Source organism: Sander lucioperca, chromosome 6 (genome assembly GCF_008315115.2).
Source record: "Sander lucioperca isolate FBNREF2018 chromosome 6, SLUC_FBN_1.2, whole genome shotgun sequence".
Classification (NCBI taxonomy): domain Eukaryota; kingdom Metazoa; phylum Chordata; class Actinopteri; order Perciformes; family Percidae; genus Sander; species Sander lucioperca.
In genome coordinates, this window is record NC_050178.1 from 34,844,527 (window position 1) to 34,914,938 (window position 70,412).

General features: G+C 40.4%; 6 protein-coding genes across 7 annotated transcripts; 2 read left to right on the forward strand and 4 right to left on the reverse strand.

Moving 5' to 3' along the window:
* Positions 1-1,152: 1,152 nt before the first annotated feature.
* LOC116034204 (rac GTPase-activating protein 1-like) lies at positions 1,153-10,631 on the reverse strand. Of its 2 annotated transcripts, none has more exons than XM_036002444.1 (18): positions 10,456-10,631; positions 9,891-9,990; positions 9,249-9,451; positions 8,811-8,965; positions 8,355-8,424; positions 8,164-8,217; positions 7,893-7,970; positions 7,531-7,645; positions 6,652-6,800; positions 6,368-6,532; positions 6,188-6,283; positions 5,811-6,009; positions 5,510-5,615; positions 5,137-5,269; positions 4,850-4,958; positions 4,607-4,715; positions 2,612-2,747; positions 1,153-2,569 (listed from the first exon to the last, which is right to left on the reverse strand). In XM_036002444.1, the coding sequence occupies exons 2-17, from the start codon at positions 9,973-9,975 to the stop codon at positions 2,672-2,674; spliced, it is 1,902 nt and encodes a 633-aa protein (XP_035858337.1). In that variant the 5' UTR covers positions 9,976-9,990; positions 10,456-10,631; the 3' UTR covers positions 1,153-2,569; positions 2,612-2,671. The 2 variants fall into 2 exon arrangements, with proteins under 2 accessions (XP_035858337.1, XP_031132621.2); XM_031276761.2 differs by having other exon boundaries at positions 9,891-9,993.
* A 1,111-nt stretch (positions 10,632-11,742) lies between these two features.
* Positions 11,743-19,498, reverse strand: LOC116034214 (major intrinsically disordered Notch2-binding receptor 1-like). The gene is made up of 4 exons (XM_031276777.2): positions 19,115-19,498; positions 15,920-17,927; positions 14,661-14,879; positions 11,743-14,471 (listed from the first exon to the last, which is right to left on the reverse strand). Exons 2-4 carry the CDS (start codon positions 17,915-17,917, stop codon positions 14,277-14,279), a joined length of 2,412 nt encoding a protein of 803 aa, XP_031132637.1. The 5' UTR covers positions 17,918-17,927; positions 19,115-19,498; the 3' UTR covers positions 11,743-14,276.
* Positions 19,499-20,004: 506 nt separating this feature from the next.
* On the reverse strand, positions 20,005-29,115 carry LOC116034227 (ellis-van Creveld syndrome protein). Its single transcript, XM_031276797.2, has 20 exons — positions 28,559-29,115; positions 28,326-28,427; positions 28,004-28,090; positions 26,624-26,847; positions 26,414-26,498; positions 26,194-26,292; positions 25,944-26,072; positions 25,644-25,805; positions 25,312-25,528; positions 23,775-23,923; positions 23,570-23,668; positions 23,265-23,477; positions 22,958-23,067; positions 22,582-22,783; positions 22,216-22,440; positions 21,971-22,106; positions 21,528-21,630; positions 21,304-21,430; positions 20,594-20,690; positions 20,005-20,505 (listed from the first exon to the last, which is right to left on the reverse strand). Exons 1-20 carry the CDS (start codon positions 28,736-28,738, stop codon positions 20,357-20,359), a joined length of 2,895 nt encoding a protein of 964 aa, XP_031132657.1. The 5' UTR covers positions 28,739-29,115; the 3' UTR covers positions 20,005-20,356.
* Positions 29,116-29,356: 241 nt separating this feature from the next.
* On the forward strand, positions 29,357-44,275 carry LOC116034222 (limbin). The gene is made up of 24 exons (XM_031276790.2): positions 29,357-29,893; positions 30,248-30,323; positions 30,549-30,730; positions 31,998-32,054; positions 32,199-32,385; positions 32,528-32,628; positions 32,779-32,844; positions 32,983-33,117; positions 33,472-33,611; positions 34,131-34,455; positions 34,569-34,808; positions 35,088-35,263; positions 35,691-35,850; positions 35,983-36,159; positions 37,030-37,340; positions 37,813-37,987; positions 38,881-39,012; positions 39,531-39,758; positions 39,922-40,154; positions 40,599-40,686; positions 40,853-41,028; positions 42,836-42,937; positions 43,161-43,687; positions 44,067-44,275. The coding sequence occupies exons 1-23, from the start codon at positions 29,654-29,656 to the stop codon at positions 43,585-43,587; spliced, it is 4,134 nt and encodes a 1,377-aa protein (XP_031132650.2). The 5' UTR covers positions 29,357-29,653; the 3' UTR covers positions 43,588-43,687; positions 44,067-44,275.
* Positions 44,276-44,631: 356 nt separating this feature from the next.
* On the forward strand, positions 44,632-46,824 carry LOC116034234 (cytokine-like protein 1). Its single transcript, XM_031276811.2, has 4 exons — positions 44,632-45,006; positions 45,113-45,157; positions 45,675-45,821; positions 45,925-46,824. Exons 1-4 carry the CDS (start codon positions 44,860-44,862, stop codon positions 46,024-46,026), a joined length of 441 nt encoding a protein of 146 aa, XP_031132671.1. The 5' UTR covers positions 44,632-44,859; the 3' UTR covers positions 46,027-46,824.
* A 7,752-nt stretch (positions 46,825-54,576) lies between these two features.
* On the reverse strand, positions 54,577-56,657 carry msx1a (muscle segment homeobox 1a). Its single transcript, XM_031276821.2, has 2 exons — positions 56,097-56,657; positions 54,577-55,900 (listed from the first exon to the last, which is right to left on the reverse strand). The coding sequence occupies exons 1-2, from the start codon at positions 56,527-56,529 to the stop codon at positions 55,485-55,487; spliced, it is 849 nt and encodes a 282-aa protein (XP_031132681.1). The 5' UTR covers positions 56,530-56,657; the 3' UTR covers positions 54,577-55,484.
* Positions 56,658-70,412: the final 13,755 nt, after the last annotated feature.

The window sequence follows — 70,412 nt, forward strand, 5'->3', positions numbered from 1 at the left end:
AACCTTATGAATTGAATAATGTATTGATTGTATTTGGCTTCCAGAGATAGTAATTGTTTTGTTGGTTCCTTTTGGCATCACTGCCTGGAGGTCACTCTAGAAATAGAGGAATTAAATAGTGCTGTTGTTGTGTGTTTACCAGCTTATATTGTAATTTATTTAAGAGCTCTTAATTGGACTAGTTACTCATTTGGTCCTCGTTAGTCCCACAGCAGAGTGGAGCTCTATCACTGCACACTGGGGCATGCTGGAATATGGAGCTACAGAGACTCACTGTACACAGCCAGCTGTTTGATGTCTGCAACCGCCAAGCGCATGCTGCACCGTACAGCATAAATAAACACACAATCCCCCGATGAGAGGACACATCGACACACAGGAGACCTTATTTCAGGCTAATGAACTATTAATGTTGATTTGAAATTCAAACATTTTCTGAGGGCATTCTCTGCAGTCATGCATGGCTCTTGGTGTGTGTGTGTGTGTGTGTGATAAAGAAAGGCTAGAAGAGAGAACAAACTCATTTGGATGAACTCTGCCCAGCATATTTTCATTCCTCTCCCAAACAGCTGGGCTCAGATCTCAAAGGGCCTCGTGTTGTTGAAGCTCTGTATTGAATGAGGCCACACAAAATGTATGTCAATGAGTTCAGCCTGGTTTAGCACTCTCCACAGTAACTGTTAATGGAATAACTATAAGATGTATAAATGATCCCTGCTTTAATTCATAATAATGTTGGACCTCATCGCCTGCCCACTCAGCCCAACAGATTATGGAAATAGCTGTAATGACTATTGGAACAATGAACCAAATCACATTATCATTCAGCGCCACATCGGCTTTGCTCTTTCACTGTAGATCTTCAATAACAATGGCCAACATTCAATTTCCACCAGGAAAATGAAGATCAAATGTAAACATTAAGGTTTTAGGCTGCGTGAATTAGGCCTTAATAACATACTCTGTTAATAGGGTTAACACTAAACCACATCCAGGTTTAAGAGTAGGGGTTTTTTTTAGGTTGAATTGCTGGTAACACAATCCACACATCCTACATGTATGCCTCCTATGCTCTAGGGCCTCATTTCAGCAGGGTTCCTCACCCCACATGTCCAGCTCATGCATGAACAACACCCACCAGGACAAAAGAACCAGTCTTTTGAGGTTTTATTTTAAACTCAATGGACTTCTGTGTAATCCTTTTTGAGCTAAGACAAAGAAATTCAGTTTTACATTCAGTCCACACAATCTTTGGTGAAAGTAACATCAGTTAGACAATATTTCATTAGAGAAATAGAAACATATAATGGAATACATGTAGAAGAATGTATAAAACATAATGTAGTATTACTGGAGTCTTACAACCTCAAAACAATGCGCATTTCTTAATTGGCAGGCAAAACATGGTTCTAATGACTAATCAGTTTTTTGTCAACAAACATTTCTCTTCAATAATTAATACTTAGTAAATAATGTCATCATCACTCTAAAATCTGGAGCTTCTAAATGGTGACAGTGAGAACAGCAGTGAGGAAATTTCCTCAGAGGAAGCGTTCCTTCTTGTGCATTACTGGTGATGTAACTGTACAAGAAAGCCACTGTTAATACGAATATTTAAAATAGTGAGTGTGCATGCAAATCGATATTCATTCATAACTTAAATTAGCTCCAGGTTTTATTTTGTGATGACCACACAGATGCGAGCCTCAGATGTCTGTCTTGTGAGAGAACATATTGACTTAAGTGTCCTTGGTCACAGGAATAACAGTTTTCCCAATGATCTGTTAATTGTTTTCAGTGTCAGTATCACTGACTGGTTGTGCGCACAATATACAGTAGACCCTCTTCATTGGCGAAGGCTTGCATATCAAAAGTGGTGCAACAGCAGCCTCTAGTGGCGTGTATTCCCAGGTAGAATACACATTTACTCAGATTGTTACATAGTGCAATATGCAACATTATTCCCATTCAGTATCAGTGTTTAAATTGCAGTATTGTTAAGGTATATAAATTGTCATAATTGGTATACATCATAGCACACAATCAACATAAATATAAAACAAAATGTTAAATCATGAAAACAAAAACAATGTCTTCAGGACAATGACAAGGCAACCAATGCCAAAAGACAAAGAGACACTGGCCAATAATACAATGTATTCCTTCTTTGTCCAATGCAGCTGTATATTTCACGTGTGCTTGAACACCTCCGTCGCTGTGGTTACAACCACAGGTTCAAATATGGACCTACACCAGTGAATGCATAGATTTTTAACATCAAACCAACGTGTTTAACACAAATCAGAAGATAATGATCCTTGAATTGGTATAGAATGGTTTCTGGTCAAAGCCTTCAAACCTCTTACAATCACATAGATGGCACCACAGTTTTGGTCAATAATAAATCATTAGTAATCAAAGATATAAAAACAAACTGAAACAGTCATGCAGGAATCTTTTCAAAGGAAAACTCTTGTAAGAAAGTCTTGTATAAAATACTTGAATAAAAAAAAACTCAGTGATAAAACATGTTAAAATTGCACAGTAGTTTTCCCACATGATTATGTGAATGAAAATATATATATATATATATATATATATATATATATATATATATATTCAGTTATTATGGTTAGTACAATACGGCTATTTTTTTATTTCTCCTTTGCCATTACTTCAGCTGTGGAGAGGCGAAGAAGGTGCCCTGGCGGTTAGAGGCAGCTGATGCTTTGCTTTTGCTCCCAAATCTAAGGAGATAAAAACAAGAATCCAATCTTAATACGTGGACAACTAAGTTAGCTTCATTTGATTAATCATTTGACATGACCTTGGATTTTTTTTGTATGTTTTTTTATTAAATGTATCTGGATCTGCTGTTTGAGACACAATGCCTTACACTCAAATCTGCAAATGTTCAAACTTTATCAAAACTGGATCTTGACTGATATCGGGCTGACATCATGGAAATGATGTTGGAGACTTCACAGATGACGAGTCTGATGACTTTAGATTAAATGAGGCTTTATTCAATATTGAACAAGTTTCTCTCCGAGAGAGGGAGATAACCATGTGTACACACTCGTAAGAGCCTGTACCCATAGTGTCTCTACGAACGTCAAAACTCCTCCTTTCATACATTCCAGTCTATCTATTTCTGTGAGACAGTGTTTTACCTCCAAACTAATCCTTATATGGAAGATACTTCTAATAAATTCACACATTCCAGGCTCCAATTTCCTGTGTGTTAAGGTTGTCCTGAAAATAACCCTTCATACAAGACCTTATATAAGATATGAAATACGTTTGAAACATGTATGCTGAAATATCCAACCTATCATTGACCAATAGGCCTACTTTTTAGGGTTTACCTGCTCTTTCACTAAGGGCCTATGGAGGGTTAGGGTTAACCCTAAAGGAGCAGATACAGTACATGCCTGCATTACACTGGCCTGCTAAACATTTACTAGTAACATTTTTCCCGCCGGTGAAATATTGTTAATTTCAGTCTCTTTCTTTTAAAGGAAAAGACCTAAATGGTCACTGTTTTTATAATAACATAAAAATGTAATTATTTTATGTTTTTTATAAATCGGACCGTTACATCATACAATATATAACTCAAGCCTTTGAGTTAACGGCACACACACACACACACACACACACACGTTTTGTTTTGTTTACTTATTATGCCTGATTAGACCTCTTCTCAGGACATTTTGACTTGTCATAGTAAAAAGCACAGGTATTACTGATAACATTAACGATGGATCTGTTCAATTCAAGTATCCCGGGAGGTCATGACAGTGAGCCATAGAATAAACAATACCAGGACCCTGGGGCGCCTGGTTAGCTCACCTGGTAGAGCAGGCGCCCATATATAGAGGTTTACTCCTCGACGTAGCAGCCGCGGGTTCGACTCCGGTCTGCGGCCCTTTGCTGCATGTCATTCCCCCTCTTTCTCCCCTTTCATGTCTAAGCTGTCCTATACAAATAAAGGCCTGAAATGCCGAAAAATATCCTTTAAAAAAAAAAAAATACCAGGACCCTGAAACTAAAGTCACAACTAGTTGTATTATTTAGACCTGTGGTTTATCTACAAAATGTCCTTTGGGGAAAAAAAGGTCTATTTTGAATAAAATTACCATTATTATGCTATTCCAATTATCATTTTAAATGCACAATGGAATGAAATTAGTTTCAAAAGCCCCTTTAGAAATGAAAAACTGTAAATGACCAGTCGGAGAGAGGGGAGGATTTTTAAACAGATAATATAGTAATTAAGTTTTCTTTCCCTTTCAGCAGCAATGTGCAGGGGCTCACAAGTTAACAAGTTGCATATGAGCGCTGATCATAGTGTTTACTGTCCACACAGCAGACAGTTATCCAAGGTAACTTTATCAAAGGTTAACAAACTAATTCCCAACTGGCTTTTACTGGGGAAAAAGACAGCTACGTAGATGATCATTAACAAGATCATTTGTTATGGCCAGCTGTAACTTGGATTAGGGTTTAGTGACGTTTTATGAATGTTGCCCTGCTTTTTTCTTTTACTCTGGTTTGTTTTAACAGACTGTGAGAGTGTGTGAGAGAGTTTGAGTGAGCTTACATGGTGGTGCTGGAGAGGGTCTGCCTCATGCGCTGGGACAGCGAGCTGGAGGAGGGTGTTTTGGCCATCATCTGGTGCTCTGGAGTGGTCAGTGGTCCCAATATGCTCACTACAATTAATTAAAGATCAACACATCCTCAGTTTTACACAACTGATTGTGTTATGTGTGAACCAAAGATGCAGAGAATAAATGCTTAAAAAAAAAAATGGAGGAATCTTGTTATTCCCCTTTTGGTGATTTACCCTGGTGGTCTGGAGTATCAGTGTGGCGAGCATTGTCCATGCCTGTATTATCTGGATAAGCAAACTGGTCCCAGTACTTTCCCGGAATGCTGAGCAAGCGCTCTACAACCTAGAAAGACATCAATTAAATCCAGTATTTGTAGTCAAAACCACACAGAAACACTGATCTTGAAGTAAACAAAAGCACATACACCCATATACCTCAACTATGTGCTACTTTATAAACACTGGGCTAGGGCACTGAATGTATAGTCAGAGCAGTTATTCTTTATTCTCATTCACGTTACCCTTGGTTGCCTGTTAGTGTCATGCAGGATGGTCATAGGGTCTGGGTCGGGAACAGCATGACCCACAAGAGTAGGGCCAAACACTCTGGCCAGGTTGTTTACATCCATCTTGGTATCCACACACTCAGAGACCCTGGGAAAAGAAAGGGGTAGAAAATGTCAGTCTTAACTAAAATGAAAGTTGATCTGTACTGCAGAGATGTATGAGGTTACAACATGCTTGCTCACTCATTTGGACAAAAGTCCTTCTGGGACACAACTAGTTGCTTACACCACTCTGTCTAATGGGTGGAAGGTAATGGGAGCAGATGGGAGGATGAAAAGGATAAAACAAAAAGGCTTCTTAGCACTGCTGAAATGTAATGAAAATTACTTCTGTAGATGGATCATCAGGCAGGCCAGAGTGTCTCGGTTTGGTTGAGGCAGCTCGCTGATGGTCTGATACAGCATGGCGAGACTGTTGCCGTCATCCTGGATTTCTACAAAAACATTAACACCAGTCTTCTCACATTCGTGTACATGCATGTTACCCGTTTCCCATGGAGCTTCTTGATTCACTCAATTAAAAATCACTGTTCTTCAAATAATAATGTTACGTAAACATTCAGACAGATAGAGACCACTGCGGTTACAGCAAACTTCTGTAAGTGATTCTACAAGCCTCGGAAACTCACCAGCTGCTTCTATGAAGGCTTTGTTGAGGTGGAAGGTGAGCAGTGGCTCTGGCAGGTTTCTGAGGAAGTCTTTGAGGACACCTGTAATGACGTTAATGTCGTCCACTTTGTTAAGTGGAGGCAGAGTCTTTCCTCTAATCAGCTTCTCCTTCAGCTCTTTCACCATGCGCTCTTGGCCAGAGACTCTGTACAGGCCAACCTGGGCCAAGGAAAACATAAAAGAAAGCAGCTCTCAGTGTCTGGCTGCCTGTGATACCGTACTACTGAATGAGATAGCCAATTAGAGAGAAATTATCTATTGTAATCGCTCAAGAGAAAAAGATCAGAGCATAATGAGGGTGACAAGTTAACAAGGACTTTAATAAAGTCTGTCTCACCTCATGCAGGCCTCTTTGTTCAATCTCCCTAATGCAGTAGATAACCAAAGCTGGGATCTTTGGGGAGGTGACTGGAGCAAAGTCAGCCAGGGTGATCTGCATACAAAACACACACAATTAATCTAAATATGAAAGTAATAGAAAATAATGAAAAATGGTGGAAACATGCTATTCATGTACCTCTGTGTTCTTGATGGGAGTGCCAACAGCTGTGGGATTACAGGGCAGGGGACAGCAGTCACGACACTCTGGGTGGGTCACAATCTTACAATCCTGGCAGCGGAGGTACATCTTGCCAAACTTTGTTCTTCTTCCACATGGTACGCAAAACTCAGACTTGATCACCTTAGTGATAGAGGGACCACAGTGCCCAAGGTAAGTAGATACTTCAAGTAGTTGAACCTAAACAAGGTGAACCAGCTTGTAATGTTGATGCAGACAGAACAAAAAGTATACGGTCTTACTGTTTTGGGGACAAACTGATGCTTCTTTTCTCCTCTATTAGTTCTGGGGGTCCGGAGCTGGGCAGGGAAATTGGAGACGGGTGTGCTGGGAGTCTCACTGGCAGTCTCGGATTGGTCAGTAGTGGTTGTATCACCCCATGCTGGAGCAACTGTAGGCACAATCACATGTTGGTAAAAATCTCCAAACCAATGAAGTGAAATTAAAAAAATTCATTAAAAAGGTGCTCTAAGTGATGTGACGCGTTTTTTAGGCTACAACAGTTTTTGTCACATACAGCAAACATCTCCTCACTATCCGCGAGCTGCCTGTCCCCTGAACACACTGTAAAAAAAAAACGCAGTCTCTGTAGACAGCCCAGGCTCCACAAACGCCAACAAAAACAAACTGCGCCAACCTGCACCACGAAACATAACAAACAGTGTTCCAGCCAATAACTGACAAGAAGGAGCTGGTTGAGCCATCACTGCAGCAGCATTAGCCAGTAGACTACTTCCACAATGCACGTTCATGACTCAACCAACTCCTCCTTGTCGGTTATTGGCTGGAACACTGTTTGTTATGGTTCGTGGTGCAGGTTGGCGCAGTTTGTTTTTGTCGCGCGAATCAGCCGGCTACGTTGTCATGAGTGGATCTGCAGAGCGAGTGAAGTCTCTCCTCGTCTGCAACGAGTGGATCTACAGAACTTCCTACTACGTTAGTGGTTAGAGACAATGGGCTAGGACAGAGTTTCCTTGGCAATTTAGCAATACTGACTCAAGTGACTCGCACAACCCAGATCAGTTTAGTGAGTGACTCAGAATAACCCGAATCCTTAAAAGGAATTGAGTTTGCCAGGCCTAGTAAAGAGGAACCATACAGAAAATCTACAGAATTCTCACCGCTCTTTCTGCTGCGTGTCCAGTAAGGCACAGTTTCAATGGTGGAGACAGCCTCGACAGCACCACCATTCACCGGCATAGTGATGGTGGTTTTGGCCACTATAGACTCATTTATCTGAATCATATTTAAAAAAAAAAACAACAAAAAAAACCCATTGTAAATACATTTAAGGCTCTGTCCAACCAAACTGAATGACATTTGAGTGACAATTATTGATTGACAATATTGAGGTTTACTTTCTCTTGATAGCCATTTTATTTGTCTGCTAATTTCATAAAGAGACATAATCACACCAAGCTGTGTTAGGGTTATACACAAATGTTAGTGGTGCATTCAGCTGCAGAGGTCAGCACTGCATTACCCTATCTGATGCGCGCCCAGTGGAGCGTGGTTTCTTCATTGCCTGTGGAGGAACCTCAGGGAGTTTTCTGGAAGAGCGCTATGGATTAAAATGTACAGGAACTTAAAAAAATGGATTGGCTGCTGAAAACTGTACACCAATTAGCAAGCCAAAGTCGTGCTGATATATAGAAACACATGAATCAAAAAAAAAAATGTTTTATCAAGATTACTTCATCAATAATGCATGCAAGGAGGCATCTATTCCAAATGTGAGTAAAGACATGACTCACTCGTTTCTGGCGTTTCCGCAGTCTTACAGTCTTCATCACAGAGGAATCCCAGTCCTACAGGAAAAGGAGAGAGATAGAGCATAACACTTAATAAACTAAACTTAATAAACACGGTTGTCCCACAATCTGATCATCAAACCAGCAGTTCTCCTAAAATATACAGAAAAATATAAGAAAATGGGTCAATATACCAGAGAGTCGTCCGTTTGGTCATAGCTGATGTCTGACAGCATAGAAGCTGATTCATCAATGGTGGTTAACCTGTAAAATAGATTAAAGTCAGCATATAATCCTACTGTCTTAAGTACTTCCTGTGCCCAAGGCTAGTTGAAAATGACAATATTCTGGTGAATCATACCAGCTTTAATATAGGAACTCATATTTTACATATGTTATTCTATTCCCACAATGTACAGTATCGTATGTATGCTGCAACTCTATACAGTTTATACCAGACAGTGTAGTCACTAACTACATAAAGTGCAGTGATAAAGTAACCTTAATATAAGTGAAAGCTCAAGAAAGGACCAGGCACTGTGGTAAGATAAACAACTAAAGTCCTTGTTGTCTTATCAGTACTGTCTTGTAAAAAAAAAAAAAAAAAAAAAGGAGTTAATGGTGCACTTCTAGCCGTTTCAGAATCTGACCTTCGACTGGAGTCGAGGTTGCTCTTAGCAGCCTGTGCTGCCTGTGAGTGGGCATTGAGGAAGGCCAGGGCGGAGCGCTGCTCCTCACTCAGGTGGACACTGTTACCATTGTTCTCGGATATCAGCAACTCCCGTATCAGCTGTAGCTGACGTTCCTGTTATGCCCAAAAAAAAAACAGCAGGTTGACAGGGACAGGTCAATATATAAAAAACACTGACAAATGCAGAAAAATGTATTATTATTATTATAATAATGAACAATCACCAGATAGAAAATCTATTCACATACAGTGACATACACAGGAAGCTTTACCAAGTGCAGTGACCAATAGCATTATTTGAAGATGAACATCTAGATTTTTCATTTTTTCTAATTTCCTATTTATCCCATCAGCAACCACGCACATATACAAGACTTGTAAGTAGTGTTGCACCAACCAGCTTCTCATAGACAGCCTCAGCCTTCTGCCTTCGGCGGATCTCCACATCCACCTGGTTGCGGGCATGCTTCAGTTTGACCTCCAGGGCTCCCCTTTCAGTCTCTGCTTTAGCCAGCACCTCTTTACAGGAAACCAGCTCCTCACCTGCCCGCAGCCACTTCTTACGGCACTCCTCAAAGTTCACTGCCATCTGGAGGAACTCTGAATAAAACAACAGAACAGGAGATTGTTGCATTGCTGCTGTGCACAATATACTATTCTTCTGTGGTGGCTTTGTGTATTAGGCCTCCAAAATTCCATTGGTTTGCAGTGGCTTATTGCCCTTGCTGAATTACCTCAAGATAGAGGACAAAAAGACTGAGTGCTCTGCTGTAAAGTGAACAAACGAGTAATAGTGCTTTCCTGTTAGTTCAAATTGAAATGAATTGCATCATCTGGACTATTTTTATGTATACCCCAATAGCTGTTTCCACCCTCATTTGTGTCATGGGCTGCACCATCAGTTTTCACAGCATGTCTGCAGTCCGGGCCCTGTCAGCCTTTTCTAGCTAAAGCAAAGGCTCATTACTGCTTCTGCATTCATCGTATGTTGCTTCTAAAGAGGTGGCAAATACTAAGACAAAGTGTGGAAATAACTTACGTGGTTCAATACCCTCATTCAGACCGTCCACCTGGGCTCTCAGATTCTGGAACTGGTTGTACAGGTTCACAACAGACGACTCCATCGTGTCTTACTGCAGCTACTTTCAGTAGGTAGAAATGGGTGGGTAGGATAATGGTTAATGCTAGTATGTTTACATCGTTATATTTTGTTGACGTTTCACTCTGTTAACATTGAATTAGCCCGTCTAACGCTACATTTAACGTCAGTGTTACGATAACATCAAACATGTGAAATGTAACGTTAACAAATATCGTTAACGTTGCATACGTTAGCTACAACATTAACGTTAGAGCTAAAGAAAAACAACGTCACTCATTATGTCAGCTAACGTTACTTATGTTCAAGCGTTCGCCATGACTTTATCTCCCCACTGTATTTAAAACAACTCTCAAGCTTCTCAGATAAATTAATGTTGCGCCATGTTTAACGTTACTGCACTGTGCTAACGTTAACGTTAGCTACATAACATTAGCACGTTTGTGTTGACTTAACGCTAGCTAACTATCGTTACGTTGGTCAAAAGAAAGAACAAAACACTTACATGTGCAATAGTTTTCCTGTAATAGTAGGGCTGACATGTAATGTAACAAGTTCCGATGTTAAAAGCAGATGTTAGATGGTTTATTCCCCCACCAGCAACAGCAGAGCCACACCTGTTTGATAAAGTTTGCACATTCTTCTTCAAAGTTCAAAATCAGCGCCGGTTTTCTTCCTCGTTGGCGGATTTGGCGGAGGTCGGAGCGCTCTATCGCCCCCACACACCCAGAGTTGTAAATGCAGGGTGGCGATTAGTGCCATTTGAGGAGGACATGGTGGACATACAAAAAAACAAGATATTGCCTTATAATGACCCAGTATGGTTCTTTATCTACTAGAAAGACAACCACTGGCTCAAAATCTGTGTCAAATTGGGCTGGGCCCGTAGTTTTTGAAAGGAGATCTGTGCTTGAAATAACTTTCTTTCATATATCTGATCTAACTCATTAACTGTAACCAATAACCCCATAAGTAAATAAAAAGGGTAGTTTTGACTGAGGTGAGTCAAGTCCAGTATCTGTGCCTCCTGCTCTCCTTACTGTGCATCAGAGGATCAAATTCAGTATGGTGAAATTTAGTGTAAAATCATAAAATCCTACATTGTGTCCTGTTGCTATGGGCCTGGCACATGGGATGCACACAACGGCATCATTAATCAGCCACGGATGTCATATATGGGGGCAGCAGCAGCTCTACTGTGCAACATGTAATGAGGGTAACATGCATGCACACACAGACAGACAGACAGACAGACAGACAAAATCAATTGCAAACAGTTTACATTTTTTAACAACTCAACAATAGACTATAACACATTTGTTTGTGTGTGTGTTTTCTATTGTTGAGTTGTTAAAAAATGTCTGTGTTATGAACACATACATGTAAACTGTTTGCAATTGATTTAGTGTGTGTGTGTGTGTGAGTGTTCTGAATACTGCAGGTCCATTAGAGGTGATTTGAGATAATAGGATCTGTCAGTCAATTTGCGCTCTCTGTCTTAGTCAATTATTTATCTCTATACGTACATTTCCTCCAGTCACAGATAATTTAACTGCCAAAATTCTCTTGCTACATCAATCACTGCCTGCCCTTTCTTAAACTGAGTCGACTAGTATTGCTCTCTGCATTAATCTGTAATCTGGCATCAACCAAGTGCTTCACCAAGAGGAAAAAAAGGGAAATAATTAATTTTGCAAAACAGACCATTGTTTCATTCACCATAATGATTTTATAACACAGTGCAAATATATTATTTGTCAGATGAGACAATATATTGTAAAAGGCACGTTACCACATTGCCGAGTTTATTCAGACAGGCAATATTTTACAAGCAGTTTTTAAGACAGAGTGTTTACCTGAATAATGAGTTCACAGATTTTTAGTTGTCTGTCTAAAATGTGCATGGATAATGCAACAACAAGGTCTACATTTCCTACAGTAAATGCATCTCAGAAGTGAAAACAGTATCAGGAGGCTCTAATGCACCAAAGTTTCAGAGGAAGCACCACAGATTGTGCTGACTGGTTAGGCCTCCTCAGTGGCACCATTGGAAGGGTAATGGATCCACAAACTGCCTCATGGGGAACACTTGGCAGATAAACATCTACTTAGGAGGATGCATTGAAGCAGAACACACCCGCTATACATCCTGTTCATATTTGTGCACACTATCCAGACCCTTAAACTTCACTTGCTTTCAGATAAAGGAAACAAGCCTTTTAATACGTAATATATATAATAGTTTCTGTCCACTTTGTGTAAAAATTGAGAAAAGTGCTTAGCTATTGTTGAACAGAAACAAAATCATCCATATAAATGTAGAGGGAGTGGACAGAAAAACATGAACACCTAGAAAATGTTATGCAATCCAATACATTAGCCCAGCAATAAATACAAGTATTGAGAAAGTTTCGGTTTTTGAACATCTCTATTTGGTTACTGATTGGGTTGTATTGTAAAGTATGCCTCTTATTTTGACCACACTATCAGGCATATTGTACATTGCATTACAGCCTCACCTTAGAGTCCTATTAACACCAATGTCAACATAAAGTGAACACTACAAGCTTCACCAAGGTACTTTTAATTGTGGACATATCAATGAATGTCATTATATTTTAAAAGTGTGCATGTTTTTGTGTCAACCCCCTTCGATTTTACAGTCTGGCACGAAAAGTTGATTGAAATGTAATGTCTCCTGAGTTAACAGGATGTTTTTACAAACTGGAATGTCACACCACTGGCAAAACTACTTTCATTGTCTGTAAAAGCAGGCCAGATGAATCTGTTGGTGAGTGAGTCTGCAGGTGTGTGGAAATGCTCTAGCCAAGTGAGTAGAGAAATAAGATAATGTGCATAGGTGCACTCCAAACATCCCATCAATTAAATTACAAGTGGAATCTTCCACTCAGAGCGGGTTTACTGGAAAAGGTTCCCTCTTTCCTTCACTGCTTCAACAACAAATCTTCCAGGTTTTGAAACCTGACACTTGGTAAACATCCAACCCAAACACATTCACAAGTGAATTAAACAACTTATTTTTTTAGTTTGAAAAATGGGAGGGAACTCTTTAAAAAATATTATTATTTTTTTTATTATTTTTAAGCTTGTTTGAGCAGTAGCCTACATCTTGTTGCTTAAAGAAAGGACAAGAACATTCAAACTAAAAGAAAGTAAAAATGCTCCTGTCAATAGTATATGTTACAATGTATGAACTGTATATGTAAAACTCTTAAAACTATTATTATTATATTACATAAAAGTGAAATAAGCCCTGTGATGTTCTCAGGAAAACAGCAAGATAGAGTCAAGCGTGATTTATGGTCCTGCGGAGGCTCCACGCAGAGCTTTCGCCGTAGCCTACGTAAGTGGCCTGAAGTTTATACCTGTGCGTTGGTGTGTGCGTCGATCTCTTTAAGAAAATAGCAGGGCCTGCATGTGTGTGTGTGGGTAGTGTGTGGTAGAGCGAGTGAGAGAGTGACGCCGATTAGCTTCAGAGAGAGTACAGACTCTAGAGTTATAGTGAGAGAAACAAAGTGTCTCCTCTGTGCTTTCTAACCACGGTGGTAAATCTGTAGCAGGAAAAGTTAACTCTCTGCTTGATTTCATGTTGTTTATGGAGAAGGAGAACCAGGAAATGAGTAGGGGGAAATGTAACGCTACAAAGACCACGGCTGAGGGACGTGCGTCGCTACGACGTGTAGTTAACATTTTTCAAGAGGTGCACGTCAGGCTACAGCGTAGGGTCCGGCGTAGTGTCCGTGTCTCCACGTACCTACGTACGTAGCCATGGCGTAGATTTAACGCAGAAGCATAATTCATGCTTTAGGCAGTGCTCAAGGCTGAAGCTGTTTCACAATGCATTTGTAATAGTGTTGTTTCTCAGAAAAGAGCAGGCAAAATGAGAAAAAACACTTTTGCATTGGCTCAGTATTACTAGTTTCAACATATCCTCTCAAATATATTTTAAAATTATTTAAAACATTCATCCTTAGATACTTCCTTTCGCAGCCACATAAATGACGTTAAATGGAAGAGAAAACATGGCATGGGAGATTACTTACAATTTGTTGTAACTGCATGAGGGAGTGACTCGGTGTGATTAGTAAGCTACAGTTTGAATCCTCCTGTGTTATAATGTTGCTGCATGCAGAGAAGTGTAAGGAGTTACTGAATGTTTACTGATCACCAATCCAGTGTCACATGTCTCGTATCTACTTATCTCCATGTGAATGGCGTGCATTCTCCTGTGTACAGCACATAGCTGCTGAAAATAAATAATTACAATTAAAACAGGCAACAATGTGGACTCTTTTGTAAGATTCTTCATGACCCTATGGTGCAAATAGGAATAACGATGATAAGAATGATAGTTACTGCCGTGGCAATGAGTGCAAGCAGCTTGCAGACCTTGGCCCTGCGGAGATCAGCCTCTTTACGCCTTAGTAGAGCGTCATAGCCTGGAGTGTAGATGTCATCCATCCAGAACTCCATGTTGTTGGGGTTCAGAGACTCCTGGGTCTGAGGAACACAACGTCTTTTAAAGATTTGTCTGAGCAGATATAAACTGGTATAGATTAAATACAAATCCTAATGTAATCTGAGATGTTAAAGGAATTCGAACATTGTATACTCTTTCCTACTATGCTTGATTCATTTGTGATGATTTTATGACACTAACGTAGCCCTTTCAAAGTCAACAAATCTTACCTGTAAGTCCAAAGGGGAAATACGTGCCTCTCTGTCATCTACGGTCCATATGGGCCTTCCTCTCCCCTCAGACAATCTGGGGTCCAGGATATTCCCAGAAGTTAGTCCACATGTCAGATTGCTGTCTTTGTGACGGAACAGGGACGAGTTAAACACTTGTTCCACCAGGTTGGAGGACTTTTTGGAGATTAGGTTAGTGGTGCTGCCTGATTGATCTGCCTAGAAGGAAAATGGGCCAAACACAGATTTTATATAGACTGTATATACAACACCTATTTTAAACCTTCAAACATTTGTGAAATGTTTCTTTGCAGCACTTACCAAACAGTGCTATATATATATAATTGTATGTTATATTTTATCCCTATATCTTAACTTCTGCATTATTTCATGTTTAAGATTCTCACTTTTTACAGGCGTGATTTCTTTTTATACATATTTAATAAGCATTGTTAGAAGGAGCCTAAGATCTGAGATATTAATTGCCAACGACTGCTTCTCAATAATTGTTGTGCATATGAATTAGACTGGGTAAACCCAGCCCGATCTGCCGGCGATTTGATTTTGCCCTGCAGCTCAGGCTGGAAACCTGTATGTTTATCTATCCTGCTTCTGTTACAATTTTGCAGGGACCAATCACAAACTGGCTTATCCACCTGGCGCGCTATTGGCGGATTTAACACAATGACGATAGACGATAGAGAAGCGACCAAGCAGCTTCTTGTTTACATTCGGCCACCGAAGCGCAGCAACCCGTTGATGACGCTGTCGCTGCTACGTCACCCGGATCGTTGTTCTGATTGGTTGAAGGACTATCCAATTGCGTACAGAGTCATTTGAACTATGCCCGTTGATCACGCCTCTTGTGCAGTAGAAAATACAGAGCAGACTCCCCAGACTAATATTCAGTCTTAAAAGATTGAGCTTGGTCTGGTGATAGCCAGACTACATTTGAATAAATTCAACTGTTCACTGTAAAGGTTTAAACCAACACCCCACAAAGTGGCCTGATTAGCATGTCAACCAACCACACAATCACATGTGTCTACCCAGCATACAACAGGGCCAGCTACTCAGGCCTAACACATTTTGTGGTCGCACAGCATGGATGTACAGTACAGATGGTGTGAGTATTGTACTACCTTTTGAATCTCTTAAAAAACTGCTGCACATATGCTGACTAATCTCTCTTCTAACAGTTATTACTTCATGTATCATGGAAAATATAGAATAAAATGTACACAGTAAAATGACTCTACCTTTCCATGTGAAGCTTTGCCCTCCTTACTTTTCGAGAATGACACTGTCCAGTCTCTTGCCGAGTTAGAGACATTCAGCTGTTTGGAATCAGAGACACTTTTTTCTTCAGGCTGGGTTTTGGAGGCACGACGAGATGATGCATCCTTCTTCCCTTCTTTCCTCCCCTTTGAATCAGCCTGACTCTTGCTGCTTTCTGCTTGCTCCCTGGGAGTGTTCCACCGGTTCCAGTCCAGACTAGTAGTGCTGATCCCTGGAAACAGATGCTCAGACACAGACAGAGGCTGAGGCTCAGATGACTCAGAAGGAGTTATTGGGTGGCTCATAAAGGAGGACACACCACTGAGAGGCTCGAGCCATCGCCCACCGGTGCCTTGTCCATCACCACCGATAGGTTGCTGGATCTTTTCATCCAGCCGCTGCAGTGCAGACAGTACCTGGGAAATCTCAGCCTTTACATCATTCAGTGACTCCAGTTGTCTTTCTATCTGGCTCATACGGAGCAGCAGTTTACAGACACCGGCCTTGAGCCCATCATCGCTACTTTCCAGAGAGTGGAATAGCCTTTGGAGTTGACCTAGGCGGCCACGTCTGGCCTCGGGGGTGTCCTGGTTAATGGCCCCTGATCCATCGGTAGGGTGCAAGACTCCCGTGGAACCGCACATGCTTATGTCATCTAAGAAACGAAAGATGGCACTGATGTCATCCTCACCAAACTCAGGGTCGTCTAATGAGGTCATAAAGGAGAGGCGATCAGCGTGGACCAGGCTACGGAGGCGCCGGGTGTCCGGTTGGTCTGTCTGGGTTCCTTGAGCCTTGACCCCATCACCTCCACTTGGCAATCCACTATTCCCACTCTCAGCTCCTGAGGACCCCCCCAAATTGCTGATTGCAGGGGTTGATCGTCTTGGAAGTTGCCCCCCTTGTGATCCCATCCCCATTCCAATGCTGCCCAGACCTATCCGGTCCTCTAGACTGTGACTCTTGTTGCTCCAGATGGGCCTCTGGGGCCTGGGAGGTTGAAGGTGTTGGGGGGACCACTCTGGCATTGACTGGGGTCCAAAGTAAGTTGAGTCCTGTAGGTCATCAAGGATCTCGTGTTTAGCCTGCAGCTCTGGCGATTGGTTGACTGTTGCTGGTGATGAGTAAGGATTTGGGATTGTTTCAAAGCTGTGATTGTCGAAGCCTTTCTTCCCCTGTTTGGGACTGGGAGACTCACTGTTAACAGTCACCTGGGGTATTAGAGGTGGCTGGTTATGGAAGTCCTTCCTAAATATGTTTCTCTTCTGGTTGACAGACGATTCCTGTTCATCTTCAAACACCTCCATCGGCACAGAATCTCCACTAGACTCACTGTCTGTCTCCAAAGGCAGGTAGATATTCTGCATTTCCTCGTTGGGGATTTGACCACTGGGGTACAATAGTGTGGTGTGAGGCAAGTCGAAAGACACAGCCCTCGTCCTGATTGGAGGAGAGGACACAAGTGAGATGGGATCCGGGGGAAGACTTGCTCGCTTGCGGGCAGAGTAATTAGATCTTGGAAGCAGCAAGTGCTGATCGATAGGCCTGCCACCGGAGTCAGAGTGGGCACGTGCTCTTTCTCGACCAGAAATGTTCAGCTGGTGTATTCCAGGCAGACTGGGGCCTGGGGACTGGTCGACGGGGAGGACCATCTGGGCTCTCATTGGATGGCTGCCATCAGGAGCCCCAGCCGTCATCTGAATGAGATTGAAGATAGTTACAATGTCAGCAGCGACACCTATGGGTGATAGCCCCTGGCCTCTGGTGGAAACCCGGTCTCTGAAGAGAGTAGCTGGGAAACAGGGGTCATGGCTGGCAGCAGCAAACAGCAAACTCCTGAGCTCGATGAGGTGCTCCAGGTCAAAGCGGGTGCTGACCATGCGACAAAGATCCTGGAAGGTCAGCCATTGGCGCATATTGGCCAGTTCCTCCAGGATCTCCAGAAGGACCCCAGGGTATTCCTGCTGCAGGTTAGCCATGGCTGCTCACCTGAGAGGGAAAACCAGACAGTTACCAAGGCAAAGCAAGTTTATTTGTATAGCACCTTTCAAACCAAGGTAATTCAAAGTGATTTACATAACACATTAAAAAGCTATTAAGGCAATATAAAAAGACACAAACATTATTGCAGGTGGAATTAAGTCTCATATCCAATCTGTTAAATGCATGGTAATCTTTTTTTTTTTTTAAAGATTATTTTTTGGGCTTTTCCGCCTTAAATTTTTGACAGGACAGCTAGGTGAGAAAGGGGAGAGAGAGGGTGGAAGACATGCAGGAAATCCAGGAACCCTGTGCGCCTGCTCTACCCACTGACCCAACCCAGCCACAAGTGCATGGTAATCTTAAACACCATCTCTCTTTCTTTAATGCAAAAAAAAATGTTTATTCAACATTTAATGAACGTATATTAATAATAACAATATGATGTAGGCTATGTTGTATAGTAATGTATATTACATGTTTATATGAACAATAAAGCAATAGCAACATATTATGATGTATTACTATATAAAATGCTATTTGTTTATTATCTAAATATTACTATAGAATGTTACATGTTAATAATAGCAATAAAACGATGGTAGTAATAACAGCGGACGTTTTGTATTAAAATGAATTGGGAAGCAGTTCCACTTTTAAATTACTTAAAGTACAAGTTTCACTTAGTTAAAATATTAAGTGTTTCAGATCTGATACTGTATCATAGGCAGCATATAATCATATAAATTGTCGAAAATATGACAATCAAAGTAGATTTTTTTTTTCAGCTCGAATGGAAAAAAAAGCCCTTTAGAAAGCGACCTTAATTTTGGGCCCTAAAATAACCGATCATCTGACCTGGTGACGCCGTCACACTGCGCACATCTTTTTCACTGGACATTTTTAATCTTCTCATTTCTAATATCAGCCTCTGGGCATAGTCGCCACTTTACTGAACAAATGCAGGATGTGTCGATGAATATACTAACATGCATTCAGTAACTTAATTCCCGCCCGGGCACCTTTGAAAACCATCTGAAGATGCAGAAAGGGCAGGACAATCTTTACCGCGAGTCCCCGTTTGTGTTTCAGCTGGGACAATACCAATATCATGTCAGTGTTGTAAATGCTATTTGGGTTATCAGCGCCTTTGGTGTAGCTTAAGCGGAGGTGAGCGTAGGAGTATTTCCACTTACCTGAATCTACTGAAAGAGAATTACAGTCACGTCTGCGTCCATAAAAAATGACAAATAAAATCCAATTTTACGCCATTAGCGAGGCCGTATTCCATATAGATTCTGCGCGGCTCATACTGTCACACTCCTTTCATGGGCTTCTCTGTTTGTAACAGAGACTAGCCCACAGCTCAGGCAGGAGAGGAGAAAATTAGAAATCAGGTCATCTTCCCACAAGTCCTTGCAGTCCCCTAAGGGACCTCAAAATACATCCAAACGGTTTACCCTCACCAAAGATCAGCGATGACACAAGTGTTGAAGTCAACAACACACCCACATTTCTGATAAATGCATTTGGAGGAGAAACACCCTGTTGACAGGAGACTCCAGTGTGTATGAGTGGGTCAGGTCCAGGAGCATATTTTCTTAGAGTGCCATAGCAATGACTGGTTTATGTGTGCAAATTGAGCATAGGAATTAAGGACAGATTAAAAATGTTTGCTAATTGACACTCCACACTGATAGTAAAGCCATAATGTATATTGCCTGCTAGATTGCTGCCTACACACAGAACTGTCTGCCAGACTTCAGCCCTCACAGACTTTTCACCATTACTCTGCATTATCATCCACAAATGGTTGTACTTAAAACTCCATTAGAGCAAGAGAAGAGCAAGGCTTTCATCGGCGAGTAGTAGCACTCCGCTACAATCACAATGGACATCTCTAATTCATCTGAAAACTCACAGAGGAGCACATCCATCATCCCATCCCATCATGTACTTAAGAATCACTGGAAATCAATGCGGTGAGTGAGCCGTGGTATGTGTAGGTATAGGATGATAATATATAACTGTCAGGCCTGTAGCATGGTACTTCTGTATACCAGGTGAAAAAAGTACAAAAGTTGAATAATGCATTCAAAAGATAATCTGCTTTGTTATTTTATTGTATTTTTGATGGTACATGGAATTTACAAAAATACCGACTAATTGAGAAAAATACATTATTTTTGTCATCATTGCAACATTTCAGTAACCTAATTCAAGCACACTTTTTAAATTAGACTGGACAGTCCACTTATACATAAATTAGGACAGATCCCTCTGGCTTAATGCAAACAAAGCTGAGGTACCTTCCTAACAACAAAATTGATACCAGCACACCAGTAGTGGCATTACTTCCTGATGCACCAACTATAATAAGAGTAAACTTTTTACAGGATATGACTGCATGAATATGTGAACAGTACTGTGTTAAGATTTCAGCTGAGATGAGATTCTCGTTCTCTTTTCTTCTTTGGTTTTGATTTCACCACTGGAGTTACAATCGTTGGGGTCAGTGAAGGATTCAAGGCTGGATCTAATGCTGGGTTCAGGGACAACAGGTCCAATATAGTAGCACTCTCATTACCTGTTAAAAATATGAAACCATGAAGGACAGAGACAGAGGAGTGGCAAATACATATATTTCCTATCTGAGCTAAAAAAAAGGTGCTTACCAGTGTTGTCCTCCTCACCGCTGGGTTCTGGGTCTGGACTGTGGAGAGAGACCCGGGCCAAGGCTGCCAGCTCAGTTATGAAGCTTTCTTCTGCCTCCTAATGGACACAAAAAAACATTGCTTACAGAAAATTAATGCAAAAGTGCTCATATTATGCTCATTTTCAGGTTCATAATTGTATTCAGAGGTTATATCAGAATAGGTTTACATGGTTTAATTTTCAGAAAACACCATATTTTTGTTGTACTGCACATTGCTGCAGCTCCTCTTTTCACCCTGTGTGTTCAGCTCTCTGTTTTAGCTACAGAGTGAGGCATCTCACTTCTGTTCCATCTTTGTTGGGAGTCGCACATGCGCAGTAGCTAGGTAAGGACAACTAGCCAATCAGAAGCAGAGTATGAGGGCGTGCCACGCTAGCAGCTAGGCGAGCATTATAACGTGTTATAAAGTGACGCACGTTCGTCACAGAAGTAAAGGTTGGACTACAATAGAGCTGTTTGGAGCAGTTTGTGAACAGTGTTTTCTCTGGAAGATGGTAAGTGCTTTTGGGGTGGACTTTTTTCACTTTGTAAACCTATAATGTGCACAAAAAAGATATATAACACAATAAAGTAAAGGGAAAAAGCCAAAAAGCATAATATGAGCACTTTAAATCAAGTTATATACCTTTAGTCAGACAAGGAAGTACAGAAGACGTGAAACATACTAACCAGCAGCTGTGCTTTGATCCGTTCCATGTTCTGATCCTGGGCTATTTTCTTCCGCCTCAGTTCCTCATATATCGTTTCCTGGTCCAGATCACACTGCTCCAACACTCTCCTTTTGTGGAGTTCAACCCTGACACACAAGAAAACATTATTACATTATTACATGTATTTAAGACTGACCAAAGTGTGTAATGCCGAAGGGATATTGTGGTGCACGGTTGTTGTACCTCTGTTGAAACTCAGCAGAGTTGGGTTTTTTGCCCCAGTTCACCAGCTCCCTCAGCAAGGATCTGTTCAGCTCACTGCTCCTCTCATGTTTCTCATTCACCTCTGAAGGAACAGTATTAAATACATTTCATTAAATAAAAGAAATGTAATAAAATACATTAACACAGTAGATTTTGCACCTTGTTTTTTCTACTTAAAACGGTATCTACTATTGTCTACTTTAGATAAGATAACAAGGTAGGGTATAACAAGTCTAACACAATCCTGGTAACCATTGTACTATTGTAAATGTTTTCCCTATGACCTAATGAAATACTGTAAATGTAGCATCTATTACATACATTTGGTCTAGATAAGGAGTAAGGGCGCAGCCGTTTCAGCATCTAAATCAGAGTTTATACAGATGTGGACATGTGCATGTGTGTTGTGATTGTCATCTCACCGTGGTTTATGTTTGACTGATCCTGCTGTAATTTCTTGATGATGTCCTGTAGGTGGGAATAGTAGCTTTGGACCAGTGCAGCGAGAGAATCTTTGGTCACATACACACTCTCCGAGGCAGCCTCTGTCAGGTGGTGCTAAATGAGATATATATATATATTTTTTTTTTACTATAATGTGCTTAGCAAACATACCTAAAGCAACATGCCAAAGAAAGTTGATTCTAATTCATAACCCAAACCCTACCTTCAAGCCATCGTCCTGTTTGGGAGAGGTCTGTGGTTCAGTGGGTGGGGTCTCCATCATCTGTTGGATGGCGTGGCTGAGGGCGTTGCCTAACACCAGCTGTGCATGGCTCTGAAGAAGCTCCGTCCCTGTTTCCAGTTCAGACAGAAACTCCTGCTGGAAGCTGTGGCCCACCAGCTGACTCTCTGGACCCAGATGCCTCTCTGCTAGGCTGGCACTGCTATTCTGTGATTGATATGGGACAACAATCTGCTGTGAACTTGAGCTATTACGTTAGATAACTGAATAGGAGCAGACATAATGTATTTTGCGGTTTTTGAGGTGCTTCAAAGAATGTATTAATACAAAAGAATACATTTATCCCACCTTGAGAGCTGAATTGACACAGGACTGGCTTTTACTGGGATCTTCCATTAGCACAGCCCTGAAATCAGTCTGAGAGAGTGCTTTCAGCTTGGACAGCCTCATTTCCTTCAGCATGTGCAAACAGAAGTGCCTGACCACAAAGTACCTCTGCACCGCCACCAACAGGTGCTCATGTTTCTTTTCTATCAACCTCCCCACGTTGCTGAGAAGAAGATCATATTGCATTATTTCCACGTAACTCGTAAACATCTATTTTGATACTGTGGAGGCCATAAGTGGATAGAAGAAAGCTGTGTTAGTGCAGATTTCATTTTTGTTTACATCAGGTAATCTTTCACGGCGTGAATAGTTTTTGACAGAGGTCTTCCATTCGTACCTGTTGAGTGTGTAGCTCTGTCTGGCCAACATGGCTCGGAGGATTGTCATCTGTTGTTCGCTCAGATGTTTGAGACAGGCCTGCACCAGAGCCATCTCCTCACTCCACAGCTACAGAAGAAGAGGCTCAGTTAGAAACAATGGAAAGCCTTTAGTATAATTAAACTCTTGGAAAGATTTCATGTCCTTAGATTTAAGAGACAGAGACAGTTTAAAAATTGAATGTGAAACACTCGTTGATGAAAGAATCAAAGTGCCAAGTGCTGATGGAGAGGCTGTATGCATCTGATCCACCAGATGATGTCTACCTGTCCATCTTTATCCAGCTGAGCCCTCATGTCCTCCAGTTGCACCTTGGTAGTGCACTCTGCCTGCTGCAGCTGTGCAACCAGCTCCTGCTCCAGATCCAACCATAGATTCTCGCAGCGCTCAGCAGAGACCTTTGACTGGGCAGGGACAGCGGTGAGGAAAATGTCCTTGGCTAGCTCTCCAAGCCTCTTTGACCACGAGGCACGGAGTTTCTGATGATACAATAACGTACATAAGAATAATGGAAAAATACACTCGCACAAGTATGCACAAAAATACAAAAGAAGTATTTGATTTATTTTACCTTCCAATGGTCACAGAGGGCTTCAGCCACCCTGTTGTCCTGCTGCTGCTCCGAGTCAGAAATCTGTTGCCTGTGTTTCATCAGCAGCTCCTGGTACACCTGCAGGACAGGTTACAGCTCGGCATTTAGATACCAGTGGACTATTTATTATACAAGAGTAATCCCAGATCTACATATTGAGGTAAGGGAAGCAACATGTTTTTACCTTTGTGAGCTGCTGTAGGTCACCGTGAGGCTGTCTCAGTTCCAGGGTGCAGCTCTTCTCCTTGGTCTGGCTCCTCAAAAGCTTCTTCTTCTTGGACTCCATTCTGCTGCACTTGTCATTCACCAGCTCCTTCGTCTTCCTTGTACACTCTGCAACACGATCAATCAACTTTGGGATGAGCTGGACTAGTTGAGCATTTTCACAATAACTGCAGTTTGTAAAGCCAGCTGGATGACTATGGTATAAATGTTCATTAATATGAATTGTTCTTGTAATAAATTAGTATGTGAGTGACAATATACTCAGAATTAACTAAACACCAACTCTTTGAAGAATAAATTGTATATACTGTTGCATTAATCTGTGATTTTAATGCATTTCATGAGCTTTTTTGTGATAGACTTTTTGATGTACCTGCCTCTAGATCTACATCAGTCTGTAACTTCCTACATGCTACACGGTGTAAATCAGCAACCCTCAGTAAGCAGCCTTATGTACAGTCAAACGTGTTGCTCCGACGGGAATTCATGATGAATTCAGGTGCCCCTCAATAAACTTATGGTGCATTCAATTGCACCTCGTAAACTCTGAGAAACTTAAACTGTTGTTGTAACCTAGCCTTGTGCCATTTAGTGGCTCTTGTCGTGGCACTGCAGAAGAAGAAAAAATTTGAATCGAAAATGGAATCGAATCGTGGATTTGGATAATTGTGACACCCCTAATGATATAGATTTTCTTTTTGATTAGTAGATTAAATTGTCACCGGGATGCAGAGCTAGAGTTCAGTAGGGTGACAGCCGCAGGAAAGAAGCTTCCTCTGAACCTGCTGGTACGGGTGCGGAGAGACCTGAGACGCCTCCCGGAGGGGAGTGGGGTGAACAGTTTGTGGTTGGGGTGAGAGAGTGTCTTTGATGATGCTGCGCACCTTACGCAAGCATCGCTTGTCCTGGATTGTCTTTATTTGTACTTGGAGAGGCAAGCTGCCCATAAGAGTAATCTATTGTAAAATAAGCCCAGAAGATAAAGAAAAGTAAAAAGCCCAGAAGATAAAGGACCTTGCCTAACTAATGTTGACATTAACACTGATAGCATATTTTTTCATTACACAACAGATCAACAGCAACAATCTTTGTCAAGTGTTATGCTAAACGTTTTTACATGAGAGTCTGGGGTGCAGTAAGAGTGCAAAATATATTTTGTGCTGTCCTAAAAGAACCTGACCTTATTTGAGGAGCTAAAGAGGATTCCTAGAAAATGGTCTATTTTGAAAGAGTACGTCATTTAAATGTGAAAAGTAGGCTATAAATTGTCCACTGCCACCTGCCACCTGCCACCAGAAACTAGTGCAGTATGTGAGAAAATTACACACATGCTACACTCATTTATTTTATTTTTTACTTTTGCAATTACCTTGCTTTACCCACAAAATGCTTACTATTAAATGCCGTTTGTTTATCGTCTTTTGACCTGATAGTACACTGACAGCAGTGAATTTCCTTAGATGAAATGGAAATAATTTTCCTTTCACGTGTCTTACCCTCAGTGCACTGTTGAAGGCCTTCGGACAGAGTTGCCTGGACCTCTGAAAGTATCTTTTCCATGTGGCTAAAGGTCAAGATGTCATCGCTCGTCAGCTGCTCCAGTGTTGTTGCTATCAAGCCCTGCCTCAGAGACACTTCCAGCCTTAGCAAGGCCGGTTGGGATTGAAGAAGCCCCGTCAGCTCCTCCCACCACAACAACTTTTGCTGGATCCTCTAACAAGATGTGGAAAATACATTTTCCTTTGGCATTTTCAGTTCCTCACACAATGACGCAAGGGATGAGAAGCAAAAGGAATGGTCTGCAAACCAATAACTAGCATTGCTTTACCTTAAGATCAGCTTCTTGTGTGTTCATCAGATGGTTCTCTACTAACAGAAGAGTCTGGATGAGAGAGAGAATAACATCCTGGGCTTCATCTGGAGAGAAAATGCTGGGCTTCTTCAGCAGATGCTGGCACAAGTCCTCCACCTGTTTGCTGAAACGTCTGGACTGTGAAGAGACATGGACATTAGTTTTCCCTTCAGAACTGTCAGAGTAAATAAAGGTGGTCTAATAGACTTAGTATATTATTAGTATTAGTGTAATTTTTAAATAATTTGCTCTATGAGGTTTTCTTTTTGCTTTTACCACTTGAAGGCCATATTCCAGAAAATCTTTTTGGGCTCTCTCTATTTCTTCCAGAGTACAGGGAGCATTATCATTTTTCTCGCTGGCAGTGTGGCTTGTTGGCAACTGTTTCTTCAGCTCATTCAGTTCCTGAAATGACGGATGACAACATATACTTTTCTATGTCAGTGTTTCTATGCACAGTCAATAAAGAACTGAAAAAATTATGCATTATGTATGTATGTGTAATAGACATCTGATCTGGATTTACCTTTTCTTGCATTTGAAGAATATTTTTGGAGAAGTCAGCAGCATTTTTGTCTTTTGGAAAATGACAGCTGAATATTATTTTCACCATTTGAAGAAACATCTATAGCAGGATAAAAGTAATAAAAAAAGAAGAATACAACAGTTTTGGTTTGCACTTTAAGAAATATACTTGATAACTATTTCATAACTGTATTAATTAAAGAAAAATGACAAAAACTCACCAGACATTTTTCGTCCTGAAGCTGGGAGCAATGTTGTTGTATATCCTGCAGGGCCAAACAGTAAAGGCTGATCCTGCCCCCAAAACTGCAGAGATAACAAGAGCATCAACACATCCAGCAAACTCAGGTTGGTGCATACTTGCTTTAAGGTTAAGGTGCATGGTTATGGTTATGTAATTTAGAGATTACTGTTAGATTAATGGCTCCTACTCTGGTTGTGTCAGTGAGAGAGGGTAGTGAGAGACCCTGGTGAAGCTCTGGTTCTGCAGGCTCTTGGGGACCACCGAGGAGGAGATAAACTGACTGCTGTCGTCGTTGTCCTGCTCTTGGCTCAGAGACTCTCCGTCCATGGATGAGGATGACTCATCGTTAGGCATTGCTGGCAACTTGGAGTGCTCATGCAGTGATGGATTGGACGCTCCGTCTGCTAAAGGCTGACAGATTCAACGAAAGGTTGCAGGTAAGTGAAGTATAATCATAAACCAACTGACTGAAACATACTACGTATATTTCAACAATTGATTAGGGGTGTGCAAAAAAAAATTGATTCACATTCGTATCGTGATTCAAGCTCTACCGAATCAAAATCGATTCATAGAATTCCAAAAATTGATTCATATTTTTTTATTTATTTTTTCGTTTTGTAATTGTATACTATTGTCCTGAAATGAGTTTAGCTCGCCATTCCCATAGATGGCGCTGCGTCGAATTCACACTGATGCCTGGGCACTTGTTATAATCAAAAGAAGAACGAGTGCAGCAGAAGTAGTTTAGTCTGCGCAAACAATGGCAAACCTCACAGAAAGAATTATCAACCTGCTCCATCCTCATTGAAGGCGAGAGTTTGGGCACATTCCGGCTTTTATAACCTCGAGGGGAAGACGGACCTTGATATTTTGGAAACACCACAAACTTGTGAACTCACATGGTACGCCATCACCCAGAGATTAACATTAAAGATGTGGACGAACAACAACCTAAAGTACCTAACATGCCAGTCAACCAACGCACTCTCTTTCAATGCTCTAAACTCCCACCGAACTCTGAACGAAAAGCTCTTTTTATTTAACGGTTTTATTTTATACTTGAATTAAATGTATTTGAAAGCTGGCCAAAGCTTGGTACTTTGCAGTTTTTAGTTGCAAAAGTTGTTATTTTTGTATGAAGACATATAAAGTAATATCAAACTACATTTAATTTGTTGTGTTTCTTTTCTTTTAAATTGTATGTCTACTGCAATCACATGGGAAAAGTAACCACATTTACATACTGTGTTTTTTTAATCGAGAATCGTTATTGAATCGAATCTTGAGCCTTAAAATCGATATCGAATCGTGACATTTTCTGAATTGTGCACCCCTATTACTATTAAACTTTTTTTTCGTTGATGTAATACTGTTTAGTCTAAAGTCAAAATACAAATTATACAATTGTTTGTGCTTAAAAACCAAACAAAAATACCTTATAAAATCAGTTGCCAAGTATATAAGCCTTCATATTAGTTGTTTGGTAAGGAGTCTATTACCTTGTGTACCTGGCAGAAGGTGTATGTTATAATAATGATATGCTGTATATTTATGATAGACTTACTCTGTATTTTTGGTTGATGGGATAAACCACCTTTGCTCTGGATGCAAATGCAGCCACATCACTGTTCATGGGTGGCTGCTTCTTCTCCTGGACAATGAGTAAACAGACTTAAACTGTTAGTGGGAAGTTAATTAGTAAACAAAAAATGGGTAACCCTGACTGAAGCATGAATGGCATCCTGTGCCATACAATACATGTTTGAAAGTCATTTCCAGATAGTTTACATCAATTTACCAGTATATATGTAATGTAACTATTTCATCCACCTGTGTAAAGTTACAATAAGTCTCAGACTTGTCTTAGATGTTTAAGAGAATAATACTTTGTCATTTGTGGTGCCACTTATTGGAGCCTCCTTTCTGCCGTTACTGACACGGTCACTTTGGTTGTTGTCAGGTTCAAGCAGCCGCCTTGCATTGTAACCCTAATGGGACGATACACGAGAATATGTTAACGTTACATCCAATGATTGAATATAATGTATCGATGATGTGGTTAAGAAAGAGACTCAGTGGATAGGAGAAACAGAGGTTGCATGTTATTTGCTTAACTTACTTGTCTCGTCAACAGCAACGGCTTCAGACAGAAGACGTACAAAAGAGCAACAGCTAATATTCCCGAAAGCCCTCCACACACTGTAGCCACTGTTAACAGTCCTGTGTAGATGTGCAGCGACTCGGAGAAACTGACCAACACATCAGTGCGACATCCCGCTAACAGGCACTGCTCTGTCATTTTTCATGTAAGTAATGACAACTAACGTTATGAATGTTAGCATTTTGTCGACAACATCTTACGTTAGCTAACGTTAACAACTTATCTCGAGGAAAGTAACGTTAGCTTACTGTTTACGATTTAATTTCTTTCTCGCATACATAACACGGACTGTAAAAAAGAATTGCATATGATTTTCAACGTGTTTACGCTCTAAAAGGTTTTACATTTTGAAACATAAGCAACCTACAACTTGCAACGACTTCTTCCAGCAAAACTTTTTTCCCCCAAAACATGTATTGGTGCTCGGAGCCAATGGGTGTACGGAGATTTAAGATGAGAAGCGAGCTGCGTCAAGACAGGAGTGCTCAGGAGAGCTAGCTAGATTTTGACATTTTCCTTCAATATTAAAGCACAAAAAAGATTCCTGGTAGAAAATTTAAAAAAAACTGCCCCCACCATAATATTATTGACGCAAATGCAGGTGGATTATATGAATAAACATGATCTTTTTTGTGGTATCTTGGCATATTTTTTTATATGTTTTAAGGTATCCACAGTTCCAATCATCCCACTGGCTCATCTATGCTGTTTTATTTTGAAAGTCGGGACCGGAAACACATTATGTACTTTGTTGTTACCGCTTCTTTGAGGAGTTGCCCGTTCTTCCCAAGTTTGGAAATTATTTTGTTGTGCAGCAACGAACGGCGTTTATGGACTGTGTTCGTGTTAACTCTTTGAAATGGCATCCATAGTTTCTCCTGAAACATTTGCATACAAGTAAGATATTCATGTTGGCCAGAAACTCTATTACAAGTAGCTAATGCTTGTCAAGAAAAAGCGGTGGAAATGTTTTCATCGCGGATTTTAACAATGGCAATATCCAGCCAGTTAGCTAGCGGCTCTCCTTGGTGAGAGTGGCACACAAACTTACGAATGCTTCAGGTAAATCTTACCGCGAAGAGGGTCACGATATGGTCATTAATCTGGAATATCCAAGTGTCGTGTTTGTGTCTACCTCCTTCATACTCCCATTGGTGTCACGTTGTAACCCGGCGTGAGACTCGGCGTTTATTGGAGTACAGTGCTGCACATCAGTCTTGTTATAACGGGACAGCTCAGGATGCATCATGCTACACAACACTACAACCACCTCCTTTCTCGGAGAAACAGGAGGTGAGTGGCCTATCTTTTTTTTCTCCAGCCAATTTCTAGTTTGATGATGTTGCCTCTCAGTCACCACATGTTCTTACAGCTACACATCGCATCAAACGTATCCTGAAAATTACATATTGTATTACATACATAAAATTACATACATATTATTGTATCCCTGAGCCTTATTTAGCAACCAAATTCACTGGTATTTCCAGGTCATATGCAATCAGGTCAGATACTGTTTTGGCTTTGAGAGTTACCCTTGTTTATGCATGTCTGTAGGCTGCCTTTGGTTAAAGCTATTTAAGATTAGTTAATAAACACGTAACATATTAAATGAGCAAAACTGAATGCCTCTTTTTCCGTTGCCAGAGCCTCTCCAGTATCCATGTGATGCAACATGACACTGGTGGGAAATCAGCAGAGCAGACATTGCTTAGGATGGATGGTTTCTTCTTTTTTTTTTATTCTATACATCAACAATACAGTAATAATACAATTCCATAATAGTTATATGTTGCAAATATATGATATGCATATTATTATACAAAAAAATGTAGTTCACCATTAAATAGAAAACCTTAGTATGAATGCATATATGGAGTATATATATTTATTGTCAATTTTAGCCTTTGTAACTGGCTGTTCAAACACCCTATATGTAACCTGACAGGTACAATGGAAATCAATGGACGCATGGTGTTGTTTGCAGAGGCCCCCCTTTCTTCTTCAGCTCCTGCTGGTCCCTGGGGACACTCTTTTTATACGCCACTTACCTACATGTCAAACATCTTGCACCTCCGGAACCGCAGAAGCACACTCACCAGATACAACCCGGGCCTCGCTATACCTCAGGTGTGTTTTTAAGAGATGTTTTGGTCGCTTCAGTTGTTGTACACAGTGACTTTTCATGGAGTATGTACATGTTGCATGCAATGCACCTTTTCATCTGCGTGGTAATTCATGAGATTGTTTATTTTTTAGTTTATTGTCCAAACTTTCATGTGTTGGTACTTTTGCCCTGAACATATCAGTTGTCAATCAGCCATTTCTTTCCACTGTTGCAACATCTTTTTGATTATTTTTTTTCTATGGTTTTCTATACCTCTATAGTATAGATTATTCTCAGGTATTCCTGTTGGGTACTGGCTGTCCAAGAATTTATGGATTACCAAATACATACAGTGGCTTGCATAAGTTTACACACGCATGCTAAAGTTGACTAAAAAGAGGAACAAAAAAACATTTTGGAAATTGATCTTAATGCCTTAATTGAAAAAATTAGGAAGAATCCATCCTTTAAGGACACCAGTTTTCTTTGTGAATGAATAATGTATCGTTAATAAATAAATGTTCTTCCTTAAAATACAGGGGGCATAAGTATACACACCCCTATGTTAAATTCCCATAGAGACAGGCAGATTTTTATTTTTAAAGGCCAGTTATTTCATGGATCCAGGATACTATTCATCCTGATAAAGTTCCCTTGGCCTTTGGAATTAAAATAGCCCCACATCATCACATACCCTTCACCATACCTAGAGATTGGCATGGGGTACTTTCCATAAGATCATCTCTCAATGCAAATCAAACCAGCTATTAGGCTAACTGAAATAAAACCATGCCAATCTCTAGGTATGGTGAAGGGTATGTGATGATGTGGGGCTACTTTAATTCCAAAGGCCAAGGGAACTTTATCAGGATGCGTAGTATCCTGGATCCATGAAATAACTGGCCTTTAAAAATAAAAATCTGCCTGCCTCTATGGGAATTTAACATAGGGGTGTACTTACTTATGCCCCCTGTATTTTAAGGAAGAACATTTATTTATTTATGATACATTATTCATTCACAAAGAAAATTGGTGTCCTTAAAGGTTGGATTATTCCTCATTTTGTTAATTAAGACATTAAGATCAATTTCCAAAAGATGATTTTTTTTTTTTATTCCTCTTTTTAGTTAACTTTAGCATGGGTTCATAAACTTATGCAAGCCACTGTACATATTACACCCCATTCCCATACTTATTACTTGATATGATTCAAAAAAGAAGAAGATGATTAAAAGAAGAATTATCATGTTGGAAGAAACTAATTATACAGTGTATTGAATGCTTCTGCAGGTTCAGAGTGCGGCACCTCCATCTGCATTTGGGGTCACATTTTGCAAGTGTGCACAGGTACATCAACACAATCGTTTTAAAAACCGCCCATATTATCTATGTGCATTTCATTTTCATTTTGGACCAATTTTAAACTGCAAACGCACATGTTGAAGACCATCAAGTGATATATACTCTTCCTGCTGCTCGTGTGGCCCCCAGGTGAAGCTGGACACTGACCCTCCTCAGCTGACTTTCTTCCTGCGGATTCACAACAAGGGCCCAGTGGGTGGCACCAACCTTTCTCAGGTGGCTATCCGGGACTCCATCTCTGGAATAGTACCCCTAAAATCTGAAGGCAGGGTTGTGGAAAGAGGCTACCAGACATTTGCCATTGATTCACTGTCTGGTATGTCTGGGAGTTGATTTTTTTTCTTTTTAAAGACGATTCTACCAAACATGTCTGGTTTGAACTTTAAAATGTCAAATATTTAAATTTTCTGCACACTGCTTTCACAATAAATAACATTCTATTGATTTTATTTCTTTAGCTGGATCCCAAGTTGTTGTCAACTATACCGCTCACATAAAGAGTCATAAGAGTGAGGTCCTGGACCTTCCGGCTTTTCTTACCTTCTCTAACGCCTCACAGGTATTTTTTTTTTTCTGCTGCCCTATTTCTGGTCTTTTAAACTTGAAAAGCAATCCCTAAAATGTTATTCATTTCACATCTCAGTATTTGCAGTACTATAAGAACATTTCTCTCTTCTTACCCTAGAGTATTGTTTTCTTGACTCCACAGAATGATGTCAGTATGTTTGGTCCATTGACAGCTAATCTAACCTTGACGGTGAATTCCACCGACAGGGTAAGTTGTAGACAGATACTTAACTGGAAACACTCCTGCAGCTTCAAGCATTGCATGCTTTGTTCTTGTATGGTTTTCAAATTAGCGTTTACAAAATTGATTTGATGAGAAGTCTGACGTTTCTGCGCCCCATTTTAGATCTATCCTAACCATGGGGTCCATTTTGCTGGATTTGTCGCTGGGTTCTTTGTCACATTGGTGCTGCTGTCACTGGGGTTTCTGGCCATGAACCTGATAGGTCTCCGAACCAGGCTGAACCTTCTTCAGCAAAGGGTATCACAAATTCCAATGTGTTTTGTTCTAGTTAAAACCTAATGTGTTAATTACAGACGGTATTTATTTGTTAATGTTTGTTTGTTAATTCTGTAAAAATGTTATTGATACTTGTACTTCTGTTAAAAGAAAATTTGGTATTTGCGTCCAACCAAACTGTGTATGGTATTTGACAGTTTTGTTGACCAACCGTGTTTCAACACTATTTTTCTTTTCTGTTAACTCATTTTGTAATTTTAAAGAACTGCTTTCTCAAATTAATGTCAGTATATTTTGCTCATTGTTTTAGGTTTTATGATTTACTTCAGGTATATATGTTAATACACCGTGCGTGCATATATCTTCTTGCTTCAGAGAAACAGAAGGGATTCGGACCCAGAGTATGCAGACTGCAACATGTGTGAGACCGTAAAAGATGAGGCTGCATTTGAAGACAAGATGGTGGACACCATGGTGTTGGAGGAGCCCCAGAATATGTACCAGGCTTTGGAGAAGTGAGTAGACAAGTCAAGATGGAATTAAATACCTCTCGATAATGTATAGAGATATCCTTTAATGACACAAAAGTTATCAAAATGACAAGTGGAAGAAATTGGCAATGAAGACACTCAGTGCTTGTGGAAAAAAAGTTTTAATATACAGTATATAAATGTAATGTGTTAAACTGAAGTTGGGAGTTTTCCCCTTTAATTCAGTATAGTCCATTTATTTTGAGTTATATGAAGAACTTAATATTAATGCACTTGGCTTCAACTATCAATCAATGCTTTTTGTTCACTGCTGGTGCATTATGTTGCTTACACTGTTTTACCCAAATCCTTAATCATTATAACATCTAATTCCATCACAGAATATGGTGTGTTCTAATTCAACATTTTTATTGTCTCACATTATTATCAAATCCACCAGGGGACAATGACAGTTATTGGCTTTTATTCTATTTATAAAGCATCTCATTAAAAACCCTCAATGTACAGGTTTACCCTGCTTACTCTGCATTTTATCCCTGCAAGCCTTGAAATGTCCACACTGCTGCATGCCACCAATAACCTGGAGGCCACCCGAATTCAGATCTACAAGGATGTGATGTCCTCTCTGCTGGGCGGCCTGCTTGCCCGGGGCCAGTGCAGCGCCCAGGCCCAGCAGAGACTCCTCAGTGTGCTCCACGGACAGATGCTGGGCATGGAGGGTCGGCTGAAGGAGGAGCGAGGGGCCCGCATGGCTGCTCTGGCTGGCCAGTGTAACATGGAGACTCGGGAAGAAATGGAAGCGGAGCACCGCAGAGAAGCTGCTGAGAAGGCCCAGGCCGAGCTGCTGTGTCAACATGCAGACCAACAGGTCCTCAAAAGTCCTTTGTTTAATTTGCTAGGGAAGTAGCGTTCCGAGAGAGAGTTTATTGCTTTCATGACACACCATCCCTACTGTAAAACCTCATTTTGTAATGTTACTAGGAGCTCCTCCACTGCAGCGTCCTCCTGGAGAAGCTGCACAAGCTGAGTCAGAATCAGCTCCAGCGCATTCTGTTGGTCCGACATGAAGAAGCCTCAGGGAAGGTCCAGAGGCAGATCATCGAGTGGCGCCGGGTGGAGTTACACAAGATTTTCTCTGAAGAACTGGAGGAGGCCACCAGGATGGGCGAGTTGGAGAAGAGTACAGCCAAGAGTCTTCAGCACGATTACTTTGCCTGTCAAGTGAGCAACAATAATTTACTTTCGAAGTTGTGACACATCAGAATTGACCATTTAAATGACATAATTATGAATGTATAATTTGAGCTTCAGACATTTTTTAGCATTTAGACAATTTTGCCTACAACCATGGCTTACAAAGCATGGCCAACAGCATTTGTCATTTATGCATTTGCTTTATTCTTTTCTTCTTCTTCTCAGCTAACTGTATTTGCGGTAATCAGTACATGAAGCAAACATTTAAAATACATCTTGAGACCTTTCCTTCTCTTTTCTGTCCAGGATCAGCTAGAGGAGGTGCTGGATGTCGTCCTTGCCAACCAGCGCTATGTGCTCGCTGAACGCCACGCACAGAGGAAGTTCTTGGTGCACAGCCTTCACAGCCTCAACAGCCTGATTTCAGACAGCTTCTCCAGCACCTCCGGCAATCTGGACAGCTGGTTCACTCACATCAGGAGGTTGGAGCCTGTTGTAATGACCAGTGATAGCGTCATGTGATGACCATTTCACATCTAGTTGCACTATTTCACTACACGTTACATGTGGCCAAGTAATCTTCTACAGTATTTCAGTATTAATGTACAATTTTAGAATTTAATCTGAAGTGCTTCTATTATGTGATCCTAAATATATAACAGAAAATATAGATTTGCAAAAAACACTGCAGAAAATGAAAGTGCATTTTGCATTACAAAATATTTTACATATTCATTTTTTTTTTTTTTTTAAATAAAAGAAAGTATTTTCCTGGCATTTTACAGACAATATGTACATTATATCAGCCTTTGTTGTCAGTTCAACCTTATAGGCAGCACTAAGCTTGCGCAATCCGAGTAAACTCGACTGGAGTTGTTTTAACCTGGCATGCTTTCATCTCTCCACCAGAGGGAGCATTGTGCCTGCAGAGCAGATCGACCAGCTACAGGACAAGGCCCAGAAAGAGTTGGTGATGGTGAGGCAGAGACTGGATGAGGCACTGAGCCAAGAGAGGAGAGCCATGCGCTGTGGACTGATAAAGAAGAGGCGGGAGCTCATCTCTGACATGGTGAGGAAATCAAGCGCATTTAGGATTTTATTCCCAGCAGCTGCATTATCCTATATATCCATTGTTGATTGATACCACAAAACCCGTTCATCTCATTCCGCAATTAATATACCACCTTCCTACTCTTTCCAGCTGCGGGTCCACAAACAGAGACAGAAGGATCTGTCGGCTCTGTCCAAGGGTCTGGAGGAAAGGATAGATGTAGCTCAGCACCTGCACTGTTGGCAGAACTTACTGACAGCTCAAAGTTTGGAGCTAGCAGAGCTCATCAACAACCTGGATGAGGAGGCTGCTGCCGACATTCGCAAGGTGCCACTCTAACAGTACACATCAGGCTTATTCATGACCTAATCACTTTAAAGGTGCCCTGCCACACGTATTTCATTACTTTGCGGTACAATGTCAACACAATGTCAGACTGATCAGGTGTTGTAATTGGCCTGATTTCTCCGCTTATTTCTTTTCAGGGGCTAGAGCTGACAGAGGAGGTAGCAGTTCATTTTCACATTCACGACGTAACACAAACACATACAGTATGGACCTAACATATTTCAAAAAATACAAGTAAGAACGGTTTTGTGTAGCAGGGCACTTTTAAAAGATGCATAAAAACCCACACACAGACATCCCACGGGGCATAAGAAGCTGGGTCCAGACTAGTTTGATGATAGCCACACAGATTGTTTTAAGGGGATAGATGGAAGAATGAAGGGGTATGGTCAATCAAGGAGTGGGCTTGTGAGATGGCCGGGGTGGCGGTGTTTGAGGAAATGTTACATATAAACAGTTTGCCAGATTGAATGTGTATACTAGAAAATGGGTCGTAAAAGTACCTGAGCTTTCTGGAGGGCTCCTAAGAAGCTTTGTGCTGGGGAGAGACGTGTATGATGGGCTTATGGTGTTTATTTATAAATATGTTAATTTGGTTTATTGTCTATTTTGTAACTTATTTTGTTGAATGGTCTGGAATATTGTAGTTACTGTGTGATCTTTTCTTGATTTTTGTCTGGGTGGATGGTGATGACGGAAGGTTGGGGATTTGTTCATGTTGCAAGTTGTATGTTTTGTATTTTGTTAAAAAATAAAAATAAATTGTTAATCAAAACAACAAAAAAACATCCCACGGAGCTTGATTGAGTTTGATTTACTCTCTGTCTTGATCCTCTATCTGTTCTGTAGGTGACCATGCGTATGATCCAGGGTGCCATAACAGAAGTCAAAGCCATCCAGCCTTCTGCAACCCAGGCCTTGCTAACACTTCTGCCTCCAGGGGCACAACGCTCCGTGCTGCAGGTGGAACCTGAGGCAGGACCAGGACAAGCCCAGGGACAAGGAGCGAACGCTCTCTTGCAGGGCCAGGAAAGGTTGCACCAGGAAGGCAAGGCAGCCTTACGCACCCTCAGCTGCACCAGGGAGGATCTGCGGGATGCCATTGAGAGAGAGCTGCAGGAGCAGAGAGAGCTCAGGGCGCAATGCAGAGCTTTCTTCAGGTCAGTGATATAATAACACCGGCCATTTCATTTCAGGGTATTCAAAGTGTGTGTTATCCTATCCTTCCTGAGGGAGGTGGTGGCGCAGTGGATATAACACATGCCTTTGGTGTGGGAGACCTAGGTTCGATTCCCACTGTGATACATCAACCAATGTGTCCCTGAGCAAGACACTTAACTCCTAGTTGCTCCAGAGGCGTGCGACCTCTGACATATATATAGCAATTGTAAGTCGATTTGGATAAAAGTGTCAGCTAAATGACATGTAATGTAATGTAATATTTGCTGTGGAAAAGGTATTATATACCAGACTGTCCCCCCACAAGAACTTTTGTTGATTGAAAAATAACATCAACAAACAATAAGTACACCGTCCAGGATTAATGTTATTCCACTCTCCAAACAGCCATGTAAAGTCTCATGGCGGAACTCCTGTGTGTTAATCTGTCTTCCTTTTCTCCTTCTGTCCCAGTTGTTTGTGTTCGTCCCAGTTGACCCTGTCTGAAGATGACCGGCTCAGGATGAAACTGGAGTTTCAGAAGTGCCTGTCTGTGATGGACCGCTGCCTGGTGCTGCCCCACGCCATCTCCAGAACCAAACTCCACACCGCTCTTGCAGCTTGGAGAAAGGAGCGCGAGCAACAAATGGTGAACACACAATCATCACACATTACAGAATTAAGTTATGTTCTTGAAACCTGTGTGTGTAGTATTAGAACATTTCTGACTTTGGCTACTGCTAGTTTTAGTATCTAACAAAAGGCCACGGTGGCAGACAACAATACACCCTTCCACACTTATTTTGGTGTAATATTTACATTATCGTCAAAGAGTTCATAGCATCCAATCTATTTGATTGAAAATGCAGGTGGAACACTCTATATTGCTAATGAAGTGAAAGGTCAAAATTATGAGTGTTAGTACTTGTGCACGACATGAGCCAAAACAAATTGTAAAATAATGTACCCTGTAGTTTTTGCACTGAAATTGTTAGACTATGAACATAAGAATATAGGGAATATTAGATAAAAGGAACAAAAGAGACAGTGATCTAAACCACACCCCATTGTATCTGTGTACTATGAGTGTACATCAACATGATGAGGGGAACAAGCAGAAATCCCTTTCAACATCCACAAATATGTATGTTTGTAGTATAATAGCATTAGAGCTCAGTTGACCAGATTAAAATGTGTCTTCCCTTTCTTGGGAAGGAAGTCTCTATGACCACTTCTTTTACCCTGTGCTAACTTTGATGATCTCTTTTTGTTTTAAATCTCCTCTCTTGATACGATTCTAAAGCCCACATGTATTAAACTACAGCAGGATAGAATGGTGCATTTAATATTTTCTCAAATGAGTAAGAAATGGAGAATGGCGACTGCCAGTGCAAACCACACTGCGATCAGCCTCAATTGTGTGGCCGCTGGATGAGTGCACATTATGATTCAGAAATAATTCTGGTTTCATTTCTAATCATATCATAACAGCATGCTTGGAGTCATTTCCCAGCCAAAGTATGGATATTGTGGTTTTTGCAGATAAATAAGCAATCCAAGGGGGTAACCAGCGAAACAGACACGTCGGAACTGCTGCTTTTCCAGAAAAAGCTTGAGGACAGCATCCAACTGTTTGAGAAGGAGAAGGAGACGGAGAGCGGCGTCATGAACAAGGTAAAGCTGTAAAACGATCTTTTAATAGAAGTCCTTTTAAAGTGCAGTAAGTTACTGAGAGGCAAAAAGGGTTTGAAGGGTGTATTAACTTTATACAATATCAAATAGGGCTGCTCGATTATAGAAAAGAATATAATCACGATTATTTCGGTCATTATTGAAATCCCGATAATTTAACACAATTACTCTTACTTCTGGAAAGATGTTGTGATTATTGAACTTAAAAAACAGTGGAAAAAGTTAAAGAAATCAACAGTAAAAAAAACACATACAACTGTGAAATTTGCCTCAATACTCGATTATTCTGTTTTTGTAATCATTGGGAGCCAAAATCATAATCGCGATTAAATTTCGATTAATTGCACTGCCCTAATATCAAACCCTAAGCTCATTCAGTAGCGAAGCCATTCTCCTTCAATGGAAGGACTATCTGTGTTAAAGTTTAATGTCTAGCTTGCACACAAGGTGGCTTGAGTTCATACGAGATGACTGAAATACATCCATCTGTATTTTGGCAGGTGATGGAAGAGATGCGTAGGGAGAGAGAGGACGATCTGCGCTCTCAGGGCGACAGCCTGGCGATGCAGATGGCTACCATCCACTATCAGAAGGCTGAGAGGAGGACCAAAGTCTTGGAGACCTGCGGAGCAATGCTCACTCTGCACAGCCTTCTCATTCTGCAGCTCAGAGAGAGAAAGAGCCTGGAGAGACAAGACATGGCCCAGAGTATACAGAACCACTGCTTGGTAGGCAAAGCTTGACTCCCAAGTTAACCTCTGTGCTGCAGCACTGCATGGTGGCAGGGCTGCTCATGGGCATATAATAAGGTTCAAACAAATGTGTAACTGTATTAGTTTCTCATTAAACCTAATAGACTTTTCTCAGAGTGTAATTTGACTCTTGCCACAGGGCCTAGAGGAAGCAGAACAAGAGCTTCAGAAGGAGAGGACTAAGCTGGACGGCCTGCAAATGTCTCGGTCCAGAGTCGGGTCCAATCCAACACGGAGAGATGACTCTGATGAGAGCGAGGGGGAGAGTGAGGAGGAGAGACTGTTTCAGCTGCAGCAGGATTGCAGGATGACGTCCATCCTCCAGGAGGCACTCTACAAGAGCGATCAGGTCATCACACTGTTGGCTGAGAGGTGAGCTGTCATGTCAGTGTTAACTCAGGAGTAGTGTCTCATTGCCAGACCTATCTCCACAACATACCGGGATGGGAGAAACACGTGCTCTGGTTTATTAGCATTTCTTTAAACCAGTCACAATCGTCTTGGGCGGCGCTAAACCCCGGAAAGGAACTTGTTTTGGTGGAACTCTGGAATTAAAATGGCTGTCGAGCGTGTAGTGAGAATTTTACTCCAACAAAAAAAGATAAATATAATTTGATTGTCGGTCCTAGCTCGGAGGATGTTTCCCGAATCGACCGGAGTTAAGAATGCCAACACAAAGAAAGCAGAAGGTGAGGGACATCCGGCGGCACCGGAGCAATCCCGTAAATTTAACGTCGCCGATTATAGACTATAAACTCGGGAGTGATGAGACATTTTGTGGATTGACATTTTACAATGAAACTCTGGTGTTTTCAGGTGGCAGAAAATGACTGGCAACAATCAAGCCATGGAAGATTTAAAAGAGCAAATGGAGCTCAGGAGACTTTATGCAAACTGTGACCAGGTCTGAACTTATTTATGAAGACTTTTTTTTCCCAATGTTTTATTCAACACAAACATATTAACGGCATGGAAAAATACAGGGGCATCCTCACTTCTGTGTGCATGCCAGAGGAAGTAGAGAATAAACTGTACTTTAAAGTGGCCCTGTGCCCTGCTCTTCATCTCAGGATTTGGAGTTTGCATCTCGGCTGGTGAAGCAGAGTCGGGTATCTGCTGAGGTTCTCCTGGAGGCTCTGCGTCTCCTCCTCCCCACCCTGCCTGAAAGCGAACTCATTTCCATCACTGATGCCCTCTGCCCCAAACAGCACCCTGTTTCATCACCAGCAGAGCAAGAACACTCGGGGTAAGAACCAGGGTCAGGATCTGTCCACTGGCAAACATTTGTGTTGATATCTAGTTTTACACATCTAATTTACACAGTGTAGGATCACATTAGGTGAATGTGTTTGACTCATGAGAGGTGATAATTATTGGTAGTGAAATAACACAAATATATCTCTATAGATATTCAAATTGTAGTGTATTTTTTCTTTTCTCTGTTCTTCTTTTAATAAGCCCCGTGTGACAGAACGATTGCACATCAACATACAAAATCTGTCTGGCTCTTCCAACTTGCAAACAAAGTTTTGAGTTTGGTTACCAACTAATGTGCATAAGCTATCAAAAGCTTGTGTCATGCACTTGTCTCCTAGTCTATGTTAGGAGCCCTCCAGAAAGCTAAAATACTATAAATAATAAATGTCTTTCCCTCCTTTCTTTTTTAATACCTTTATTGCAATTCCTTCACTTAATTAACAATCCATTACCATACAAAGCAGTACCATTAGCATATCCTTGCAATTTTCTATTTTTTTTTTAATATGTATGTACATATCTATGTAGTCCACTCAGTGCTAATAATAATAATAATAAAATAAAAGCAACCCTCATAGCGAAAGAAAAATAGCAATTAAAAAAAAAACATATACACATACATCTGCACCCCTATACACTTCTAATCATACATCTATACATATATACGTATACACATACAGTATATGCATACACTCCCAAACTTTTACCTAAGAAACATAGAAGTTGATTTGTGTGTATATATATATATATATATATATATATATATATATATATATAAATTAACCCAGACAATAACTTAACTTAAAACACAATAACTTAGTTCATTCATTCATTTATCAGTTTGTTTACCAAAAACACTCAGAAAAAGCAAGGACATGCATGAATGAATAACTAAATCTTTTTAGTTATTCTTTTTAGTTATAAAAAAGAATAGAACAATTTGAATATAGTGAAAACCTTTTTTGTCCCAAGTATGCAGCCACAGTCTCATCGATTCAAGATATGTGGTTTAAGAAAGTAGTTTTTTTGACTGAAGCCAAATACAGCTGGCTGAAACAAACCCATTTCCAAGCATTGTCTCACATTTAAATACTGTTTGTACACGATTCCACAAGGGTCCTTCTTCCCTGAGCCAAGATGGAGAGATAAATCATTATACCCATCATTTAATTTCCCCTCTCTTCATGATACACTGGAACACTCGCTGGCCCCCGCTGAGTTTGGATTACTTTACTGATGAATCATGTCTCGTGCATGAGGACCGGAGCTGTCTGGCCAAAGGACAAGAGAATGAAAATGGAACAATATGCAAAACATGTGTTTTTCTTCTCTTTTTCAGCTGTTTAGTTTCTGCTTTTTGTTTGCAGAATAGAGTTTAGCTGTTCTTTGGAACAATTTGTAATCTTTTCATTTCAATAGTAGGATGTGAAACTCAATTTTGTTTTTAAGAAAAATATGTTGCAATATGATTGTTAAGCAACTACACTTAAACTTTTTGGAGGCATTCTCTTAAAGACAAATAGCCTTGTGTGATTTTGCAGTTAGAATTATCCATACTTAATTATTGATTTGACAGTCCGAAAACGATTTACCCTTCTAAGAAAGGGCTTCAATATCGAATATTTTACTTTAATGGAAAAGATCACAAAGCTCTCCCTCTAAACCAATGAAAAGTTATGACAGTGTATCAGATAGCCAGGCTTCCCTGACCATTTTTTAATCAAAGCCAATCATTGTCTGCAGAGATTGTATCACAGTTACCAGCTTTATAATATATGTTATGACCTTTTGACCAGGTGTGCCGGCGGGGTGAACAGACCTCTTTCTGTCAAACTGAGAGAAGACGTGGTGCATAAAAATATGCCAAATATGCCAAGCTGCACTTTGGAAAGAGAGAGGTGAGTTCAACACATTTCTGTGTCTGGCTACTGGCTGACGTTACACTTTCTGCAAGACTAATTTGTAGTTCAGTGATCACCAACCTCAGACAAATCCTTTATTTGATGTATAATATGCCTTTCATCAGTTAACATGGCTGGGCTGCAGTGACCACACGCATGAGGTAAGCGCTTTAACACTCCAAGCCCACTAACAACAGCTCCCTTGTCCTCTAAATCTCAGACTCCAGGAAAAGAGGCAATGTTTGATGGAAAAACTGCTCCCCAGAAGCCGTCTCCTGGTTTCCAGAGATGTTGCACCGCTGCTGGTTAAAGAGAAAGGAAAGGAGGACAGTTTTACTAAAGCCCAACAGCCTATTCATGAATCAACCCTGACAGAATACACCGTTTCAGAGCAGCAAAATGACCCTGCAAAAGAAAGGTTTGTGGACACAGTGAATGAAACGTTACACAGCACGGCAGAGGAATACATGATGCCAGCCTCTGCCAGCAGTGTACTGGGCGTCCCTGCTACTGGAGAGAGGTTATTTGTGTTCCGGGATCCACCTGATTCAAGTGGCAGTGTGGGTGCTCCGAAAAGAAAAAAGAAAAAGAACTTTCTCAATCTGAAGAAAGGCTCAGTGGCTCCATCAAACCTTTCTCGAGACTAACATTGTCTTTTGCAAGAGATTATGATGATGGTACTTTATTATGATATATAATATTAGAATCCAAAATAAACCAATAGATTTGCTGTGTGTAGCAAAACATTTCCAGTAGGGCTGGGCAATATATCAATGTTATATCGATATCATGATATGAGACTAGATATCGTCTTAGATTTTGGATATCGTAATATGGAAATTGTTGTCTTTTCCTGGTTTTAAAGGCTGCATTACAGTAAAGTTAAGTATTTTACAAGTATTTTCTGAACTTACCAGACTGTTCTAGCTGTTCTATTATTTACCTTTACCCACTAAGTCATTAAATCATTTCTGGAAATTATTTATCAAAAATCTCATTGTGTAAATAACATTTTTTTTTAAAAGCACCAATAGTCAACCATACAATATCGTCGCAATATCGACATCTAGGTATTTGGTCAAGAATATTGTGATATTTGATTTTCTCTATATCGCCCAGCCCTAATTTTCAGTGGCGTATGTTGCATGGTGGTTACATTAAGGAGGTTGACAAACAGTTCCATTATTTTCAATGGTGTTGGCTTGAATCTTTTAAGTGGTGGGAAATATCCACTCAAGTACAGACTTGCTTTCACTTTACAAATGTGTTATTGGGGAAGAGAACAGATTAAAAACCCCATTCTTGCAGTATTGGTGTGTACTGCATTAATATCAAGAGTATTATTATTATTCATGTTCAAAACTCCAGATATTAGACAAGTTACTGAGTGTTTGTGGTTTGATGTGAGGATTGTATACCTCCCTACACTCAAGATACACATGTACATTAAATGTATCAAAATTCCAAGTTCTTTCAGTTTAAATTCATATTGTAAAATAAATTAAAAAAAAAAAAAAAAAAAAAGTTGAACGTCATGATTAAAAATCAAACGTCCCCCTGAATTTTGCCTTTCTTGTTTTGACATGTATCGTGTACATTGATACTTAATAGCTGTCATTAATATCCTGATTTTAGGAATTGACAAAGCCTCAACATGTGTTGAGGAAAAGTTGCGAAATGTTTGGCTGTGTTATCAGCAGGAGAAGCTCCATCATTCCTGGTATTTGGAGCGTGCACGAACGGAGTGTTTGCGACCCCAAATGTTTTCCCCCTCAGACTGCTGCGCGTCCACGTCATCGTCGTCGTCCCCTCCACCACTCCATCCTTAAAACTGCTGCAAAACTACTCCTCTTTACTATTTTACCGTCGTTGACCGTCACAGCAGCTGTAAGCAGTCCGGAGCAGCAGTGTTATCCGACATGAGGCTGGGACTCGCCGCCCTCACGTGTTTCTTCAGCTTTGTGTGGCTGTCGGAGTGCGCGCCTCCGACCTGCTACTCTAGAGCGCTCGGTCTGAGCAAAGAAGTCATGTCTCTGCTGGATAAAATACACACGTACCATCGCACGGTAAGCGCTTTGACGTTCATCGCATTGTCACATTCTGCACACAAGGCTGTGTAGACTAGTACACCGTGTTATGTACTCTCTAACGATCATGTTTGTTGGGTTGCAGATAACGTGTGCTAAGGTTCTACCCACGATCTTCCTTGATGTGCATGTAAGTTTCAAACAATGGAGGAATGCATATGATGTGGGACACACGGCTGCTGAAAGTGTTTTAAAAGGAAATTGGGAAATTTGCATATCAGTTTATATTTTCTACTAGCAACCACCTTTCCTCCACTGATAACCACCCGGTCAAAATTAATAAAAACCAAGGGAGTTAATGTAATACAAAATCAAGAAGTTGAAAAATCCCAGTTAGATATGAGCTGTAGCTTTCGCTCAGTGCACAGTTTTTAACTTTGCACAGGAAGTTAATTCAATGCAAATCAATGTATACTCTGACAAATCCTACCTAATATGGTAGCATGTCCTGTTGTTTGTATGTTTGAGGGTATATGAGAGTAATCTAGATTAAAAAAAAGTGTAAATACTGTTAATCTCTAATGCAAAAACCAAATCTCTGATTTAAAAAAATGAGAATCATTCACTAGAAGATGTGTACATTTGTGAAGTGTTTGAGAGGACACTGTTCATTTAAAAAAAAAAAAAAAGCTGTTTTATCTTTCTAGAACTCATGTGTCACAACCAAGCTCCGTGACTTTCTCTACGTGGTGCTGAACCATCCTGACCAGTACTGCAGAGAGCGTCCCAGAATGGTGCTGCTCAAACGTAAAATCCAGAACTTGCACACCATCATCACCAGAGTCTGTTATCGGGTAAGAGCATCTAAAACGCCTGCAATGTTTTTTTTCTTCTTTCTTGGTCGCTCTTGTTTTCAGGCTTGAGTGTCTTGACCGCGTGTCTTTGTTTGGTTGGCAGGACCTGGTGTTTTTCACAGATGACTGTGAGGCCATTGACACTGGACACAGCAGCCCTCACTATGCAGAGGACAGGCTTCAGCTACTGCAAGAGGAGAGATAATCAACACACACACAGCAGATTACAGACGCCCAGCGGTCTGTTGCATTTATAAAAACACATCAGCAATATGTAGAATGGTAACGCATGTACACTACACACCGCGGCCTGCACTGTATTAGATGCATCATAAATAATACACACAGGGCGCTGTTTTCATGTCGTACCTATTTGGCTCTGCGTGAGCTGCAACCTCATGTTAGTGGACATGTGTGACTACATTCTAGCAAGGAGTCCAGAAATTTCCACAGGAAATTTGCTGAATGCCAACCATGCCGTTGAAAACCTTAAAATAATAAACCAATAAGAGATGCTTGTGAGCTGGGCTTAACCGCTGCTTACTTACATGGGCTAATCAAAGGTCCATGTGTCATTAAGAGAAATAAGTTGTGTTGTCATAACCCTTGGTATGACTAAAATGTCTTAAAGGAGCACTATACAGTATTTTGTAAACATTTGAAGAGCTGAACATGGTGGTTTAAAATGTTACGTAAGAAACAGATGTACTGAACATTGCTTTCTCACGCTCAGTCGTAGAGTACACTCCTTCAGAATTTTGTCACAGAAACATATTTTTTTTTTTTTTACTTTTGTTTTATACCAACAAACTTACAACAGTGCTGCTGCTTGTGCTAAAGCTGAATAAAAATGCAAATGTTCTTGGCCTTAGGCAGAATATATATATAAAATATGAGAGCCCTCACTGTCATATTAGACACTTGCCTGTGTTTATGTACACTTAAAGACAATCCATATGTCTTACATTATGTAATAAAATTTCTCTTTATGTATCAGCTTGTATTGTGCTTGTGTTATGTTCTCTGAAGTTATTTCCAAAATGTCTGCCGTCAATTCTGGGAAACACAAACCACTGAGACAAAACTGGCCCGTGTCCAGTGTGTGAATCAGCATGATGTCCTTTTCTACATTTACACAAGGAAGGTTCATTTCACTCTGACTGATGTTCTGATTTTCACTCAGCATGTGACAGTTACTGATGCTTTTTATTTTGATTGAGGCAATATGTTTTGTCACCACTGGACAGAAATACAGTTGCATTTTAAGTAATCGTTTAGGTCAAAGCATTTTCCCTCTGCTAAGCAAAATAAACTGGTTGTTGTGTTTTTAAAATGTGATTGATGAACTGTAAGTGAAGCGATGTGGGTTTTACACAAACCACAGCCCCCACTCTCACAAATAAGGGCACAGTTGCCAATATTTTGATAACAGTGTTATGACATGTTGGATTTGGGAACAAGTCTGCCCCTCTGATTTGAGTTATGGCCTCTACTGCCCTCTGTTGGCCAGGCCCAATGATCTGCACTTGCTGAAAGGCAGTTGCTCAGTGTATTTTATACAGATATTCAAAGTATTCTTTGATTTTGGGGCCATTTTTAAATATGTAACAAAATTTGCTCTTCCCCATCATAGGCTGAGACGTTGTACCTGACGTGCTACATTTTGTTCAAACCGTGTTTTGAATACATCTTGTAATATGAGGCTATGATGTTAGAGTTGAGTGTAGTACAGTTCACTTGACTAAACTAGCCAGAGACGAGTCAGCCTCTGGTTAGGCCCCCCACGTTAAAAGGCCCCTGGACACCCGCCGCATGCCATCCTTTCCTTTTCCACTTATATCAGCTATGTGTGAAAATGAATTGTAGAGACTTGAATTTACTTGTGACGGTGATATATTTAACAAAAGAAATAATCAAATTCACAACCTCCGTGTTTATGTTTGTGAATGATTTGCCTTTCTGACAACATACATGGATTCTTGATATTGCCCCCATTAATCCTATCTTGCATATTTTGCTGAAGCATCTGTCCCATATGGGGAGCTACAGTTTCTGTTGTTACTTTGCTGTCGTTTGCTGCTTGAACCTGGTGCTGCCAATGTTGTTGATTTTATCTCTGCATTACAGAAATACCTTTAATTCTCCTGTTGTCCTCGGGTCAAATTTGACGCATTTTCAAAACGTTTCCATATCGGAAATGTGGGTTTCTTTCAACCAAATAGTCAAAAAAAAAATAACATGGATGGTTCCATACAACCAACACACTTCAGAAGTAAAATAAATGGAAACAAAACTGACAAAAACGTCGGGAAAAGATTGAAAAACATCGGGAAAAGTGACAAAAGCATTCAAAAAAAAGTTTGACCCAGAAAAACAAAAAAGTTGCATGGTTGACGAGAATACAACACAAGGGTTAACTGGGAAATAGGGAGATTTACATTTGTCCTGAGTTTGCATATAGCTTTATTGATTGAGGTAGCTTGTGTGCCATGTTGTCTATTTCATGTGTTAGGCCTGCTACCTTACACGATGACTTTGTCTTAGTATGGTTCACATGCCTTGTGCGGGATGAAGGAGAGCTAAAAAACTTCTGGCCACAGTTCAAATGATTTTCAGTCGTCTTGAGGGTTGTTGGGGTACCAGTTATGCAGGAGCTGTGCTGTTCCTGAATCAGGCCCATCAGGCAATTCTGTAGGCTGATTAAGAGCCAGTGTCCACATCCAATAGTCATCCATTTACTATTAGTTGGCAAAACTGCATGTTCAATGTTTATCGTCAGAGAGTTTGACAGTACCTTGATCTGTCACAAGGTGGTGCTGGTTGTTGCGGTTCCATATTGCCACATCAGATGAGGATATGGCTCTCCATCATTTTATGCTGCTGAACATGCACTGTAGGCCTATATAAAGGTGCTACTGACAGACAGCTATTAAAAGCTCTCCCTCTCTCTGTGCATTTTCACTGACAGTTATTATTAACAATTAACTGATTTTTATTTCCAGATTTGATAACTGAGATGCAACACTGAAATCTGCCAAAACAGAGTCAAATCTGCAGCCGTTATGTTGAAAAGGTCAAAACTAGTTCCTGCTGTGACGATAAGTAACTAACAATGTTTTCAGTAAGAGGTCCAAACTAATGTTACATTAATAAGCCAGGTCCAATTGATTTAGTTAGAAAAATAAAGATATTCAAACTTGTGATAATGTTGCAGGATTGTAATCAGCAAACCTAGAGGTTTTTAAGTCTAACAGCACAATATTGTATTGTGATAATATCACTATCCACAATAATGTCACAACATTTGATCATCAAACACTGGGACTAAAAAACTCTCACAGCTCCATCAGTCCTGTGCAGAAGATCATTTCATAATCATTTAACAGACTGCAGTTTAATGTGAGCTCATGTTAGAATAAGTATGATTTTCTTTTTGTGCCATGAATCAAGTTGTTGTACTTCTGAACCATCAGGTTTGAACCACTCACTGCTAATTAACCAACCCTACAAAAATGAAAATGTTAGTCAGCAGCATGTGGCTTGTTAAGAAATCAGCCCACAGTAGGGTTATAAAGCTTAATTGCTGTGCTTATTGATCATCATTAAAGGGCCGCATAATCCACGGTATTTTCTATCATTAGGCAAAATGAGAACAGAACCTTTAAACCACAGGTGGCCAAGTAATTTCACAATTTAATGTTCTGTGACACTGCACCAAAAATGTTAAATGCTGCACAATAAAAACAACAACAACTTAGCCGAAGGGTGACAGTAATCATTCTCTGCTTTGTTGAAATAAATTACCTTGTAAAGGACAGATCAGAAACCTATTTACATTAAAGCATTGGTGATGCAGTTTGCGATGCAGTCTTGTTTATGGGCGTTTTCAGGCAATTTTCCATCACATTTAGCATTTTTATTGCATCTTAAAAGAAATGTTGCCTCATTAGTCCACATAAGAAAATGTTTCCCCCCCTAATTTCCAATAGATGATTGGCACCCTCTCCACACTATTGTAACCACGCTGCTCAGTAAATTTGCTTGGTGCTCAAAACTCTCATATATTAGACCAAAGCTTCCCCTCCTGTCCACAGAAAATGTACCTTATAAACGCACAACTGCTCCATTAATTTGCACGTTGAAGTAATTATTCAAGGAAGGGTCAAAGGAGGACTTCTGATGGCATGGAGAGGTGAATAAAGTTCACCAAGCTTAAAAACAGCCACTGACAATTGTAATCGATCATTGGGAGATTACTCTACTGGTATATCAGTGGTTAATTCATTTCATTCATTCATTCAACATTTATTTAGCCTATACTCGAGAGAGCATTGAGGGGCAGCCCTCATTCACAACATGACATCGAGTTACAAAGACAAAGAAAACAACACGGAGAACGAAGCAGCACCATCATGAGAACTTAGAAAGGCACTAAAACTTTTCCAAAAAGGAAAAACAATGTGATAAACAGATCAGGACAACCAGGATGCAAAAGAAATACAACTATGTAAAGCAATTACAAGTAGAAGTTTGGAGGTCCAAAATTAGATTTCTAAAATGTCCAAAAGGCACAAACAAGTGAGTTGATTTTAATAACTGCAACCTAAGTGACCAAACCCTGGTTATGAACGGAGGTCAAACAAAAACTTTTCAGTGCAAGTAGACCAAGACACTACTGCCCTCTAGTTGACACTGCAGGCCATACAAGCTGAAATAAAGAAGTTTATAACCTAATCACTTTAAACCATGGGGTCTTTAACGTTTTTTTAGGCCAAGGACCCCTTAGCTGAAAGAGAGACGGGGTAGGGACCCCCTACCACATATACTGTAGAATATAGTTGCATATTAAACTGAGCCGGATGGATGAAAATGAATGGATATTATTCATACATCATGTTTTAATGTTAAACATACATGCGGAAAGCACAGTGACTCCTTAAGCTTAACTGTATGGCGACCATAGTGGCTACCTATTATCTTCAATGTGTAAATCAAATGTTTTTTTCCCTCACAAATAGGCCAATTTATCTTTGCTATTTAGATGTTGAATTCATATTGATGTAAGTTTTCAGACATTTTAATTTAGAAGAAAAAAATTGTTTACATAATTTGGTGGGCCCCCTGCACTAACTCTGAGGACCCCCTAGGGGTCACGGACCCCCTGTTGAACATCTCTGCTTTAAACTATAGGCTCTACTTGTAGGCAACAGTTGTATCACCATTGCGGAATAACTCGAGCTAATGAACAGATCAGTGTAGCGATAAATAGTAAGCGATAGCCTATGTAAGATATTCATCCGAATATATGCCCGTTAGGTCCACGCCATCCATCCAAATAAAAAGTCCATAATGTATTTAGGTCTATATTAGTCCCTTTAATATTGACTTTTATGACAGTCAGACTTCATGGTGACCTTACTGCACTTCATTGCTCTGATACTTCCCTATGACGACATCTGGTTTTTCTGCAGGAGACTGACTTTATAGGTCTTTTTGGTAAAGGCAGCCGCAAATAATTGGTGGTGATGGCTATCTTTGTTGGTAACTGAACATTGATTTACAACATTCTTGCGGCATCATCAATAGTATTTAGGCCTACAGCACGTGGCTCTGACTGACTGAGGGCTCGAGCCGTATTGCAGAGCAACGTGGCTGGGCGTTCAAATTCGGTTATTATTTATATTATAGGATGGAAATATTAACCATTGTCCTGCGTCCGTACGCCCTTTATTTTAGCCAGCGCTCTCTCTCATTGTTAGGACCCAGAGAGCTATCAACATGTTGTAAAAACAGATGAAAAAAATCTGATGAGTAGGCATAATTGAAAAATGTCTTTTTTTTATTTTTATTCACGCTTACCTTTTTACACGTGAACAGAAGACATTTTCACACTAAGCAGACAACAAAATAAATGTTTCAAGAAATAAACTCCTATACTGAAGATGATATCACAGCATGCATCTTCAAATTTTCAAAGGGCCAAGTGACTGAAAAGGTCTTTCCCAGGACAGTTTTAATTTTTTTTGCCACGACTATTTTAAAAACAATTATCGCTCTGGTTTATTCACTCACTGTTCATTTGCCTGAAAAAACTGAAAAGGCCCAACGCCATGAAGTAGGCCTACTCAAATGAGATAGGCCTATAGCCTAATATTGTTAAGATATAGATTAATTTAGTCTTCGCGCATGGATAAATGGTGGACATTCATTTCAGTATAGTTGTTGGTTTACTGAGTTGATTTTAGTCACTTAAACTTTATAGTTTTTATATCGAAATAAAAGAGCCTTTTTTATGTTACTCCGACTCTGAACAGAAGGTGGTGGTGTGGTATCTGACAGGAAAAGAGAAAGTAACCTGAAAAGGCTATTTCATGGATTTTGTCTTGAGACTATTGTAAGGTCCACCACAACGAACCTATTTTAGATTATATTAAAGGTTCGACTCATTACACTGTCAACACTGTGTATACATATAATGACAGTACCGGATTAACCTTTGCAACTCGCAACAGCCAGGCTAACAACCATTTATTACTATAAAAGTCACATTAAATGTGCGCACATTTCATTACTTGCAAGGCAATTAAAGCTCGAAATAAAGAACCAAATGACGTTAATACATTTCTAACAGCGACTTCATTGAATTAACTCTAGTGTCAAATCATTGTATTTAAATACTATGGCTACTTGGTTTATGGTCAAGTATCATACAGGTCAAAATGGCTTTTGATATTTGTTGGTAAATATAGATTTGGGCATATTATCGTTTTAACAGGCAGATTTAACAGAACAAAAATCAACTTGGGTCTCTTCAATTTTTGTCTGGCTAAATATGTTGCAATAAAAGTGTTTCTTAATTTGTATAAGAATAAGCCGAGATCATTTTTTGCTACACACTTATATTGATAACCTTTATTAATTTCTCACTCACAAAAAGTCCCAAAACGTATAGGCTTTAAGTGAATAAAGGTTAAAGGTCTAACATCCACTCACTCCTCCCCTGTTATAAGAATCATCTGTCCGAGCTGTATAGGCGACTTCTAATAACCCATTTTCCCTTTTCTTGGGGATCAAGGGGTTTAACAGAGTCAAACAGCCTCCTGTGATCTTTTGGATGATATAAACAAGTGAGTTTTGTTTTTCTGTTGGGCTCCTGGCAAGATTGAGAGCCGGGGACAAAAGAATGGAAGAGTTAAAAGAGTGGACGGATCCCCTTTGGCTCTTTTGTGTCAAGTTTCTCTTCTAGTCAGATAGAGCGTCCATCCGTGTGATTTAAACGTATTGTCAGGGATTATGTATTAATTCATGGATATAGTCTAATGGAGCGGATATTGTCAGAGGAAAATACAATACAATGTCAAATAAAGAAATAAATAAACCTCCACTATGAACTAAAGTCAACTCTACACTTTAAATTGAAACTACTTCCATAGGCCTACTAAAAGAAGTATAGTAAGGTTTTAAAATTGAAAGTGTGGGATTAAACACTTGGGAAGTGATGCTTTAAATATGTAGGACCTATGTGTCTCTAAAACATATATAAATACTACTATTGCTGCCCTTGTTTAGGACAGCAGCTTGTCAGCGCTGAGAAGGAAATCACAGTGCAGAGAGGAGAAGTGTTGCCCGTCCCAGTCCCCCGTTGACATTTTAGGAATGATAAAAGTTCCGCCTTGCCTGGAGCTACAGCCTCGCTGGAGCCGGCCTCCGTCTGCGGCAGATTGCCTTTGCTCATTACAGCAATTATTTTACTCCAATTTAACCCCTGCCTGAATGGCAGAGAACTCGAGAGAAAGCCTTCAAAACTGCTGTGGAGTGGTCTGTAATTTTCTTTTCTGTCTGATCCCTGTTTTGTCATTTAGGTCTTCCTGATGGCAGAAAATGACTCCAGCGTTCATCTGAAGGATGTAATATGTTCTTTATGTGCGCCAGTAAGGTAATACGTTTGTACACACGAGTTGTAACACCCTGTCTTCTCCATAATAAGGGTGCCACCTGGCTCATGTTACACCCTAAATACTCCATAATGACACTCTATGTGGATTGTTTACAAGCAATTTAGCCCAGAGAAGGAATCTCCAATATGTATCGGTATGTTTTGAAGTCAGCACAACTGGTTGTGCCCCCCCCCACACACACACACCCCTATCCCCATCTCCACCTCCTTAACTCTTCTGTCCCAAAAAAATCTAGGTTAGTTGTTCCAAAGCAATAGGCAACAGCTGTAGCAATACATTCCCCCAAAATAATATGTGTCAAGTTTAAATGCACGCTGCACACCAGCACTGCAAGTCTAAAATATGTGCACAGAAAGTGTGAAAGGTTTGAATTGAAGAACTATGGGCATTATATTGTCAATATTCTTATGGTGTGGGTCACATAAAGCGTATAGATGTCTCGATGACATTCCGCAAAGCACAATATTTAAATTATGCTGATCAATATTCCTATTTTCAATTTTTTAACACCCTTTATCAGGCCTGATAATAATGATACCTTCTGCTTTTTCCCCATATACACTCGTTTGTCTCAATATGCGACGCAATGTCCAATAACTCACAACAGGCCCACACTTCTTCCTAAAAATAGATAAAGAATTGTAAAACACTAGGCCTACGTATTAGCCTACCTGTCATAAAAAATAAGAAAATGTTATTTTCAAGCACAGTGTATCCTACTGCTTTGTAAAAAAAAAAAAAAAAGTATGTAATAATCTACAGGCACCATGCAAGTGTCAGTCAAAACGAACAACTGCTTAATGAAAAAGAATAAACAATTTATTGTTAAGTTATGTCACAAATATATTCATAATATAAATGAGAATATTCTTCAAATATACATTATTTTACAGTACACATATCCCTTCCGAAGGGAATCATTCCAACAACAGACAGTGCTGTTATAAAAACAAATGCTGTGGTTCTCCAAATTCCCAAAGAGCATTCATTGACACCGGATTCAGTAACCCACTATAGTTACGCATTGATACGAATGCAAAAAAAAAAATAGTTTTTTGCAGTGTGACAGCAGCCCACTAATGCTATATGATGCCCAACATAAATTGGTTGGTGCAAAATGTGAAGGTGCGCAATAGTCTCTGACTTACTCATAGAAGTTGGTTTAATAGCCCTTTTACCTGCTGGTGAAAGTAGAGCAGTGGGCTATCTTTGACACACTGTGGCACACAGCATAGCGTCCATACTTGACCGTCCATTCGTGATATATCACCGGCCTACAGTTACTAAATTGTTTTCCACCTCTGCACCAAAATGTCCATTTTAGAGTAATTTAGTCTCACACTCAGATTATTTTCTGAAATAAGATTTCCATCAATTCGTTCTTGATTGGCATTGTCCACTGACAAAAACCGATGTGAGACTCAAGATTAAATGACTAATAAAGTTGGATTATTTTGTTTGCAGTGTTTGAACTTACTGGCAAGGTCAGGAGAAGTGGATAAACTTCAAGGTCCTCAGAAGGGGGTCTGTGTGAAGGCTTTGGCCCCCTGACAGGATGTGACACTGAGCTCACCGCTGGGATGCCTCTTTATTTTGTGTCAGCACACCTGTCCGAAGGGCCCCTCTCGCTCGGGCCCCTCAGAAAGTAGTCTTAACCCCTTGTGTCCCACTGCACGTGCCCCTCGTCCTCCGTCCTCCGTCCCTGTCAAGCGAGGTGGTACATACTGTATCCGACGTGAGCGGCGTACAGTCCCACTGGGGAAACCGGCAGAGAGTGCCTCTGGAACGGGTGAGACCCATAGGACGCGGGCACGTGCGCACCGAGAGGAAATGAAATCCCGAAAGCTGGAGGCAGCATAGGTTTAGCTGCCATTTTCAGTTTTTCAAGTTCTGCCTCCTGCAGCCGCTTTGCTTTCGCTCTCCTGTTCTGAAACCAGATTTTGACCTGGGTCTCCGTCAAGTTGAGGGAACTGGAGAACTCTGCCCGCTCGGCGATGGAAAGGTACTGCTTCTGGCGGAACTTCCTCTCCAGGGCCAGCAGCTGGGACGTCGTGAAGGGGGTCCGGGGCTTTCTGTTCGTCTTGTGTTTTCGCAGGGGACACGCAGGAGGACTCAACCTTCCTGTAAGAGGACAACACGCTTCCATTTAAAACCTTGGATTCCAATGCGCAATGCTGAATCCACACAATACAAATACACTGAGTAAACGTTCTCAAAACAAGAAAGAAATCCTATTCCATGAAAGTCCAAACATGAGCATCATATTACAAATATTTAATAGATATGTTATTTATTTTTGCACTGACACCAAACTTACGTGGAGGTGTGGGAGAAAAACGAGGACTCTGTAGCCATGAAGTCCTCTCATTACTGTCGGGGCTCTCGGGTTTAATCAGTACGTCTTCTGGCATGTTCATGATGTCGCCCACTGAAAACGAGGAGCTCATGGGTAAAGCAGGAACTGAAGTATCCAGACTACCGAAAGAGCCCATCCTTACGCCCTTTCCCAGCGCATGGGACGTCCCGGGAACGGACGGGGCATCTGGGGATGCCACCTCTCTGCTGGGTTTCCTATCAGCCATCAGTGCCTCGACGCTAAAAGGCAAAATAGCAACTTTGGGCTTCACGGTCTCCTCTGCGGGGCTCAGACTGGTCTGCATCTCGCCTCTGCTGCCGAGAACCGAGCGGGGAGGGAGTTCTTCAGTTTTCAAACCAGCGGTCAAAGCTGACATGGCGATCGATGGGGCCATACAGGTCCGACTGGCACGGGTGAGGTGACTAGTTGACTCTCGTGGGTACAGTAGAAAGAGTTACACAAAGTTACTGCGCTGCGCCCTAAGGTGACGGTATCCTCATGTTTATGTGACCGAATTGGAGTGCAGGGCTATAATAAGGCAGACGTGGAGAGAGAGGCAGCCAATCAGGGGCGAGATGGGCTGGTCCTGGACTCAAAGAGAGAGAGAAAAAAAGAAAATCAGAGTAGGCAGTTGACAATACTTTACTTTTTTTAAACGAGCAACTTCAGATAAACAAAGACAACAGACTCTTAAAGGGCCATGGTTTCATCAAGACTTAATCCCACAAAATTATGTTAGTAAACCCTATAATGATCCATTACGTTATTGACATTTTATAATAGGAGGCATGTGCATTATTTATATTATTACTTTATTGTTTATAGCATCTATCATAACTTTTATGTCCCAAACATTGTGACATGCTGTATTCACATCCACCCATATGATGGCCATGTGCTAAAACTGCTGAAGTGAGTCCTGAATGTTGCAGTTTACTGTTCTTTATGTGATGAACCTCTTGCAGCGCGCTGTTTATTGATGGCTGCGGGGCTCTAATCAGATTGAAACACACAGGCCTTCGCAGTCATTTGGGGGTAATTATCGGGCTTGGGGGAGGGATCACTAGGATTTTTCCCCTTTGACTACATCCATTAAAGTCAAAAATGATGTGGCGTCGGGGGCAAGGGGGAGGAGACAGCTGGAGCCAAGGAGAGATTTAACCCAGGACTGTCATTGCTTTACCTGGCTGTACCTTCTCATTATCTGCAGTCCCTAAAAAGAGGGGATTTTTATTGTTATTATCGCTTGCAGAAAAGATGCCACTGGATATATATGCTACATTTAATTTAGAATGGAGAAGTACGGCATACAGTTTGAGTTCATATAAAAAAAAATGTTGCTTTAAATTTTAGATGAACAAATCCTAGTCATTAAAATAGATCACCTTTTTTGCTGTGTAGTCGGTTCTCAGGAAAGCGTCTGCATCGCTAATTGCCAAGCATAAACAATCTGTCACGATTTGTCAGTCTCCCTAATGGGCAGACAAGTTATGTTGTTTTTAGGCGCCAGCAGCGCCCGGATCAAAGCGCTCGGCTCTAGGGAGACTATTGAAAAAGTTTAACCCACACCGAGAGCGCAGCACCGCCTCCTCCTCTACCCGCCCTAGCCCAGGGACACTGAGCCATTCAGCCTGAAAAATTAGCTTTTTCTCAGCCGATCGCACGCCATTCCCATCTATTCAAATGAGCGCTATAGTCGGTGTAATATAGGCTCCTCAGAAGAAAAGGTCAGCGCCCACTAGTCACTTTCAGAGAGTGCCTTGCTGAAAAGGATTCCTCGGTGCAAGTGTTTCCCAAGATACACAGACCGCAGATCCGTGTCTGAGGAGGCGTTTGTTATTAGGGCTATGTGAGTATGCGGGGCGTTAAATACAGTGGGGATTGTGAGACCTCAAACCAATCATCCTCATAATCTATCTGTCACTGTGCCATAACTTTAAGAAGGAAAATTAAAATAACCCAGTGGGGTACCGCAGATCCCAAACCAATGCCTCATAAAGTTTAACTTGTTGTGGTGTAGCCTATAATGGTTGAACTAGGCTACTAAATGGCTTCCTTCACTTGAACATTGCAATTAACATTCAAGGTGACACGGTGATTGAACCAGATACGCAGCCTACATGTTTTGCATGTGAGCGATAAAGATGGCACGATAAGGTAAATCATTTGCTATTTGGTGAGGTCATGGCCTTTTATTGTGGTAATTAGGGGAAGTGGAATCAAGGAAAATAAATGGGGCTTTGGATGTTTATCAGCCTACTTTTTTTATAAATGGTATTAAGAAGTATAATAAAATAATACATTTATATTAATACATAAATAAGTGTTATCTTTAAAAAATATTTTTAGAATAGGTAAGAGTGGTTTCCGGTTGACATAATATTTATCATCATTTTTTTTCTTCGGCAGCACATGTGTCATGTGTGTGTGTGTGTGTGTGTGTGTGTGTGTGTGTGTGTGTGTGTGTGTGTGTGTGTGTGTGTGTGTGTGTGTGTGTGTGTGTGTGTGACAGCAAGTCGTTAAACGAGTCTGCGTAAAGGCACACATGAGACGCATTAACTTGCGCTGTTTGTTAACGTGTAGCAACAACGCGTAGCGTGCTAATTTCCCCTGGTGATGTGTACTCGTTCAGAAACTCATAAATCATGTTGGTTCTGAAAACACTGCAGGTCTGTGATTAAGTTATTATTCCCACTGCATTTCCCCCCAAAGCCGGACACCAGTGTTTTCTGCCTTGATGACCGAGGACATATCTGAAATAAAATTATTTCGAAGTGTTAGTTGACAAACATGACCAAATATTTTATGAAATGATAGATAAACGACCCTATAATGTATAGTGTCGGCTTCATACACCACCGTTTTATCTGTTCTCATCAAAAGTTGATGGTTTAATGATGATCTCGCCCAAAAGTAAATTTTATTCTAACAAATCTATGTTACCTGATTATGGGCCTTGGTTGTTGCAGTATCTTGTCTCCAGTTTATTTGCCTTGTGAACAGAGGGACAGTGTTTCTGGAAAACAATGTTGGTTGCAATTAGCATCCCAAACAGTGGTCTTTAAGAAGACTGATGTGCCATGGAGAAGACGATTACCATACCGTTTCATTTAAATCCCGAAGCAACAAATGAGGGCCGAGCTGAGATACAAAACAACTGTAAGGCTCATCGGGCCTTTATTTAACTTTATAAACTAGCTTTGATTCCCAGTCAGGAGGCAGGGACTCCATACAAAGGCCCATTGTTGCCTCCTCTCAAAGTTGTCTTAACCCTTTTCACGCAAGGTCTGTCAATTTAGACTGTAAAGACATAAAAGGAGTGTCGATGTCAAAAGGCATTTTCAGGCAAAATATTTGCACTTGGTGCAAGTAAATGACTTTCATCTGGGGGCAGTGACGCTCATGTGAGTATAAATCCTATATCCTGATTTTAAATTTGTAGCGAAATGTGCGTCTGCTCGTGGGACATAAACAATTGGAAGATATTGTCTGATGAATAAATTAGTCAAATTTGAGATCTCAGGGAAATCTGAAATAATTCAAGCAACATTTAAGTGATTTTCAGTTCGATAGCAACCTTATGATGCACCTCGGAGAGATGAGAGAAAAGAGCCGGCAGTCCAACCCAAGGTCTCCATAATTATACATAATGTATCTTTCAAAGCAATTAGCGCAATCAGGCGGATCGGAGCACTTTGGTGCCAGTAGCCTAAGTAACAATGCCTCACGGCCGTTTAAGCTTCAACATGCCAATCGCACTCTGACTCACAGGTCCGCCTGAGTCTAGTGCTTCAGTCCATTTGGCAGGTGTAAATGTCCAAAGTCCAAAAGTCATCACCAAGCCAGTTTATGTTCCGTTAATCCCACCATTATTCAAAATGCATAGCAACGTTAAATACTGCAGCCACACAGGACAGAGCAGAAAACAAGGCATTGGACTTTTTAATCAACTTTGCATTTAATATAATGTATGCCTATATTATCATCTGCTAGTATTATTAAATGTAATACCATCCTGAATGTGTAAAATAACAGAAGTGTGTGGCATTTTTTTATGTATCAAGAATCACTAATCAATGGGCAGATAAAGGAAATGCATAATTCTTGAAGTTCATGTTTCGAATAAAACAATATAATCAGTTATTTTTGCCCATTTATTACTCTGTAACTCAAATATGGTCATACCGAGTTATTATAATTTACTTAAAATTGCAACATTTTAGCTCATAATTAACTTGAAAATAAAACAAGTTAACAATCTAACAGCTATGCTCCTACCAAATGCATAGTAACAGCATTCCATTTTATTCATAGCTTTTAATGTTTCAGAGAGAATCAGCAACAGTTGAACCTAAAGCAGCTCGCTGTAAGGTCCTCCAAGTCTCGGTGAACAGCAGGCAAACAGCAGCTCGCCTCGGAGAGAAATCCACTCCAAATGTGAAGGCACGCCGGATGACGGTGATGAATGCAGTTGTAGCTTCGGCGATTAAACGACTTCATGCGGCTTGTTGAAAAAGAAGAACTAGATGTGTTTCCCCCCCGAATTATTAACTCTCTAAGTCAATCAGATCCACCGCTTAGTGAACTTCATTCCCCGATTCATCTCCCTCACCTTTCCCCCGGCTGACAGGCAGGATGAATGTGTCCCACGGTGATGATAAAAAAACCCTCGTGCGGTTCAAAAAGCGTTGTCGCCATCCCGGCGGGAGGTGTGTGTGTGTGTGTGTGTGTGTGTGTGTGGGGGGGGGCATATTGTTATAGAGTCTCGCAAAATAATTATTTGCCTGTCATCGCTTCAAAATCAATCGGAAATGATGCATGATGATTTAAGATTTTTTGGGAGAAAACGTCGATATCGGGACACTCTATTGCCTCTGGTATATAACGCACACGACCTTCGAAAATCAGACATATTATCTAATGTTATCTTTTCTCTCGCTCGTTTGTCAGGATACATAAAAAGAGGGTGTTTTGGTTGATGCCTAAGTTTTTCGGCATATCAATGTACTGTTAAACCGTTCCGGTAGCCTACTCGGCTCTGACTGGCTGGTAAAACCGCAGCAGTAAACACACCTGTGACCGCATCACTGTTTGTTTAAATATGAATGAGCTAATTGAAAACCACTTCAGTGTCACTGAAGTGGTTTCAGAACTACAGCTAATGCTCGTCGGAAGAATATTATTGAAAGTAATTAACCAGGTAGCCAAAATAATTATAAAATAATTAGCCTACATTAAATAAATGTGGCATATATAGCCTATGGGTTACTTATCTCTCCAGTACAATGGTGTGTTATCATTTTGCAACTAATGGCCTAACTCTTTACTGTTCTAAAGTCAGTGGGGTCATTGGCCTGACTTTGTGCTTCAGCATTTTCAATCTGCATCCACAAAACAATATACTTTTTTAAAAACCCATGGAACTTGCCCAAGCTCATTCCCAGTTATTAGACATGATAGCGTAACTGCATTTAATCTGAGTGATGTGGATTTTTTTAAAGATTAATTGCAATGCTGTATGAATTTATCCTATTTAATTTTTGTTCGTTTAATAACATTTAAAAAATAAGCTACAAGGGACACATCTGCCTAATAGGCTACATATTAAAAACATGCCTACTTTATACAGTTATTATTATTATTATTATTATTACTATTATTATTATTATTATCGTTATTATTATTATTATTATTATTATTATTATTATTATTATTATTATCGTTATTATTATTATTATTATTATTATTATTATTATTATTATTATTATTGGTCCTAATTCAAGTTAATTAGAAATTATTTAGCACATTATTGGATTGGCTTGAAGATAGGTTTTTCATGTTGCTTTTATATAGAAAGCAGTCTGTAGCCTACAACATTTCTATTTTTCTCCCTTCATGACACACACACACGCGCACACACACACACACACACACACACACACACACACACACACACACACACACACACACACACACACACACACACACACAGCTTCAGTCATAGGATCACTATCTCTTACACCCTGACCTCTGCATGACTTTAACATCAAAATAATTTGATCATGTGAGCGGCGGTATCAGTGTTTCTGTCCGCCGTTCACTCTTCTGTTAAACTTAGATAAAACTGCGGCTTGAACATTCCACCGTTCAATCAAAGACATCTCAATTACCCGAGGTATTGCTGTGAAATTGAATTATCGCCCCTTTATTTCTTTCACGCCATTAAACAGGAAGCATACTAAAATCATTTGCAAATCACTGGCCTGGGTAATATGATATAGGCCATCTAAATGGACTGATTAACTAATGACAAATCATGGGATTTTTTTTTGATAAGTCGATCATTTTGGCTTTTCAAACGCCGAGTGTGCTTGTTGATTAGAAACTAAATAGAGTCTTAAATGAAATGCTTAATAAGCGCATAACAAGCAATAGCTTAAGCAACAAATCATTTCTATAATCGAGTATATGGGGATTCAAAAAGATGCTTAATGATGAAGTAAATGATGTGAAGCATCCAAACGCTGTCACCCATATTTCCCAACGCTCAAAACAAATTGCAGGAATAATGAAAACATGTTCAGTCTTATTTTAGAATAGAAATATGGCTGCAACCACTATTTATGGTATTGCTACAGTAACTATTATTATGATTATAATAATAATCATAATAATACTATTACTACTACTACTACTACTACTACTACTACTTCTACTACTACTAATACTAATAATACTAATAATAATGATATTATTATTATTATTATTATTATTATTATCAAATAATTACAAGTTATATACAAACAGATACCATCAATATTTTCCATCTTCAATAGATCAATTGTCCTTTGGAAAATTATAATCATTTCCCATTTTCATCAAGATAGGCAAGAATAAAAAAAACCTGGAGGTAATTGTGTTGGAAATTAACTCTGTGGCAACTAACATCAGATTAAAAAAAAAGGTTTTGAAATGCAATCATAAGGATTTATACAGTGGTGTGTGGTTCAGCCATTTTAAAATATCACTGCAAAATCTCTGCCTTGCCCTTCCAGTGACACCATGTACATAAACCATCCTTCACAAAAACCTTAAGCCCATCATTTCAGGCTGTTCCCTCCCGCTTTAGGTCTGGCCAAAGAAAAGAAAACGCAAAACAACAAAGGGGGGCAGAATCAGGGGGTTTGTCTGGGAAGTTGCATTGTGGACGGCGAGCCGCTCTGTGCCCTGTCCTTCAGATCACAGCGTAGCAGACTTGGCTCCATTCTAATCTCACAAGTCTCAACAGTCTGCAACTCAAGTTTATCCAGAGGGGGTTGAGCCTCTCATAGCCCCCCATCACCAAGCCATCTAACCCGCCCCTGTCCTCTGCCTGCATGCCTCCACCCAGAGGAACACTCTGTCAGTGACCCTTTGCTGACTCTAGCTGCTTAATCCTTTAAATGTGGGCAAAGCCTGAAATGATGAGGAGTTGGGTTTTTTTATACAGGTGATGCCCTTTGCCTCTTCATGTTTCCCTGTAGCCAGCAGGATCAGCCTAAAGACGACAGGAGATCCTCTGGTTGTAATGGGCCGGGCGGCGAACTCCACATCGGGCAGTCTGCAGCAGGAATGCAGGAGGATTTATGCCACATTCAGCCATGCAGGTCACTACTGTAGGGTACATCCCCTTTGTTGTGAGCTAATCTGTACATTTTATTGGCCTGTTGAATAGTCACACAAAGTAATACTTGACAAATTAATCCAATGTGAAGAAACTACAATCGGTTTGGGTAAATTCAATTACAGGAAAATTCTGTTTGTAGTCCAATCAACTTTACAATACCTCATCACGTTATATCTGTTCAGTTTTAACTATAAGTTCAGTTCAGTCCAATGAAACTGGCTGCGTGACTGAGTGCACCAACACTACAAACATACTTAAGCTCTGCCAAACTGGCACTGCATTAAAGTGACCAAATGGGTATTTTGTTGTTGTTGTTGTGATTAACAATTTTTTATTTTTTAACAAAATACAAAACATCCCACCCACCCAGACAAAAATCAAGAAAAGATGACACAGTAACTACAATATCATCACAGGACCTGAAGAATATGAAGTAATTGGCTGTCCTCTGTCTTACATTTCCAACAATTTGGTGTGTCTTTCAGACCAATTCTAAACAATCTGAAGGGAGTCCAATAGGAGCGATGCATAATCTTGAACTGAATGAGGCGCACCCTCACATTGCGTGACATAGTTTTAATATTCCTACAGATTCTGTCCCACTCCTCATCATCTAGTGTAATAATCAGATCCCTTTCCCATGTCTTTTTGAGGGCCCCCAGGTTCTGCATAAGCATAGAATAATACCCAGAAGCCTCATGTCCTTTTCCCAAATGGGTCATTTTTTTTTGCTCAAGTTGAAATTGTATGGTGTACGCCTGTAGTGTGGCATGACACGTGGCATTAAGCTGTTTGTATTCGGAGGTCAGGAGAAAAACGCGATTTTAAAAGCAGGCGTTCAAGCAAACTTAAAAGGGCATCTTCACTCCACTGCCTGTTTAATGACGTCATGTCACTTTATAATAAAATCCTTTGCCATTTAAGGGTGTTGTCACATACACACCAGCGATGCCCCTACAGTCACAGCTCCTCAAACAGTGAGCTCACTCGGGCAGCAGCACTTGTACCCACCTCCTTCCACAACCCCACCCCTCTCCTATGGGAGACATATTTAATTTAATTAAGACCTGTCAACGCTATTGATTTTGGCACTTTCAATTATGGCCCAGCCGTTTATGGGCTCCATGGACTGTGGATCTACTGATCTGTGATGAGGGGGGCCCTATCAGCGCGGGACCACATGGACGAGGAGCCTCTCCGTCTTCCTTATGGCCCTGCGCTGTCTGCAGGAGACACTGACGTATGGCTGTTGCCTCTGTCCCACTCCCCTCCTGCTACCCATAATTAATCCCTCATTAGACAGGTCTTTATTGTTTAATTTGTGCCGTTCGTAATCAAATTGGGCAGATTAATTGCTACAGAATTTAGAAATGGGGGTGAAAAATAACCACTTTTAATTGCCTTCAGGTTTTATGACGGCCAAGGCTCTTTTAGAGAGCCATGGACACGGTGAAATATCTCACACACTCAAAAATTTTCTCAGTTTTTGAGTGATGAACCGTTATTGGGGTGCTCTTTTTAGAGAGCACGGCTGCTTAGCAGAAGCTCATTAAAATGTTTCTCGGAGATATATTTTCCCTTGCAGTCCTAATTGCAAAAGTCAACCTTACAAATTTTTGTTTATTTATAGTCATGACCTTTTGCTTTTGTTTTGTTTGTGAGTGCTGGCTGGTCAGTGTTTGTGTGTGTGTGTGTGTGTGTGTGTGTGTGTGTGAGAGAGAGAAAGGTTATTATTAGTGCTTTTCATATTGTAGTTTCTTCAGAGTGCAGTGGAGAAAAGGGATTTAGATGGATAGTGTTAGGTGTGACAATAAAACGGTAACAAGCTATTTGCTTGACACATTTTACAGCATATATTTAAGTGGTGACTAAAACACCAGTAGGTTATAACACTTAATAAAGAAATGCTTTTGTACGCTTTGCACAGGCACCTTGTAAATGCAGTTCTAAGCCAGATTTAAGTGAAAACAGAAATGAATATTACAGTCGTTTTGTATGGGTTAAGGTTCACAGAGGTGACTTAAAAAAGTAAAGGAAAACCTTTGTTCTATGTGCCGAATCTATAAACTGCTTGACTATTTGCAAAGAGAGATACACACACTGAAAAAATATTTCTGCCATGAAAAAAAAGGTTATGGCCTTTCTTTGATTACAAAACAGTGACAAATTGGTGGAAATATTCATATATATCCCAAACAGAGCAACAAACAAATCACCTGAACTCCTACAATATTAATGAACTTATTGCATCAAGAAATTAAAATATTACTGCTAATTGTAACTTAATTGCATAGCTGAGTTTTGTAGAAATCTGTTGACTTTAGAAGATATGAAGCAACTCTTGAGAAACGTGTTTTGCAATAAATGCAATTTTTTTGTTCACATATACCTATTAGACCCTTCTACGGGCGTGTGTTTTATGTGTATGTGGGGTTGGCTGGCTGCCTGGGTGTGTATGTGTATGCAACGTGTCATGTTTCAATGACATCATTTAATGAGAGCATTGATGTCAAAAGTAGGGTAATTGCGTCGGCTGTCGTGTCACCATACACCTTCGCAATTATAGCGTCACTCAACGATTATGGTTCATTATCTCTCTGAGAGACCGGCAGTCCAAACAATGGAGTCGCACAAACCTATGTACTAATTGCTAACAGACACAACTAGACGTGTGGAGCCAGCTGAAGTGGTATATATTTAGCTTCTGTTGAATGTATGGGAATTATGAGGGTGAGTTACACAAATATGATTATTACATTTCACTTGATGGACAGATGAGCATAGTGAGAAGTACAAGTGTGCTATTTAGTAATAGATCTAGATGTTAACTACAGTGTGGGAGGACAGGATTGGATGGCTTAGTGGAAAATACTAAGAGCCACTTGAATGGTGGAATTAAGGGTAATTCAGAAAAGGCTATCGACTCCAATGCTGACCCCTTTTTAAGACGAAACGTTGGCTTTACCTTGGATCATTAAATCCAGACGGGACACGAGTGATCTTCTTGCAATGGAATCTCTTTGCGACGTGATATGATTTATTAAACTTCTCTTTTTTCCACATTTGTAGACCAAAGTTTTCCCATGGATGAGCTGGTACTGTCCCCCATTTTGTGCCCTCACTAACCCCTTTGCCCTCTCTGCTTCACTTAAGACCTTATAAGGCAGCGTGGATTCCTCTGGCTTGCATGCTTCACATTATCTTCACATCCCCTTTATTCAATATCTCTGATGAATATCTTTGTTGTAGTTGAGGGCCATGACCAGGAGCCTCTGTCCTTTTATGCACAACTGGATCTCGGTTTATGTTTTCTGTGTTATAGTGTAACAGTTGTGTAATTGTTTTTTTTAAAATCTCCAACAGATGCTTGTTCACTGTTACTGCAAACTATAACAATCTCTGAAGTTATTGTTTGGAGACATGCAGATTTAGTTGCAATTTATTTTATTTTACTTCAGCATGTTCTGATGTTTTACAGGAAGGCTTTCAGAGCGATGATTACAGCAACCAGGCGATGACAATCAAATTCACATGGCATGGATGAATACCTTTTATATAACCAACCATACAACAACAACCATACTGAAATTCTTCTGAGAAGTTGAAAATAGTTTAGCAAGTACCAAGTGGCAATGACCCAGATCATTTTAGGCGTGTTTTAATTTTTGCTTGACTTGCTAATCAAATCATATATAAACAGCATTTTTTCCTCAATGAGTCACAATTAACAGTCTCCATTTGGCACCTCTTCAGAGTTAGAATTCTTAAAACTTCAGTCGTGGTTGATTTAGTGAAACCTGTGGTTACTGGTGGTGGATTAATACTACAGGTCCCAGAATTCTGGGGGAAGTAAACACTCGTCGAGCACCTACTTTGTCAGAAATACAACAGAAGGGCATGTTGGTGTATTTGTTTATAGTGTATTTGTGGTGTATTTGTTTATAGTGCTGGTGTATTTGTTTATAGTGCAACAAAACAAGTGTTAATAAAGAAGTCGGTCAATAATCTGCCTTTTTTTTCCATTGTGCCATGAGCAACTGTGATCTGATTTCAAGCTGCACAGAGCGCGGGTAGTTTTGGACATACCATCAAGATATAGTAAAAGTAGTTGGTTACCTTGCGGAGAAGTTTGGAGCTTACCAATTACTATTCATACCAGCACACTGTGGCTGCTCCTTCTTGATCCATTACTCCCTGCAATATTTAAGACCAATCCGCTGTCAGAAAATGCTGATGCTCGTTTGTAGATGCATTGTTGAGAATGATAGCCAGCACAAACCTCTATGACAAATACATTGCATTGCCTGTGACTGCTTCACAATAAAAGCCACCCCATGTTTCTCCAGTTGCTTATATGGTGAACCAGTAGGACATGTTCAGTTTGCATTTGTAGGAACTTATTACAGCTCTGCCTCTGATACAGCTGTAGGGCACAGAACAGTAGGCTAAACAGTGAGGCTGATATCGATGAGATAAAAGTACAAACAGTAATGCTGGATTACATGCATACAATGTTTCTTGTGAATCTCTCATGTGTAGTTAGGTCATGTGAAACCAGCATGGGAATGGTGGACCCCTACTATCAATGAAAACTACTGTATGGAAAGGTAATTTTCATGAAAATCTTAGGGATCATAACTTTAATTTTCCACTCCAAAACACACACACACACACACACACACACACACACACACACACACACACACACACACACACACACACACACACACACACACACACACACACATACACACACTTAAGCAAATGTGGTGTTGCATAGCTAATTATAGTTGTGTCGGGCCGCGATGGCGTGGCGCGCTCCTCGCTGTGTGGTGGAGCCACAGAGGCTGCATAAACATCTCCTCTGAGGCCCCGCTCCTTGTTTAATGAAACATCGCAGGGGCCCTGCGAATGCACACAGAGAGGCACAGCGCAATCTGATGGACAGTGTCACCGGGGCCATGCCAATTATGTTTTCAGCAAACCCCACCCCCCCCCATCCCACACCTACTCCTCCTAGCCCAGACATAGAATAACATGACAGAGATATGATTACTAATCTGCCCCCCAAAAGCCAAACAGTAAAAATGTTGGGATTTGTTTGTTCAGTCATCAAGAAGTGTTTCAAACTGAAGTGTGGGTCCAAAGGGATGATGGTGTAATGAGAGTTTGCAGCCTCAGATGTTTGTTTTTGTTCTGATTGGATTGCGTGAGGCGTGATGTGTCTCCGAGTGCTCAATGGTCTCATGATGGGTGTAGCAATCTACTTTTAATAGCAGCAATTTGTTGGGTATACCAGGGTTGGTGTCTTAAGAGGATCACTGTAAAGAGACTGGACTGTAAAGAGGATCGCAAAGACTAGTTATGGACAAAGTAATGTAATAAGGTAATCATGTTTTCTGACTTGGTGTCTTGGTAATGTGTTGTATGTCATTTCTGCCGTTTGGGAGAAATCACTACAGGAGCATCTGAACATCCTTCTCCCACCTTGTGTGTCTGTGCTCACAGCCCCAGATGATAGCTTCTTCCTCTCTCCACTTGTGATTGTCTCCATTGAGGTACCTCTGCTGCTCTTTACACATGGATGAGGATGTGATTAAGTACTCTTCTTATGGATTCATTCAATTTGCTGGCAAAGGTATTAAATCCACCTGACAAGGAAGGATGGATATTTCATTCGTCAAATTCTGCAATTGTATAGAAGTGAGACATCACATGTGTAACTGAACAGAGAGCAAGAGACAGGGGAATAAAAGAGAAAGCAGGTACAGAGGGGGGGCTTTGGAGGTGATTTAGCATCTGGATTGAATGTAAATGTGATCATAAGAATAAGCACCAAGGGTTATTGTCTACCAGAATAAGATCCTTCTCTCTGTCAGTTAGACCTCTACATTCCTGAAATCATTTGCCCTACATGTATGAAATACTTGCAGTTGCACAAAAAGTGATTAGAAAGTTTAATTCTGTATTTTATTAATTTGTTTTATTGATAATAATTCTTCATACTATCCATAATCAAAAATTAGGAAGAAAAAAACCTGACAAAACAATGGCAACCATTTTATTTCTGGCCATATGTATCAAAATCTCAAATGACGTGAGCTTGTGTCTTCCGCTTTCTGTCTTTATTCTCTTGTGCAATGCCACTCAACCAACAATGGTAGATAAACCTGCACGTATACAAAGGCAAAAGGAGCCTGTGTATGAACAGTGGAAGCCCTCAGAGTGAGAGACGTGGTTGTTTCTTTATTTTTGCAAAACAGGATTAGCGAGCCCATGAAAAGGGACGCCACGCAAAGTGACACGATTATGGGCAGTGTCAGTTTCATTTTACAATTTGAAGAGCCCGACGAGGAACCTTAGCTGAGATCAACCTCAGTCGCTCATGAACCCTTCAGGCGTGGCTTTTCGGCGGGCTATTCGAGGCTGACACTAGGGCCTCTTCCACCCCCTGCAGCGCACAGCTCATTGGGCATAAGAAACACAATTAAATTCAGCTAAAGCACGGCTGCTGACTGCTCGGTTGCAGCCTAATGGGCTTAAGAGGGGGAAAATAAATCTAATTGCGTGTTATTGGTCTTAAGTTAATCCCCCATTTCTTCTTGACAGTG

Bases quoted from the DNA above. Each gene is read 5' to 3' on its own strand.
- LOC116034204 (XM_036002444.1), bottom strand. From the start codon at position 9,975: ATGGAGTCGTCTGTTGTGAACCTGTACAACCAGTTCCAGAATCTGAGA. The intron at 7,971-8,163 runs GTGAGTCATGTC...TTTAATCCATAG, and splicing joins TGCGGAAACGCCAGAAACGA to CGCTCTTCCAGAAAACTCCC. The intron at 6,801-7,530 runs GTGAGAATTCTG...TTGTGCCTACAG, and splicing joins GACACGCAGCAGAAAGAGCG to TTGCTCCAGCATGGGGTGAT.
- LOC116034214 (XM_031276777.2), bottom strand. From the start codon at position 17,917: ATGGCTAACCTGCAGCAGGAATACCCTGGGGTCCTTCTGGAGATCCTG. The intron at 14,880-15,919 runs GTAGAGTCATTT...TTTTCCTTCTAG, and splicing joins GCAAAGCTTCACATGGAAAG to GCAGATCAATCAGGCAGCAC. The intron at 14,472-14,660 runs GTAAGATTTGTT...TGTGTTCCTCAG, and splicing joins TTTCCCCTTTGGACTTACAG to ACCCAGGAGTCTCTGAACCC.
- LOC116034227 (XM_031276797.2), bottom strand. From the start codon at position 28,738: ATGACAGAGCAGTGCCTGTTAGCGGGATGTCGCACTGATGTGTTGGTC. The intron at 22,441-22,581 runs GTGGGATAAATG...TATCAATCACAG, and splicing joins GTGTCAATTCAGCTCTCAAG to AATAGCAGTGCCAGCCTAGC. The intron at 22,107-22,215 runs GTAGGGTTTGGG...TATCTCATTTAG, and splicing joins AACAGGACGATGGCTTGAAG to CACCACCTGACAGAGGCTGC.
- LOC116034222 (XM_031276790.2), top strand. From the start codon at position 29,654: ATGCTTCAGGTAAATCTTACCGCGAAGAGGGTCACGATATGGTCATTA. The intron at 35,851-35,982 runs GTGAGGAAATCA...TACTCTTTCCAG, and splicing joins GGGAGCTCATCTCTGACATG to CTGCGGGTCCACAAACAGAG. The intron at 39,759-39,921 runs GTAGGCAAAGCT...CTCTTGCCACAG, and splicing joins GTATACAGAACCACTGCTTG to GGCCTAGAGGAAGCAGAACA.
- LOC116034234 (XM_031276811.2), top strand. From the start codon at position 44,860: ATGAGGCTGGGACTCGCCGCCCTCACGTGTTTCTTCAGCTTTGTGTGG. The intron at 45,007-45,112 runs GTAAGCGCTTTG...GTTGGGTTGCAG, and splicing joins TACACACGTACCATCGCACG to ATAACGTGTGCTAAGGTTCT. The intron at 45,158-45,674 runs GTAAGTTTCAAA...TTATCTTTCTAG, and splicing joins CGATCTTCCTTGATGTGCAT to AACTCATGTGTCACAACCAA.
- msx1a (XM_031276821.2), bottom strand. From the start codon at position 56,529: ATGGCCCCATCGATCGCCATGTCAGCTTTGACCGCTGGTTTGAAAACT. The intron at 55,901-56,096 runs GTAAGTTTGGTG...GTCCTCTTACAG, and splicing joins TTTTTCTCCCACACCTCCAC to GAAGGTTGAGTCCTCCTGCG.